We start from the raw sequence: 72,089 nt of genomic DNA, 5'->3' as shown, positions 1-72,089 counted from the left end.
TAGCTCTGGGATGTCTTAGCTGCAGAGAGCCAGGGTACCCAAGGTCATGCCTTCTAACACAGCCTAGACTCCGAGAGTGATCGAGGCAGCAGTACAAAGGTCTGGACGTTTCTAATTACACAATGGTAAATGTTTGGTCCAGAACACCCTGGTACACTTGCAGAGACTGTCAGGCTGCATAGAGATTCATGTTCTTTCAGCTCCCAATCTTTCTTTCCCCTTCATGTTACAGGTGTCCAAAATCATACTAAACATCCTGCATCTAAATTCCACTTCCACCTCTGATTTTAGAAATTCCACTTTTGCATTGTCCTACCTGAGAAAAGAACATCTTATACAAACTTGTCTCTCTACTCTCTAGAACTGTACTTTAGAAATGATTATTGTCTAGGGGCTTCCTCGTTAGCTCAAAAGGGGTTGCATTTTAGTCTTCCCTCTGGAAAACTATAAGCCATACCTAAAAGGAGAATTCAAATGACTCTCCTCTGAACATGGTCCATCTACACCATATGACTTGTTATACCTGACTGTGCACATAACTTGACCACATGATTTCCTTTAATTTCACATCACAGGTACACTATTAAACATAGTAGAAATGATCTCACTACATATTCATGGGTCATTACAGTAAAGGATAGAATCACTGAAAATAATTACCAAAGTAAAACATATTCTAATGTAGTTCTCAAACCATACGCTGATAAAAACAACATTTTAATGAGTATTTTCCAGATGTCAAATGCTTTACAGACATTATGACACTTATTTATTAATCCTGCAGAGATCAAGACACTTGCTCAGCATTGCTCAGTTACTCAGTGACCCAGCTGGTCTTGTATTCCTGTCTGGCTGAATTCAGAATTGAATTCCTTGAATGCATCTCTCTGAAATGAGTTTTTGAATTTTTAATAGATTTTCTTGTCCTTCTGCTCCTCCTTCTCCTCTGCCTTGAGTTCTTAGAAATCAATGAAATAGCTACAAGAAGGAAGAAAGGGAAACTAAAAGAACCTGGGGCAAGGGAAAAATGGAGAAAAGTTGGTCAAAGAGTATAGACTTTCAGTTATGAGTAAGTTCTTGGGATCTGATCATAGTATAGTAACTACAATTAATAAAATTGTACCATTCACTTGAAATTTGCTAAGAGCATGGACATTCAGTATCCCTCACCGCCTAACACCAAACAGATCTAAAGGTGGTGAAGAACATGTTAATTACTTTGATTGTAGTAATCAGTACAGAATGTCTATATATATCAAATCATCAGATTGTACATCTCGAATAATATGAACTTTTTGCTTGTCAATTATACCTCATCAAAGCCTGAAAAAATAAGTTGGATATAAAGAAAATAAGCACACTGCAAAAATCCTATGATGAGTAACTAACAGAAGAATTCATAGTTTTAAATACAGACATTGCTTAAGTCTCAGGTTAAAGGTAGCTATGTATTGCTTCTTCTAAATTATTCTTTTGTCCAGTTCAAGATTTGACTTTTTTTCTCAAATGGCCTAAAATACCCTCTTGAACTATGAAAGGACCCCTTTAAAATGTCAACCCAGCATATACTTCACACAAAGATTTCCTCAAAGGCAGGTTGTGTGGCTTGAATTTGAGAGTGTCACAGTGGCCAGATGGAAAGCTCAATTTACATTTAATTTTGTTTTCACTGATTTATCAACTATTCCATTGACAAAGAGAGGTGTGACTTCATGGAGCGAGAAAATGCTATTTTCTGCTTATAGTTGCATTAAAAAAATAAAACCACAGCACGTTCAAAGTTTGTGTTTGAGAAAGCTTTTTAATCATGGTTGCCTATCTTCTAAGCACCTCTTGCCCCCCAGTTCTAGAAGTTCAAAGAAGTTGAATTCTATTTGTAATTCATTATATGACAATACACATGTAGAATAAAGAAAGAATCTAGGTTTGCCCCAGTCTATACAAAGAGATACTTTCTAAATTCTCTATTATTTTCCTTTCTTTTTCATAGTTCCCAAAATTGAGAAGGTAGGAACAAATCAAAACTAATCTAAGAAAACAATCTCTACTTTGTTTTAAAAAATAAAGCAACAATTCTTTGGAGAAAATGACAATTTATTCAAGTTTCAGTCTTTACATAGCATTGAAGAATCTGGAATTGGGGAAAGAAACTAAATTTTATTCAAAACGTGCTATGTAGCAAGAGAAATAGAGTTTACAAATAAGAATATCAGTACTATTAACTATTTTGCCTGCATTCTCACAGGAATCAAATTGTAGATGAAAGATTTGAACTTTTATCTCCCGTTTCAAAATCCACACATTTTCCATTATGCTGTACTTGAAAAAGGTTTTGTCTCAGCTAGTTAAAATGTGTGAGAGTCATCAGAAGCATTAGAGTATACAACAGAAAAGGTCAACGAATATCCAGAGTGTAATTAAAATAGATTCAAATGTCATTTTCTAGATGGATTTTCCACATGACAACTCAGTTGCATACACAATAGGTATTATTTTAATATTTTTAGTTGCAGATGGACACAATGCCTTTATTTATTTATATTTATGAGGTTCTGAGTATCAAACCTAGTACGTCACATGTGATAAGCGAATGCTCTACCACTGAGCCACTACCCCAGACCCCACAATAAATATTTGCGCTGTGATCTTTATTGCATTCATATGAGAAGGTAACAGGTTGATTGTAAGTGTTCAGGTTTCCAAAATCAAATTCCAAGTGTATAGTAACCCTGGGAAGCAAAACATAGCTTCTAAATCTTCTGAATGCTCACACAGAAAAAAAAAAAAAAAAAAGAGGGACTAGGTAGCATTGTCGTGTACCCAGGGCCAACATTGACATTAAATCTAGGTGCAAAGCTAAACCAACTGGAACTTGCATGTTAGAAACATCTGGATGAAGGTGTAGAGAAGCAACAAATTAGCAGATGGAAAGCAGAATCCCTGAATTTCCAGTGAGTATGACTGGAATCAGAAGGTAGGCCAATCTGCAAACAGCCCCAGGACATGGGGAAGAAATTTCCCTGCCAATGGCAGGTGGATGAGTGTCCCAAGTAAAGTCTGAAGGACAGCAGCAGCTTCCATCCTGTATACACTTGAGCATGTACCATCAGGACTTTCCCAGGACAGAGACCCACAGGGAAGAAAAACCAATGGAAATAGATTCAAAATTGAAGTAGAATAAAGAAAACTGAAGTTTAGAAAAAGAGTTAAAGTTGGGAAGGAGCTTTTTCACTGCTGTCACCAAGAGCCTGACAAGAATAATTTCAAGAGAAAAAGTTTACTTGGGGCCTGACAGTTTCAGAATTTCTCAGTCCATAGATGGCTGATTCCATTGCCCTGGGCCTGAGATAAGTCAGAACATTATGGTGGAAGAGTGTGGTGGAGGAGAGCTGCTCAGAACGTGGCACTAGGAAGCAGAGAGAGAGAATTCTCCCCTCGTGAAGGACAAAATACATATCCCAAGCCCCTCCAGCTACTCTCGACCTGTTTCTCAGTTACCTCCCAGTTAATCCCTATCAGGGGATTAATGCATTGGTTAGGTTCAAAGTCTCAAAACCTAATCATCTCACCTATAAGCTTTCTTACATCCTCTCACTCATGAGCTTTATGGGAACACCTCCTATCTAAATCATGACAGACAGAACCAGGAAATATCAGAAGAAACTCCTACTTATTGTTTGAACACTATATTAAAACAACAAAACGGGAACATTGGTGAAGTTAGTCCCAGTCTCCCACTAAAAGCTAAAAGAAAACTAACTAAATCCACGTGAAAAGTGAAGATAAAAACATTTAAGGAAAATCCCATACAATGATACCTTAAGGGAAAAGAACAAAAAGTAGAATATTTTCCTCATGGATAATAAAAAATGCCAACTACTCAAAAACTGGTCAAAACTTTAATGTATAAATTAAAAACCAGTTTGAAATATTTAAGAAAATGATATATAACTCAGAAGAACAACATGTATTAGAAACAGTACTCAGTAGTTAGAAATGCTGAAAAAATAAAAACAAATAATTTATTTTAGAAATGAAGTTTAAACTAAAAGGAATGCAAGAGCAAAAAGTACATCAGGAAATTTACTAAGCCAAACTTTTGGAAATAAAAAATTATAGAACTCTTTTTGAAATTTAAAATCACAATGAATAATTGTTTTGAAATCTAGGCAAAGAGAGTGGTAACTCTTAAGGGCCAAACAATTACATCTTCATTGGCCCTTCTTTACAAGGTATTATTTCAGAAGAAAATAAAGTACAATAATTAGATACTGAAGAAGGGAAAAATGCAAACAACTGCTTTCATGTTCAGAAACATTGCCCTTGAATTATTGGTTCTTTCATGTCTTTGTTGCTATGTTTATTTGTTTTGTGTTGCTGGGGACCAAGCCCAGGGCCTTGCAGATGCTTTCTCACCCTTTAGTAAACAGGACACACATCACCTGCAATAATTCAGTTTCCCTGTAAGCCCTTTCTAAGGAGTCTACTACAGATCAATTTTCAGACAATGAAAATTAGAAAGGAAACATCAACATAAGGACCCGTGGTCTACCTAATTACTTGCAGAATTAAAACAAAACAAGGAGGTTACAAATGAGGGATTATAGATTATAGCTGCATGATCTGGTGATGATATAGTACAGCCATTAAATATTATGGGCAAAATGGGATAGCATATGGGAAGAATGTAAACATGTAATGAGTAGTTGGAATCAGGAGCAGTGTAAAAATAGTATTGTTATTCCGAAACATGTATGCATGTGGGGATATGCAAAACAATATCCATGGCACATTCTGATCTCATCCCCTGGAATATTAGGACTGTCAGTGGAGAAATATAGATGTAACAGAGAATAAACAAAGCAACAACTCTACAAGTGTGTGTGTGTGTGTGTGTGTGTGTGTTGGAAACCTCAGTATTAAATCACAGGGTGTTTTTTTTTTCCCCTGCAGATCATCTTTATGTTATTTTTATTTTTTTTAAAGAGAGAGAGAGAGAATTTTTTAATATTTATTTTTTAATTTTCGGTGGACACAACATCTTTATTTTTTTAATTTTTATGTGGTGCTGAGGATCGAACCCAGCGTCCCACACATGCCAGGGGAGCGCGCTACCACTTGAGCCACATCCCCAGCCCATCATCTTTATTTTTTTTTTAAATTTAAATTTGTTCTAATTAGTTTACATGACAATAGAATACATTCTGACACATCATACATAAATGGAGTATAATTTCTCATTCTTTGGGTTGTACATGATGTAGAATCACACTGGTCGTAATAGTCATGTATGCACATAGGGTAATCATGTCCAATTCATTCTACTATCCTTCCTATCTCTTTACCCCCTCCCCTTCTTTCACTCCCCTCTATCTAATCCAAAGTACCTCTATTCTTACCTAGCCTCCCCCCATTGTGAATTAGCATCCACATGTCAGAGAAAACATTTGGCCTTTGTTTCTTTGGGATTGGCTTATTTTGCTTACCATAATATTCTCCAGTTCCATCTATTTACTGACAAATGACATAATTTCATTCTAATTTAAGGCTGGGTAATATTCCATTGTGTATATATGTCACATTTTTTTTATCCATTCGTCTGTTGAAGGGCACCTGGGTTGGTTCCATAGATTAATTATTGTGAATTGAATTGCTATAGATATTGATGTGTCTGTGTCACTGTACAATCAATCAACAAATATATGAAAAAAATGTTCAATATCTCTAGCAATGAAAGAAATGCAAGTCAAAACTACTCTAGGATTTCATCTCACTCCAGTCAGAATGGCAACTATCAAGAATAAAAGCAAAAATCAGTGTTGGCGAGGATGCAGGGGAAATGGTACACTCAGACATTGCTGGTGGGACTACAAATTGGTGCAACCGCTCTGGAAAGCAGAATGGAGATCCCTTAGAAATCTTGTAATGTAACCACCATTTGACCCAACTATCCACTCCTCAGAATATACCCAAAGGATTTAAAATCACAAGGTATTTTAACTATGACCAACTTCTGTACTCTAAAAGACGTAGAAACAATAATCCATGGGGTAGCAATTAGCAGTTGCAATCACAAAACACCATATTCCATTAAAAGAAACAATACTCTTTGAAAAATGGTCAATATTAAATATTTTTTATTTGTTCTCTTTAGTTACACATGACAGTAGAGTCCATTTTGACATATTTGTACCAACATGGAGTATATCTTGACATTAAATATTTTTTAAATAAATAGTCCGAACATCTCTCTGATCCTTCAGATGTCTAAGAAGTTCCCAGCCTCTTACAAATAGGGAAATCCAAGCTTCAACAGGAATAAGAATCGCAATGGATTGAGACACACCAAACAGATCTAAAAACTGGGTGATTAAAGGGGAAAGTGAGGTGCTTATTCTTCCTTTTCTCTATGAACTGCAATCCTGGGTAACCCAGAGCCCTGTCCAGAGTGGGCACTCCCGGGCTATTTCTTCCTTTCTCTTCCCCTCCCACATATTTCCTAGTTTGCTTTGACATTGTATCATCTCTGCCATGTTTTCTGATAATTGTGTTTCACTGGGTAATATTTTCAGATATTTAAATAAACTGTGTGCTTTGAGGCCCATTCTAAACCCCACGAGGTGTCCTTCCCAACCACAGCTGAATCTGGCCGCTGTGACTGGTGCCCTCGCCGGAGGTGCTGATTTCTGCCCACACCTCAAGTCCCTGAGCGCTTCATTACAGAACACTGCTTCTTAATCCTGGCTAAAAATAATAATGATGATTAATATTATGTGAGAAAATAGGTAATAATTAAGTTTTTAATGATGGCATGTCATTTATCATAAAAGCATGCTCCTTTCATTGAGTAGGTACTTAGTATATTTTTTGAATGATTGATTTTGTTAAGTTGACTTTATTAGCCTCTTTGGAAAGATGGAAACAATCTGATGTAGAAGGTGACATCAACAGGAATTCCAAGTTTAGAGGAATCTTGCTGGAATGTTCCTTTCAAGTAGGATTAAAGGAGAAGGAAGCACTGATGAACAGAGATTGTGGTCCACTCTGAGGAAACGTGAATCAGCCCTGGTCTTAACTTGTGTGACAACTGAGTATCTGCCATGGACCAGGCCCAGGGTTTTCCAGTTATTAGCATATTTATCCCTTGTGGTGGCGTAGTGAGATAGATAGGTCTTCCTGTACAGATGGAGAAGCTGTAACACAGACGTGGCAACTAGTAAAGTGTGGGACACACTTTTGATGCCGGGCAGCTGGGAATCTGAACTGACTTCAGCCTACCTCAGCTCTTACCCGGATGATCTCTGAAATCCCTCCCAGAACTACCACTCTAGGATTTAGGACCTCTCTCCTCCAGATGAATTTTTACCCATCTCTTTGCCTAGCAGTTTCCCTCAGCAACACAAACTTGTGTTTTCTTTATATCCTTCACTTATGTCAGTATTTGAAAAACTCACTCAATGCCAGAGCAGAGGACCCGGGACAAGGTCTTCACCCACAAAGGCCACATGCCACCATTGATGGCACTGAGAACTTAAGGATCAAATTTGCTTTCTACCTTGTGACCTTTCTCAAGCCCTTTTCTATTTCTAGAAATAGATGTTGAACTTGACTATAATTCTTCATGCTGTTTACTTAAAGGAAATGAAACACAAACGAAGCCACAGGAAGACAGAACAACAATTATATTTTAAATTAGTCACAGCCTTATCAGCTCCTGCAACTTCTTGTAATGGAAAATAACCTAGAGGTCACTGTCATGTAATATTAGTATAACAGGCTTTGAGCGAGTGACATGTTTACATTACATGACAGACCTGTTTGAATTTCTTCATCATTTGCTTCACGGCCTTTTTTTTTTTTTTAACTTACCTGGAATTATTCTATCAGGTTTACCAGAAGGTCGCATGTTTCTGCCTCTTCTTGATAATGAAACTCTTATTTTCTGAGGTCAGGTCCTCATTACACATGCCTGAACTTTTACAGCTGCCTAGCTGATAGCCTTCCTTCCATTTTCTCCCTGATCCTTCCAACTCATTACCGCCAGATTAAATCTTCCCAAGGGACTGCTCTAATTATGTCACCTACCCTAGGTAAAAACATAATGTATCTTCTGCCTATAGAACAAAACTCAGAATCCTTAATGGGACCATGAGGCTAATTTTATCTGGCTTCAAACTCTTTTTAGCGATTTTTTTACTGGTCATCTTCATACAATATAGACTGAGATGCCCGAATCTCTTCTGTGAAATCTAAATCAGTTGTTGCTGCCCTCCCCTGGATTGCTATATCTCTATATCTCTACAAGCCCAAACTCTACCTACCTCTGTTGCAAGCATGTTCAGAGGTTCCTGCTCAGCTGCATGTATAAACCTCTCTAAGTCTTTATGAAGAGTACTGACTCCTGGGCCTACCACACTGTATGGTAATGTCCTCCCTGTGGACTGCCTGACCTTCATAAAGGCTAACTTGGGTGTTTTGGATCTGAACTTTAATCTAGAACATATGGGAGCACCCGTGAACCACATGAAAGAGGCACAAAGAAACCATAGGCCTGAAGAAGAGCAACTGCCTGAGTTCTTAAGTGTAGCCAGGAAGTCCACACACAGCAGATGATTTCACTGAAGTTATTGCAATCCACAGACGTACTTGCCTTTGCCTGAGAAGAAAAAAAATATTTTTAAAAATAATTATTATAACACTCCCTGATTTTGGAGCTTGAAGAGGAGAATACACCTGTTTAATGGCAGCCTACAACAAATGAGCTACAGATTTAATAGTAACATTGCAATGTTTAGGTCCAAGTCTCCTATAGAAGTTATTCTCTTTAGAACATAATTGAAGAGTGACAATCCCCAACTTTCTCAAGTCCTAAAGTATATTTTTATATAATTTCCTCCCAAACTGCATAGAAAATGTGTAACAACTTTATTGGAGAAACATAGCCAGAGCTCTAGGTATGGTTGTTGACCAAGTAAGTCATGTGGAACAATGCGGAAGGGAATTAATATGTCCTAGGAACCATGAGAGAATTTTTTAGAAGCAGAAAGTAAAATGGCACTACTGTGAAGCCCCAAGTATTCTGCACCTTGACCCCGACATGGCTGTAACAGTGTGTTACAGAAGCATGGTGCTGGCTGGCAGGAGCAATGGGGGGCATTTTATTAAGTGAGAAGAAGATTTATAGATAAATCACCAAAGAAGAGCTACAGTGAATCATGACTTTGCTAACAAAAGGTGTGAAGAACAATATTTTTTCCCTCTGCTTTGTCAACATCGAATGCCCATTTATCTCCGTTACACGACTCATACATAGTCACAACCACTCCATAAATTCATCACCATGGATTGTAAAGCTTAAGACAAGGTCAGAAAGCTTATGAAAAGAGTCAGTAATCTATCCAACAGAGGGCTGAGAAATGTTAATGGGGGTAACCTGGTGCCCAGGGGACCCAGTTTCCATTACAAAAGTGACTGGCCATCAGTCATCATCACAGCAGCCCATCCTGAAAAATTCCGGGAGCTTAAGAGTACTAGAAAAAACACCACACTCATCAAAGCTGCCAGAACAGAAAGCAGCTGCCTCTGAAGTGTTGCACTAGAACCTTGATGGGTAGAGGTCCCCATGAGAACCCTAAGACAGAACCAGGGCGGCACCACGGCAGCAACTGGCTACTGGGAGAACCAGGCCCATACTCAGCCACAGGTGGCCCTGTACTTGGCACCGTGACCTTGAACTGCAGCTACCTGCCCCATGTGCCTGACCTGTGTTGTGAGCAGGGTCCTCCAACAGTCTTCCTTTTCAGATCATTCTACAAGTTCCACAAAAACTACTTGAGAATAAGGACTAAGATTTAGGGCTCACTCTTAGCTTTGGTTCCCAAATAAAAGAGCATCAAAATCCATCCGCCTACTTACAGACATGTATTCATTTCTGTAATATTTGTTAGGATTTAGATGCTTGAGAGTTGTGCTTAATTACTTCTGCAGTCCAGTCTTCCACTCCTGCTCCTGGTTTTCCTCAGTAACTTCTGAGGACGTCACAAGAGCTTTTCCTACTCTCTCCAGTCCTCCTGGGCTCCTAACTGTGATGATGGCTTAGAGAAAGCAGGGCTTGCTCTAATTTGCAATGTTGGAAAAGCCCTGCTGAAGCCTGAGAAGGAAATAGGAGAAGGGGAGAAGAAGTAACAAAAGAGAATACAACTTAGCATCAGGATGGAGTGTCACCTGCACTGTCCCCAAAGGTCATCATTCATCAGGTATTTAGAAAGCCTTTGCTGACACCTTTTCTCTGGGCTCCTGGCCTGTCTCCTTTCACTATACCCAGTCCTTCCAAATAAGACTGACTTCTACATCTCTGTTCTCCCCATCACTTAATTTCAAGGGCACCAGACAAGAGCTTCCAGGCTTCAGTCAATTAAAACATTATACTTTAGGGCTGGGTTCGTGGCTCCGTGATAGAGCACTTGCCTAGCATGTGTGAGACACTGGGTTTGATTCTCAGCACCACATACACCTAAATAAAATAAAGATCCACCATCTCTCTCTCTCTCTCTCTCTCTCTCTCTATATATATATATATATATATATATATATATACATATATATATATACATATATATATATGTATACATATATATATACATATATATATGTATACATATATATATATATGTGTGTATATATATATATATGTATGTATATATATACATATGTATATATATATTAACACCAACATATGTTCCATGCCCAAGAACAGTACTTTTAGACTAACTTGCAAAATACTTTTTATATTGCTTTGTCCAGAACCTTATTTTTCTTTTTCTTATTTTTCACTAAGATTCATTCATGCATTTACCTCAAAATCAAAAGTTACAAAGAAAAGTGAATTCAGATTTTTCAAGTATCAGAAGACAAAGGAACAGCAGGAACTCTGAAACATCTCATCCCACTGTTTCCCAGAAGTTTGAGAGATGGGCAGGGGTCTGATCCAGGTCACTGTGCTGCTCTGGTCAACCAATCTGTCTGGGAGGGTGATTTGGAGAAAACAGAAATTTTTTTTTCCTCTTTCTCACGGCAAACCTTCCCAGGGTTTGGTGGCTTACTCTTCCCTCCCATTATGTAAATATGTCCTGGCCTTGAAAATAAGCACTGTGGAGGAGTTTATTTCTTACTCATTCGCATAATTTTTGCACATCCACTGTATGCTTAGTGGGATAAGTTAGTAAAGTCACAGAGAAAGACAGGGCCAGATCATTAGTGGCCCTTGTATAACATCTATAGGTTTTCCTCTTTATTCAGAAAGACATATAAATCCACTGAACAACCATCACCAGAGAGGTAGGAGATAAGAAACTTCTGAATTGTACCGGAGTAGATTTTGTGTTAAAAGAATTTTATTTCAACAAAGTTATTACTAAAATAATTTATAAGCAATGCTAAAAATTGCATGGGTATGAAATGAATTTCTAATTTTCTCTACTAAATAAAATGAAATGCACAAGGAAAAATGGTAGAAAAATCTTCCAACCGTCTCTAAACATACAAAGAAATTCAAACCTGTCAACATCATGTGTCTTGTATGTGTTCATTTTAAGGGGGAAAAAAATGACATAGAGTGGTTAATGTAAATAGAGTAAAAAATATAATCAAAACATTTGTTTAACAAGTATAAAAAGAAATATATGTAAGACAGTACAATCTTAAAATGGACTAGCAACATTTTTTAAACCACATCAAACTGCTGGAAATCTGGCGTGGGCCCATTTTAGAAAAATATTGGTAATATATGACAGACTATAACTGGTCCCGACGACCCTTGAAAATGTATCATAATCTAAACTTGTTTAGCAGGTGAGGCACCATCTGTGCCATGCCTCTGAATCATTAACTGACAGGCTGTAATAAATTACACAATTAAACAGCTTTGCGCAATGTATTTTTGCTAAAAATGGACTCCAGTGATGATGTGTAAAGATGCCTCAGGATTGATTTTGGGCATTTGTCCTCAATAATGATGTGCACGGACATAAAACTGCCCACAGCCCTCATCTGATGGAGAGTCCAGTGTGAGGGAAAGAACAGGGGCCCGCTCGACCCTATTCACCTAAGAAGACAAACAGGCTCACCACTGCAGAATTACAGCTTTCTTACCTTCTCATCGCAACTCAACCTAGCATCCAGCACTGTATTCCGACATCAGCAGGACAGAAACAACAGCACCAGACACTTCAAGCTGCCCCCCTTTAACCTGACCTCATCGAGACTAGATTAAATCTGGCCAATGTAGAGGTCATGGCAGCTGCAATGCCATTCTTGCCTGCCCTGTCATCTCATCTTCTTCCCAGTGTTGGAGCAGGGGGACCTTGCCTCAGCATCCTGACATGGAGAAAGGGTTGTCTGAGTGCCAGCCTCGGCCTGTGCTGGTCCCCCGTTTTGTCCTGGGCATCAGCCTTGGTCTCCTCTAACGATTTCTCAACCCGTCTTGATCGACTCTCTTGGCACAAAGGGTCTGTTGTTGCTGCTCTCAGGAGTGCACTGGTCCTTCCCCCAACAACACGCATTGACCTGGTCAACTTGGTCGGCTCTCCCTGGACTGCTGTTCCTCTAAGAATCTGCTATGCACTAAAACCCACATGCTGTGGAGTCCACAACCTCTGCCGAGAGCCTCCATTCCACAACAATGACATGTTAGAAAGCCTGCAGCACCCACGTTCTCATCTCTATTCTTTGTTTCTCTTATTCTGGGTGCCTCTGTGTTTCTCTTGTGGACCTCGTCACATATGCTACTCTTGTGCATCACAACTTCTCATCTTTTTCTTTGTCTTATCCTGCATCTGAGCAGAGTGAGAGAGCAAAAGATCCAGAGAGCACGGGACATTCCCACATTGCAGAAACGCGGAGGGGCTCTGTGGAGAGGCGCTGTCCGAGCCCTCTGCTTGGGCCTGGCACTCTGGCTTTCCCTCTGCTCCTCTGCTACAGCAACCACTAATGGTGTGAAAAGTGGATTTACAGAGAGTGATCTCTTCCCAGAGAGCCTCTTGGAAATTGCTTTCCTGATTATTTCAGATTTTTTCAGCCGTATCTGATAAAGTACAACAGAGCAGAGCTCTCAGCACCAAGAATGGGGGAAAAAACAACAGATAAAAGGACTTACAATTCCCCATCGTTTAACCTAAAAGTAAAATGCAGTCCATGACAGAGGATACCTCTCATTGCTGCTGCTGTTATTACTGCCCTCCTGTTTGAATTACCTTACTGTTCTCACCCACCTCCTTCCCAGGACAGCAGGTGTCAGGATGTTCCCAGAGACGGACTAGGGATGCCATCATTCCCCCGAATCACAAGATGAGGAAGCACCAGGGTCCCCAGTCTACCCTTTGCTCTACAAGAACTCAGATGGAAAGAGGCATGACACTCAGCCCCACACAGACAAGGAAAAAATAACCCCATTAGAGAAGTAAGTTAAAATAGTAACACTTGACTTACCTATAGGTGACATTTTGAACCTAGATAAAATAGCAAAAAAATCTATGTGTGGAAAAAGAAAAAAAAAACAATTGTAGAGGCTGTGAATTTGCTCACAAGATAAATTGAAGTTCACCCCAGACAAGGGGATTTGAAGTTACTCACAGTGTAATATCTCTTGCCTCCTGATATAATTTGCTCAAGGTTACCGAGGACAGCGACACAGAGGACTTCCTATTTAGCTTAGTAACCTCAGCCTCCAACACAGTAACTGGAATGTAGTGGGTATTTATTAAAAGTCTGTTGTTTTGGCTTTCATTGAAATGAACTGCAACTTAGCTGATGAAAACTGACAAATTACAAATAAACATTTAGGAAGATAGAAGAAACACAAAAATGATTAACAGTAGATATTTAGTCAAAAGACTATTAATCTTGAGGAAAACAGTTGATAACCACATATCACAAAACTACAATAATTTATGTCTAAAACAATAATTCTGAGTCACGAAGAAAAAGCACAATTAGATCAAAACTCTAAAAAGGCCTGAGACATTTTTGAAAACTTGTTGCAGTTTTCCTTTCTTTTTTTTTTTAATGTATACAATGGTGGAAAATACAAGAGATTTAACTTCTTAAAAGGCCTGGTTTATAAAATTATGAAATTTTTTATTTATGTGAAATAGTTCTTTATCTGAAATAATGTTGTGTTTAATTATCTGAAGTATAATTTTTTAAGACAACCACATTCATAAGAATATTGATTACAATACTTTCCAAGGTATAATGGACTGATTGTGTATCCCCAAACTGTAAGTTGAAATCCTACCTCCCAATGTGGGAGGACTAAAAGGGGGGACTGTGCGGAGGTAATCAGGTCATAAGGCTGTGACCCTTGTGAATGATGTTAGTGCCTTTCTGAAAGGTGGTCCAGACAGCTATCTTACCCCTTCTGCAGGGTGGGAAGATACCATGAAAAGGGACTTGGAAAAGGCACACACCAGAACTCAACCATACTGGCATCTTGATCTTGAAATTCTAGCATCCAGAACTGTGGGAAATAAGTTTCTGTTGTTTAGAAGCCGCTCACTCTATGCTGCTTTGTTAAGAGTCTGAGCTAGGACACATAGTATTTATAAATCAACTACCTCTGTGAGCAGTATATCATTGTGTATCTGAAGAAGCACAGTTTCAGTAGTTACATGCACAGAAAAGAGAATGTTGCTGCAGCGTAGCCATGCTTGAAAAATAGAGCTGGACCACTCTAACGCTAAAGATAGGTAAATTTCAAGGTGAAGTTGTGCTTTTAATAGACTGGAAAGCCAGTTCCAATATGAAATACAAAGTATATATAATCACACAAAAACTATCCAAAAATGTTCTTAAATTTGGTAAATCAATCAGCAAACCCAAACCAATCAGAACTCAACTGTGACTAACAGAAATATATACCCAATGTTACAAAAAAAAAAATTCTGGGAATTTTCCCAATACCCTGATTACAATTTAGTTTTATTTTCATATTAATTATTTTAACAAATGTTCCTTTGGTGTTATCATGAGCCTGTGCTACATGGTGGATGCATTTAAAACAGTCAACAAGGCAGACATGGCCATGGAGCACATGGAGATATAAAAAGCCTCACTGCTCTAAAGACATTACTTTCATAAATGCCTGAAACCCAAAGTGTAAGGGAAATCCCAACAGAGGGTTTTGAAGTTTCTCAACAAATCTCCATTGACTTGAACCAGAACCCAAGTAACAGGAAATGATGGAACAAATGGATCCATGGGTCAACACCCTAGTCATCTTCTCAGGATCCCTTAATCTGTTAATATTGTTCCGTCTCCCTTCATAGCCCTGTCCTTTATTTATGCCTGACAAAATTAACTAAGGCTTCTAGCCTTAAATCAACTGTCACTTTTTCTCTGAATATTTTGCTGCAATTCTTTAACCTGGAATTATTCACATCACAATATACCTCCCTGTAACACTCCTTACATGCTCCTAGTAAAGCACTTGACATGTTGAAACTATTATTAGTCTGCGTCCCATATAAATTCCTGGAAGTTAGAGATAGTGTCTTATTTATTTCCACACCACCAATTCTCAAAAGTACTCCAAGTCACAAAAGATTCTCAGTAATATTGAACCAATTTATGAAGCTGCATGTGGAACCAGTAGACCACAGGATCTGCTCAACTAAGGCAGTGCAGGCTTCTCTCTCAACCGTGCTCTTTAGAAGGCTGCTCAGCACCAATGTCTCATCAGAGAACAGAGCCCCGATGGTGAGGCTCCCTGTGATAGGCACTCAAAGGGTGAAAGAAGGCCCTTTCAACCTTGATATTCTCATAGAAGGGAGGAGAACCACAGAAGACCTCAATGTGTGATGGTTGTGATTCCAAAGGCACGGAGGAGCTACTGGGCACTATCTAAGGAAGTGACAGAGAAGCCCTCAGCCTTTGGAATTTAGACACTGCAGGGGACAATAGCAGGGCAGGGAATCTGCTTGAGAAAAGGAGCTTTGACCCAAGGACCCTGGTGACGTATTTCAGTGAAACAAACACCACAATTGTAGTTGATTAAAATAAAAAATTAGAAACTATATCCAAAGCTCATTTTGTCATTTATAAATGACAAAATAAAAGGTTGAGAGCCAATAATTTATTTCTCACAATACCATTTTCCCTTAAAATGGCAATATTCTTAGGTAATATTTGTGATGACTAAGTTGGTTAATGTATATGAGTGTTCTTAACTCATGTGCCTAGTTGCAATGCAATGAACTTTGGTTGGAGCTGAAGAAGTTGGTAAGAACAAGGATCTTTTTTAAAATATCACTAATTAGGGAGTTGTTGAATGGATGAGCCAGAAATCTAGATAAGAATTCATGATGCTTCCTGAGACTGAGAACCCAGCTCTTCTCATGCATGTACTGAGATGTTGGCATCTCCTCTCAAAGTCAGGTGACACTACAATAGACTAAAAGAGTTTGGAGCAATCTGGAAAGTGACTTGACCCCAATTAACTGCTTCTAACTGATCTTTTATTTTAAATGCGATATAATGATAGCAGTATTAACTTAGAGCTTTGCAGTTTTCTGCAAGGAACTGTGTTCTCCAGGATGCAGCAGTGAGACTTCCCAGCTCTGTCCCTTTTCTCCTCTTTTGCTGCTGGAAATCTTCCTGAAATACATCCAGTCCCCATTCTGCCTCAGCAGACACCATCCAGAAAATATAATTGAATCTTCCTATGATGAGTGAGCATCTTGCACTGCCTTGGGAGGATCATTTGGAGTTTCCAGGATCATGGAACAGTGCTGTAGTTGTAAATATAAAGAATAAAGAAGATTGGTCTGTGTCTATTTGACCCCAGGAAATACTTGGAAACATTTGTTTGAAAAAAATCCTTTCTTATGAGATTATTCTCTGGTGTTTTGTTTTGTGAGTTTCCATTTTACTAAAATTAGCACCTAAGAAACACAACCCTAGCTAATTGAGGTTTTATTGGATTCTCATTAATGAGGTCATAATGTACCTTATTTTGGAATAGTAACCTTTATACAGAAATGTGGGCCATGGTCTTCAAATGTGCCTAGGATACTTTATCACAGGGAGAGAGCTCATGTTAACACTTTGTATTAACTGTTCTAGGCCTGGAAACCCATAATTACTGCAGAGTTTTGATGAGCATCTTTCACAAATGCCTGTGCCTTTCATAACAGGCAGGAATTTTCTGTTGTTCTCCTGAAAATCTTTGATTCAGAATATGAAACTGCCAAGTTATGCTTCATTTATCTCAGCCTACTGACTACTAAGTGTGACTTGATAATTGGAAAGCCCTTGATCTTTAATGATTACTCTAATGCCTTCATGTGCTTCACACAGCCCCTCTGAGCCACATGGCAGTCTAGAAAGCATTAAATATAAGCAGCAGGGCTATTTTAATAGAAATGCTTTGCTACAGTGGTTTTGTAATGTGAACACATTTTTACTTTTAAAACAAGGCAGCTCAATAGCATTTCATTGGCCTAAAATGAATCCAGCATGCACAATGCCTTAGTGGGGAATGACCAGTCCTAGGTGCCACAATTAGTAAATAAAAGTCTAGAGCATCTGCCACATGGTAGGTAGCCATCAACTGACTATCTTATCCATTCATCCATCCATTCATTTATTCATCCACCACTACACTGAAAGAGTCTAGATTGGCAAATTTAGATATCTGCTTAATTTTAAGCTCTGGTCCCTTCATCAACCCTTCATGAAACATTTAGTTTGCTGATGGTTAATTAAGTGACATTCTCTGGGTCTGAAAGTTTTCATACAGGAGTGACTAGCTTGCCTGTACATAACTCACTGGAACACAAAGTTGTAATATTCACCATCGATCCACCTACACATGATGTAGTAGGTGCTAGCTCTGCATCATACTGGCATTAGGAAAGTATCTCTATATTATACTTGGAATTGCATTGAATATGATTTTTCTTTCCACCTCCTCCTCAATGATGCCTCCAAGGCAAAATGCATTTAACTCACATTCCTGGAATAATGGCTATTTTATTGGAAAGTTGATTTCTCCCAAGGTAGATCTGGCCTAAATTTTCCCCCAGTAGGCTCCAAGGGAACTTACACAAGAGGCAGATTATGTCAGCAATTACACACTCCTCTGTACCCTGTGTTAGGTACTACAATGACGTCCCAGTTAGAGAGGTGGAAATCTGTCCCACTTTTCAATCACTTCTTTATGACTTGGTGCATTAGCATACCCAAGTGAGCCTGAAAGAAATGTTATATCATACATTGGCCCCAAATCCCCTTCTTTTCCTCCTGAGAAGGATGTCATGGTGGGTGACTTCCCACATTCCCAGAGCAATCAAAAGTAATTAGTAGCTCTTTTGTGCTGTTGAAATTCTTGATTTTCCTACAATTCCCCACCTCATAAAATAGGTACCATGAGGGTATTCTTTACAGTTTTTAGGCCACTAAATGTTCTAAGAGTACAGCATAGCAATACTTGTGTCTGGTGTCCATCCATAGTACCTGATCCATCTAGGGAGCAGGCTCACATTTCAGAGACCAAGTTAAGGTTATTGGAGCAGGAAAGGACGTTCTTTCTTTTTTGCCACTTACTCTCCCAGAACCTGAGCTGGCAAAGAGATTTTTCTGAGGAATCTCTAAAACTCACAGGGAAATGAAAGAGGAATTCATGCTAGTGATGAAGTTAAAAATGCAAACTGGACCTTCAGGAGAGCCTAGAACACCAGTTCTCAAAGTGATATCCTCAGCCGACAGCATTTGAAACTGGGGCATTCCCTAGACCTGTGGTCTCATTCCATTCAGGCTGCTGGGGGGGAAAAAATACCATGTGCTGGATGACTTATACACAACAGGAGTTTATTTCTTTAGTTCCGGAGGCTGGGAAGTCCAAGACCAAAGAGCCAGCTGATTTGGTGAGTGGTTTGCAGATGGCTTCTACTACTTGTGTCCTCCTATGGGGGGAGAGGAGAAGGGAAACCCCTTAGGTCTCTTTTATAAGGGCACTAACCTCCTTCTCCATGGTTATGCTTTCATCACCTCCCAAAGGCCAAACTTCTCATGCCATGGCCCCAAATGTTAAAAATTCAACCTATGCATTTGGAGGGAAGACAAAACCTTTGTACTGTGCATCTATGGTATTTGAAATGCTGTCGGTTGCACCACTATGTAGGAAAGCTGCTCTTTTGGATCTTGGAATAACTCTCAGGACCACTGACCCCTTCAGGTTCCCTGAAAGGGGGGGGATTGCCAGAACCTTCCTCTTACAGGTGAGTTGCTTAACACTGTTGCCTTGAAGGGGAGGTTTCAGGCATCAGAAATTCTGGTCAACTCTTGCAAATATTGGAGTCACTAACTAAAATTTTAGAATGTGTTCTTTTCCCTAAAGTAGATCAGAATACCACCCACTTAAAATGAAATTTAACATGTCAATTTACACTCTTATTAACCATAACTGTATACTATTTCTCCCAATATAGAACGAAAGATGATTAGCCACATGAAAGAACTAGTGTTTCTATCTGCAATGCCTTTACTTAGAATTCCATTCTGTAGAGCCATCTGGAAATGACTTTAGGTTCACTTAATCCAGCCAAGGATTCTCTTCAGTGAGAATGTGCTGGTTTAGTCAAAGCCCAGGACATTACTAAGAATTTGTTTGATATTTTACAACTTCCTCTTCTTTCTTGAATTCATTTACCTGTTGAAAAGCCCTCTTCTTATTTGACATAAAATATCCCTAAATATTGTCACATCCAAATACTATGATGTTTTTTGGGGAAAGATCAATAACTATTAAATCTACAAATTTCTTTAAAATTTAAATTTAAATCTTAGGGATTAGATCTTGAGTAGAAAGTTTTATAACATTTGCCTGCCATTTTGGCAAACAATAATTCTTACTCCAAGACTTGAGTCTGTATCCAACCTCTGGGGGGGAAAAAAGTCGCCTTTCACATATTTCTAAGCAAGGACATATTTAAGACTTCATCAGTTTCTGCCAATATATAGGCAGACATATTCCTAACATAAGGGGAAAAAATGACTTCACTGAACTTATATCATGTATGTTCTCTTTTCCTACCACTAGTACACCAGGCAGTAGGTACCAGGGAGCACTAACAACAACACACCAATCTCCTTACTTGAATTGACAGATCCAAAGTGCACCTCTCCAGAGCAGAGGAAGAAACAGCCTATTCAATGATCTACCCCAAATTAGAGAGTAAGGTGGTCCAGTGATTGTGGTGAAGGGTACCACCTTTACCTCCCATAATTGGTGTTCCTGCCTGGGCCATTCCTTTAAAGGACCCCGCCCTGCTCTTTCTGTAGTGTCACAATAGGCAAGGAATCTGTGGAGTCCATCCTCACTTGCTTCCATGTGCCATGTTACTTGGGCTTCACAGTTTCTGCTCAAATGGCCCCAGTTAGGCCCTCAAAACAGGTGCAGGCCTACTGCTCAAGACTTTCCTCTGTGTTGTCTATGAATGTTATATTTTTATCTAACCAAAAATGTTGACAAGTGGCGGACATTTGAGTGGGAGTTGGGCATGCAGGCTGAGGTGGCTGTGCAGAAAAGTCTGAGTCCCCTCCGTGAGTCAGAAGAGAGCTACGATGGGAATAGATGGTTGCTAAGTGCAGAAGCCAGTGTTCCCTCACTATGGTGTACTAGCGCACAATCCCACATATTCTGGGGATCTTACATTGAACCTGGCTTCCAAAATACTATGTTAAGATAGAGAGATGGAATATACTTCGACATTTTTCTACCCTAATTTATAGCTCTTGACAATTTAAACATGCTGTGTGAGTTTCCGTGCATGCTTTTACCATATCCCCCACTTCCCTCTTCATATAGTAGAAACAGATCTAAGAATTTCTACTTTCTACCTCCAGTTGTGTAGGCAAGTATCATTTATTTTCCTTACTTATTTTTCTGGATCAACAAGTATGTGATAAACAAAACTTGGTAACATTAAAGAAAATACAAAAGCTTTAAAATCTATTGGAATTTCCATATACAATACACATATATGCCATCTGTTACACTTTTCTATTAATATTAATCATTTTCTATAATTTCATGATGGGAACGTTTACTAGCAGACTGAGTGTCTCTGAGGTAAAAAGAAAATGTATTTTCCTATGTTATTTTTCTAATCTAAGCTGATTTCAGATACATAGGAAGCCCAGCTCCCCTGGTATATGAGTGCAATATCATGTCAGTTCATATTGCAGAAAGGAACATCCCAAGAATGGACAGAGGAGGAGGACTTCTCTTGCCCTCGACTGGGTTAAATGATTGTTCTGTGTTCTCATAGCTGCTTCTACCTTTCTATCTTTTGGCATTCATCATATCAGAATGGTTTGTTCTATTCTTTTCTTTGTACACTACTCTGTGTTTCCTATAATCTATGCCTTGTTCAAAGCAATCCTGACAAAATAGAAGGTGCTCAGTAAATATGAGTTGAAATATACTAAGTAAGATGAATTAATTGTAGGTTTGTTATTAATGTTGGTGGTTTTACTGTTTTGATAAAAACTATCTCTAATCCCTCACCCTATCTCAAAATGGGAAGTTGGAAGCATTGGAATTGAATTCACTGGGGTGTTTGAGGTAGCTACTCTAATTTGAAGTGTGGTGTGAATAAAAATTGTGTTATGTTGCTGAATGCAAATTGTTCACGAGTTCTGATAACTATTTCATTCCTCTGCCTCCTTCATTTACCTGAACACATTTTTAAAGTACTTTTATTTTTCACATGGTGGACTTAGATATATATGCAACAGATATGCCAAAATTAGATTTAGAAACAGTTTACATTTATAATGTCTACACTGGAGTAGAGTAGGTACAACCAGAAAAGGAATAGAAATTAGAACCAACGTAAAAGATACTGTACCACACTCATTCAATTTCTATTTCTTGACCAAAAATAACAGGGAACAAAAGTGTGCTAACCTTCCCTAAAAGAGAAGAGCTTCTTACATTCACCCCTTTGTTTAAATTCCAGAACCAAGGCAAATTCCCCTTGTATTTTGCCCAAACATTGTACATAGAGAAAATCAATCTGGGTACAATATGATATTCTTTCTAGGGTGTCAATGTTCTTTAGAAAACATAAAATAACAGAGGTGAGTGTTTTTCATGATGACTTCTAGATCTTGGGTTACAAGCTGTCAGGGTGTTTAGCAAGCATCGCACATAACACACACGTGTGCAGATCAAGAAACCAGAGTACAGAGTCTCAAAATTTGTGATATGAGCTGCTACAAGGACAGAAGGCACACTGAATGGTAATTGCAAGGCCTTCGTTTTACCTGCTTATGGGATTCTGATGCATCCAGAAGGCACAGGGATTTCAATAAGCTCTGGGAGGTGATGGTACATTAATATATTTTTCAACTGAAAAAGAAATATAATTCGAGATAGGGGATTTCACAGTATTGCCATTTAAAAGTGATTGCTTTATTCATGCCTATCTAAAAATAGCCTTCAGACAGTTCACACTATTAGCCTCTCTTCAGGGTTAAATCTTGCAGACATGCATTTCAAGTATGTCAAATTCGCTTCCCTATATGCGGCATCCCTGTTATGTGATGGAGATCCTAAGAAGGTAGCAATCCATCTGTTAACCCAGAGAGCAATTGGTACATACAAAGAATGATCATTTTCTGTGTCTACTTGACTACTTCTTTCACTTAGGAAAAATGGTATTGAAAGGCAAGAGCAGGAAGACAGAGTCCCCTGGGCTGAGTGGTGGCCATACATGTTAGGATTCTCCTGGTTCTTTCTGACCACACCCTTCCAATTTCTTCTCCAGTGACCCACTGGAGCATTCAAGTCTCAATCCTACAAGAGGATGCCATGTAAATACCCTGTCAATTGAGAGTCATAGCCACAGTCCCAGGTCAACCAGGCCATGTGTGGACTCTCTACACACTATTACGGACTGAATTGTGTAGTCGCCTAAATACATAGATTGAAGCACTAACTCCGAATATTAACGAAGGTCCAATGTGAATCAAAAGATGTGAAAGAGCTATCAGCAGTGCTTACTCACAGACAAACAGGCTTGTGAGAACAAAGAGAAAAGACGATCAAGAGCAAGCCAAGGAGAGAAGCCTCAGGAGAAGCCCAATCTGCCACAATCTTGAAGTTGCTTGCCTTGCTAAGTCTGATCTATCGATGAAGATCTGCAAGCTCGCAGGTGGAACCCGAGAGCAGGCAGATGTTCTCAGTGCCCCAGCCTTCTTCCTCAGCTGCTGATGGCCGGTGTTCAGATGCCCACATATTGAACATGGTGATGTGACTGTGTTCTCATCATGTCTGTCCATGTGGGCCAGGTAGTCTTTACGTAATAATGGCTATTATTGGTTAGGTTTTTTTCTCTGCATAAGAATATTTTCAGAGTTTTACATCTGTTGTTTAAGCAAATCCTTCTAATCACTGCACAAGGTAAGTGTCTGACAAATGTGAAAGTGAAGGTATAAAAAGGCAACTTGCCCAAGGACAAAGAGCTAGAAAGTCACCGGATCCTCAGCAAGCTGTTTCCAAACTCTGAACCTGCGGTGGAAAGGTCACTGCAGAGTCTAAATCTAGGTTCTAAATACCACTCTTTACTTTTGAGGAAGTCGTCTGTGTCAGACAGAAATGGAAATAAATTTTGGAATCAAAAAGCTTAATTGTGAGTAGTAATTCAAAGTATTTGTCAAATATTTAGAGAAACACTTAACTTCAGCTACCTCATCTTTATCAGAGAAATGACTATCTGCCTGAGAAGGTGACCCTGAGGATTGTTCCCTTTGACATAATGTGGGAAATACCTTATGAATAACATGAAGTCTAAACAAATCTGAATGATTGTTCAAAAGTGTTGTGCTGAAGTTAAAGGAACATGCAATTTGGAATGCAAAGACCAGATCCTGAATGTTTACTCCTTTCTAAACTTTACAATTCCTCATCTGCTAAGTGGAAATCATAGAGGATGGGTTTTCTGAAGATGTTACATTTATTGCAGTTGTGTCTCTACCCCCTTAATCTAGCCTACTGCTATCCCTAGAATAAACGATCTATCATGCCTGTTAGATAAAAATAAGTATTTAACCCCACACACATTGTAAATCTAAATGATACATATTTTAATGTACTTTAGAAAACATCAGGAATATTATAAATATTATTTGAAGCTTGAAGTACGGTCAAATAACTAAAATAAGATAATCACTGTGGAATACCCTGACCTATAGAAGAGAGAAGAAATAAAATTGATTCACAAGACATACACCTATATTATTACTAATTTATTGGATGAAAGCAAGATTTCTGCTCCTATTTTTTTTTTATTCCTAGAAATAGTACTTTATAGGTCATGCTTTAGGATGCCAAGCAAATGTGTATAATTGCCTTGAGAAAATGTTGAAACTTTTTTGAGCCAACTTATCTTGCATGAAATGGACTGTAGTTTGATTAACATGCATGGTATTTATAAGGTCTGAACTAATGTGCTTGCCATCTATTGCTGTGTTCCAAACTGCACATTACAATTAGTATCTAAAAACAACTGCTTCAATTCATGTTTGTTTAGGAATTTAGGGAGATCTGGCCAGGAAGTTGGTCTCAGATCTACACGGTGCCATCTGGGGAAGCTAGGGCTGGAGGATCAGGTAGGTCCTAGACTCCCACATCTAGCCTCTCTGGGTTCATTGGCCTGCCTCACCTGAAGCCTTCTTCTCCAGAGCCTCTCCCTGTAGCTCAGACAGCTCACAGTATGGTGGCTTCTGCATGTTCTCTGTGTAGATGGCAGTGGGCATCCAAGATGAGGGAAGCAGAAGCTCCCAGGCCAGTCAGGTTTCCTCCAGGACCAGCCCAGCAGCACCTTTCTCATAATCTCTTGATGAAAAGAGTCAAAAGGTCCCACCCAGATTGCAGCAGATAGAGAAGTAGACTGCCCACATGACAGGGACGTGGCAAGGCCATGTGGTGAAATCGTGTCTGGGATGGGAGTTATTAGTCAATGCCATCTTTGGAAAATACAGTCTGCCACAAATATCATGAGGAGCTTAATTGGAAGAGACACTCAAATTATATTATTGTACATGGAAAATTGTTTAGAAGTATGTTCCTGAATTGTTCACTTTGTAAATTGGTTGGATTAGCTTGAGATTATAAACAACCAACAAAAAAACACAATGTTTTTGATACTTGTGTGTGAACTTACCTATCAAATATTCATAATATGCCAACTAATGACCACCATTAGACCTGCTCCTCAGGATAAAAACAAATAAGACTACATCCTCTGCCTGAAGAGGCTCACTGACCGGTGGGAACCCTGACCTATTCAAATTAAAACACAGTTCTATTTATGTAAATAGATTTATATAAAACTTTCCTGATAATTACTTAAAGAAAAATAATAAAAACGCTCAAGAGTGAAAGTAGGTCCCTCTTCTCTACAAAATCTAAAAACACTGTTCTTTCTCTGTGGTTCACTCCTGGCAATTAAAATAAGTTCAGTTGAATTTAACTGCTTTCCAATTATTTTTTCTTTATCTGATAAATACATTGTATTTAAGTCAAATACCGAGGCCCTGAATTACCTTAGCATAAATATGGGCACATAAATTATGATCAAGAAAATTTAAATTCCCAGAATCTGGACAGTTGTTTAATCCTCAGACATGCAGGCAACTGTTTCACCTATTGGTGCAAAAGCTGATGTTTATAAAATATATTTTTAATTCAACAAACTGTAGTAAAGATTATAACAATGATAGGTCAGAAAACTAAAATTCTACAAGTCACAATAAAAAAAAACAAGAAGAAGCGACATACCCTCAAGAGGAAGGTGAACCCCATTTTTACATCTCAGAGCAAACACTCAGAGAAAAAGGAAAATACATATGTTTTCAAGTAATCACACATATATACAATTTGTATTCCAAAGGCTATTGAACACTAAATTTTCCCAGAAGAAATATCATATTTTCAAGCAAATGCCATTTGTACCTGTGGATGGTAAATAATCTGTCATTGTAAGATTGAACACTTGAAGAGAAATAGTGGACAAATGGACAATAATTGTGAGTTAGAGCCATTGATCATTTTAATAGATAAAAGTACTGTACCAAACAAGAAAATGGGCTTCAATTTTTTTGTCTAGACTGTGAGCTCAGTCAAAGTTATTGCAGAGGGGTTATGCCCATAGCAGGGTCTGAGTGAGTGAGTTCTACCAATGGGTTTTGTTATATTTTCCATAAAACATTTTATGTAAATGTACACAAGTATGGTATTATAAAACATGGTATTTGCTCTTCTACAGAATGAAATATTTGCGTAGCTCATTGTAAGTATGTTTCATAGTTTTGTCACATTTCTAGGTGGAGATTTCCCTGTTCTTCTGCAATGTGGAGCAGTGAATGGCTGAGATTCCCCCAGCCAAATCACACCTGAGACTTAGAATTGACTTTTTGCTTCTGTTGTACTAGAAAAGTGGAAACATTCCTGGACACTATTTTCCTATTTAAAAGCACCAGTTTTGTACTTAGAACTTATTCAAGTTCAAGATCATACCCTGCCCATTCATCTTGGAATTAATTTCTCCTGTAATGATAGCAAAGTCACAATTTCACATCAGAATTAAAGAAGCCCCCTTAAATATCAGTGTATAGATATGGAGAGAACACTGACTCTTCTGAAAACAAAGGTGCTCTTTTTTCTTACTAGAAATCCAATCAATAGGAGCATTAGGGGTGGGAACCAACATCTCCCTCCTTCCCTCTGCACCCTCCCCTGCTGCCATCCAAGGATCTCTCAGTGAGTTTCCTTGAACAATGCTGACTTTACAACTACCATATTTTCTGTTTTTCAAAGTATGAACTTTATAAAAGCAAGAACTTTCCCCCCTTTGCCGTAATTCCTCCATAGCAGCAATAGGGGTTCTCTGCGGATCAGCTCAGGGTGAGTCTTTGGAGACAGGCTCTTTTTGTGCTTTTATGGTTCTCTCACAAGTTGAAGCTGAATATGAAATATATCCTTCCCATGGTTCCTGTAATAATATGCTCTTTAACCTCTGAAATCAAATAAGTGAATACCCTGCCTGAGTCACTGCTGTTTTCTGAAACTCAGTCTCGATGTAAGACGTTATAAATTTAATTCCCAATCTCAAAATGAGATGAAGTAAAAATTGATTTAGAATTAGTGTAACATTCAAAATGCTTTTGACCTGGGAATGTTGTAGCTCAGTTGTAGAATACCTGCTTAGAATGTGCAAGGCCCCAGGCTCAATCCCCAGTTCCACAAATAAATAAATAAAATAAATAATATGGCTTCCTTTTCCTACATAATGCATTCAATGAAGTGTGATTATACTTTGAGAATCAATGGAGTTTAGGAAACTTTTTGTTCAAGAATAGACTGTCACTGTGACTATGAATGTAAGAGTATATTTGCAAATTGTGCATTGTCTACCCTCATTTGACCCCTGACATATACTTTTGTGAACAACTGGGCAGTCATGGGCTGAGTCTGTATATCTGGATCTATCTAACTCTCATGTCCATCCCAGTTAGCACTTCAGACTGCTGTCAGGAGGCCTCTGTCTGAAAGGACAGATGAGTTTGGGGACACGACCTAGACCTACACTTGTTTACTAAGCACACTTTCTACTTGTAGTGCATGTTTCCTTTGGATAGCTACAGGGAGCTAATGTCGGCAATGTTGGGATGCACCCCTGGGCAGCTGTGCCTGGCACTATGATCCGTGGCTAGTGCACCTCCGATTAAAGGAGGAGCACCCTTAAGCAGTGGTGCTTGGAATTCCTCTTCCTTTCCACTCCATAAGCTTCTCTAGACTACTGATCAAATGCTTGTTCCTGTTACTCCTCTCTGTAGCACAAGGCACAGAAGGTAATGTCCCCACACTCCCACCACTTCCTTTGTGCTTCCTTCCCAACTGCCTCCCTGTTTTTAGTAATTTTGGCACCAAGAGACCAGCTCTTGAGAAGTAGCCACAACTTCCCAAGGAAATTCCTCATGATACCCACAAAAACTTCTTTCCAAACCACAGAAAACTGCCTGGGTGCATATAAGCTTGCCATAGCAGATGAAGAAGACTTTATCTTTGGTAAAACAAGCCTACTCTGGGTCCCTTTATTTTGCTTGATGGACAGGAGTGAGGTCCTCAACTTCCAGAGCACTGCGGTGGGCCCTCACCACAGCTCTCTTTACCAGCCCTCCCTGTGGTTCACTGTTCCACATGGGTTTCTCAGTGCTATAGGGGTAGGGAGCAGGGACTTAAGAAATTCCAAGACTGGGTACATACTTGCCTCGGAGACAATAATCAGTAATGCGACTGTTAGACCCTGTTCTTCTCACATGGGCAAAATGAATGAATAAAATGTATTCAAAACCAACAAAATATTATTAGGCTTTAAGAATGAGAGAATCCTGGGGCTGGGGATGTGGCTCAAGCGGTAACGTGCTCGCCTGGCATGCGCGGGGCGCTGGGTTTGATCCTCAGCACCACATAAAAATAAAATAAAGATGTTGTGCCCACCAAAAACTGAAAAATAAATATAAAAAAATTCTCTCTCTCCCTCTCCCCCCACTTGAAAAAAAATGAGAGAAACCTGTCATTTGAAACATAATGGATGGAACTAGAGGACATGATACTAAATGGAACAGGCCAAGCACAGAAAGACAAGGGTTTCATGATCTCACATGTGAAATATAAAAAGTTTAACTCATAGAAGCAGAGCATAGAATGGTGGTAACCAGAGCTGGGGAGAGGGAGGGAGGAGTAGATACTGATCAAATAGTGCAAAGTCTCAGATCCACAGAAGGAATAAGTTCAAGAGATCCATTGCACAACAGGCCGACCACAGTCAATAATAATTTATATTTCAAAACTAAGAGAGTACTTTCTAATGTCTCCCTATAAAATATGAGTAAGCAAGGAGATGAATACATACATTCAACTTGATTTGATCATTCTGCATTGAATACAGGTAACGAAAACAACTTGTTATACTCTAAAAATGTATATGATAATAATTTTTCAAACAATAGTGATAATAAAAATACAAATAACCACTAAGCAGTAGTAGGTAACTGCTTATGGCACAGTCTGTGATGTGTCAATGTTTGTGACCCTTTGGTGACAAGACGCCAACCAAGATTGAGTTCAGTCCTCAAAATATTGTGGAAATGTGTAATTGATTCCTCACTTCTGTTGCTCTGGCCTGGTTCTTTTCTTCTGGTACCTTTGGTAACTCTTCCTTTCCACTCTTCCTCTTCTCTCAGCAGATCACTGCCCACTCATGAGACAGACTCTCCCAGAGACCTAAGAACTCTGGGGAACACACCTGACAGCAAAGCCCTAATTACACTTCAGTGGTTAGAGATGTTTCCCTATTTGGCCACAAACAACCAGGGAACAAGTGGGACAGCACTGTTGGAGTCACAGTGTCCTGGGGTCTACAAGACTCCAGTTCAGAATCTCGCCGCCACTTGTACATTGTATTGCTTTGGTAATATTTCTGAATTATTCTAGGGTTCAATTTTGAGAATTTTTAAGACCAGTACAATCATTCTAACTTCTCAGTGCTATTCTAAGTATAATGCTGAGTATGACATTCTTGGTGGTGTAGGAGCTCAGTCAATGCTAGCAGCCACCACTAATGTAATACATACGACTTGATCTGTTCTCATCTTGGCTTTGGTACTTTCCATTCTCCTGCCCATCACTACTGTTCTCTGAATAAAATGCAAAAAGGCCAAGAATGAATTATGTCTCATTTTATTTATGCTTTGAAGTAGCAAATTTAGGAAGACTTCTCTGATAAAAATGACCTCTCCCAGGAAAGACAAAGATTAAACTATTTCAGAAAGAGATCTTTTTACCTAACCCTAATAGGGAAGAAGAGAACTTCTCTGACCCCAAGGCTGCTTCCCTTTCTCTTCTTGCAGGGAAAAGACAACATTGTGTGATTTCTACAATGTTCCTGGTACTTTGCCCGGAACCAATCATATGAAACCTTATTTTACACCCACAAAAAAATGATCTGTCACTCTCAACTCCTCCCTCCTCCAGCCTTCTTTTCTATGCAAGACAGGTTATCTTATACTTGCAATCCCCTTGTGTGACCATGATCACAAATATGTTTCTTTCTTTCTTCCCCAAGAACAATTATCTATGTTTCAAATGTAAAAGAAGAAACAAGGTGAAATGAATTGTAAATTTTGATCACTGAAAAATATTTTCTTTTCCTATTCACCTGCCCATTTTTACCCATTGGGTATACATGCTTCACCATTCCCTTTTACATAAAATTCAATCCAAATAATTTGTTGCAGATGGAAATTTTAGAAATTCAAAATTCCTAGCTGGGTGCAGTGGTACTCACTTGAAATCCCAGTGACTTGGGACGCTAATGAAGGGGGATTGAAGGATCCAGTCTAGCATGGGCAACTTAGCGAGACTCTGTCTCAAAATCAAATTTTAAAAAGGGCTGGAGATGTAGCTCAATGGCAAAACACCAGACTATCAAGCATGCAGCCCTAGATTCAATCCCCAGCACTGAAAAAAAAATGAATTTCTTAACTCTGGCATTGGTTGACCTGCCCCTTTGTTGTTGTTATTAGTCATAAGAAATGTGTATCTTAAAAATTAATGAGATCCAGGACCTGAATCTTCAGTAAGTCCTCTGAAATCTCTCCTTATTTTGAGTAAAACATCAAGGAAACATTTGACCAGTTAACTGCCATGCAGCTCATCACAAGAGAGTACGTGTTCAACACTCAAATTTTAGAAAGAAATGCCAGTCTCCAAAGGTCTCGCTATAATAGTGTGTGGCCCAATCCCATCCTATTAACTGTTGGCCTTCAGAGGACACTTATTCATAAGAAAAAGGACAATTAAACAATAACAGAAGGCTCAAAATTATTAATATATCATCCTTCCTGGAACATCTGGAACCCTGGGGAATTAACAGTGCCAATACGGATCCCCATTCGGGGTCTGTTTTGGGGATCCCGAGGCAGGCCCAGTGCAAAGGAACAGGGAACATTCTGGGATAAAGAATGGGCTTCTGCAGCACTTTCATTTTGGATGGAATAATTCTGGATCTCTTGACATGTTTTATCACTTAATATAGGCCTGAAATATATTCTTCTCCATAGAAATTGAAACCCCTGACAGAATAAAGGCCAAAAATATACTGAATTTATTATTTAAGCATTTTTCACCAATGCAAGAAAATTCTTTCTTTATAATGGAATAAGATTCCTCAAACTAAGTGAGCTGGAGATGGCACTAGCCATTGGTTAATGCAAAGGTGTCTTCTTTCTTGACATTCTTATTTGGAAAGGTCTACATCGGCTGTCTGCCTGCTCCTAACTATCAGTAAATGTGCCCATAGAGAGAAGATGGGATGATTTGAAGACCAGGGAAAATCTACCCTAAATTATTTTGGAATGAAAAGTTTTATAATTTGACAACTCTTAAAGGAGTTTAAAGAGTTAGTGGCTGCTTTCCAAGTAAAATATTAGTGAAAATATATTCAGAGAAATGTCAGCCTAATGCAATTGCTAAATACAACGTTGGTCAAAATGGTTCCAGGCCAAAAATACAGGTCCCTCATGATGGAATCATGGAAGCCTGCAAGTGATTTCCATAAAAGAGGTCCCAGTTCTGCTCAGAATGCTACCATGAGGCACCCTGTCTATTCCCAGATGCAGGGCACTGGAAGCACTAATGAATGTCAGTGTCCCCACCTTCCAGCATGCTCCCAGGCTGCAAGGAACAGCTACTACTCCTCAGCCAGCTCTTGCCTCTCACGAGGGGAGATTCCTCTGAAAAGCCAGATGCAGGCTGACCACAAACGCTGAAGTCCTCTACGGTCAGTTTCCTATAGTTCTCCTGAGTTCTGAGCTGGTAAGCAGGGTAACTACCACCAGAACATCTCTCCCCAGAGAGAAATAACCAGCTGAGGGTATTGAAAGTAAATTCTCTCTGCAATTAGTTAGCATCAATGGTCTATGGAAAGTAATTTTCTGTTGCTTACAAATGAATTTCCCAGTACTGGAAGGCAGAGGAATTATATTGCACAGCAGTGAACATTCTTAATCCCTCCCAGTGTTTGATACAATGCTCTGGGACCAGGTGCCTGACACATGAAGCCATGGGATACATACCTATTTAACCCAATAACCATGTTTTGGCAAACTTCAATGCAATCTGTGAAAATCAACCTGGTATGAAATTGAGTAATAATCAACCATAAAAGGAAAGCAGATGACTATTCTGGATAATTTGAGGAAACAACTCCTTCTCCCCAAAAAAGTCTAGTGTTCTGAAAATGTAAGCAAACTATAGGTTCCCCTCAGACATGACTTACAAATCCAGAGCAATGACACAGCCTGAGTTGTGTGAGAGCCAGTAATTTACTCATAAATGGAGCCTCCAAAGGGTTCCTCCACAGCACCCAATGTTAAATCTAACCTCATGCATCCTTACAAATGTACAACCTTGCCCCAGCATTATTTTTGAGGACTATTACTTCATCTATTCTCTACGTCTTCTGATTAGTTCCCAAAGTGGCTCCAACCCAACCATCAGTTTTAATCAAAGATTTTTGCCCTGAAACAAACAAGAGCTCCATCATTTTCACATTTGACACCAAGCCAAGAGGAGATAAGGAAGCTGATTTGACTCCAGAGCAAAATATTCATATTCCATTCTTCTTTCCATGTTTCAAAGGAAAATGGGGCATAAAATAGTCATGAGTCACTGACGATAAATAACCCCGAAATACCCACTTCCTAGAAACAACAAGCAATGAACTGCATGTTATCCTCAATGTCTCTTTTCTCATTTGCATAGGAAAATGTCTTTGAATGCACCATCATCAGTGATTGGCAGAGAATAATTACATTGTTCCTATATAGGCTTTTGAAAGATTAAAAGCTAGATTAAGAAATAATTTAAAGGTAATGGTGTACATAGTTATTTCTCTGCCATTTGTGTAAATAATCAGTAACCAAAATGGAAAAAAGAAAGACGCTCTCTTTGATAATACACACAGTTATGCAGAGTGTCTGTCATCTCAACATAATCAGATGAATTTGTGTTTGCAAATTATAAATTATTCAAAAAGCTCCTTATTACAGTTATGTGGCTGTTTACTGTGGGAAGGGGGGAGAACCCACTTAATTTTCCTGATGTACTCTCCAAAAACGGAGACAAAAATAAAGTGTTTGGCCCATTTAGTGGGAGTGGTTGTTCTAAGCTAAATACAAAAGGAAGACAAATGCAATAATTGGGCTGCATTTATGAAACCAGAATCTAATTGCGCTCAGGGATTCTGTGCTTGTTTCTTCATACGTAACTGTCTTTGTATAAAAGACTCTTAGCTAGTGTGCCCAGCGACTCTGCACTTGAAGCCAGGTCATTGTCCTGACTGAAGGTCACAATACAGATCTGACAGGAACAAGTACAGTGTCCAAAAGCAAACTGCCACTTTGAGAAGCAATCAAGTAGTTTCCACAGGGCTGATTGCCTCCAACTCCACCTCAAGGCATTCGGCAAAGTGGCAGCCAGGTCTTGATTAATCAGCAGAGGCACTAATGAAGCAGCCTTGCCTGAGGTTTCCTTCACTCTCTGATTCCTAACTGCCTCTTTAGAGAACGACTTGGGTCCTCCAGTGAGCCTCATGCACACAGCCCCATGTCTGCATGGGCACACACATCTGATGACAGAGGAGGAAGTCCCGTTAAGTGGTGCATTTGTGTTGTTTGCTCTTCATCAAAATGCACCTCATATAAATATTTAACTTTGGAGAGGGAAATGCAGGCAGGCTAGGTTAAGATATAAGCAGAGAACTTGATGTGGTAGATGGTCAAGTTCCACCATGGAGGAGCTGTGAGGAGCAGAAAGACTCTATGTGGGGCCGGGGTTGGGATCTATTGGTAGAGCATTTGCCTAGCACACACAAAACCCTGGGTTTGATTCCCAACCTTGAGGGGGAAAAAATCACTCTGTGCAGTTCCCAACACAACTTGATACATAGTGGGCTACCAGGACACAATAGCAAGTGCTACTCAATGAACAGTGAATCAACGTTATGAAATGGGAGGGTAAAAGAAAAGGAGAAGACAACAACTGTGCAATGTGAGGTTCCCCAGACACACAGCCTAAGGTGAGCTTTCAAGTGCAAGTCATTCATTTGGGGAGGGAATTCATTCCAGGAAGCTCTGGGAAAGGAGTAGGGAAACTAGAAAGGAAAGGACAACATGTGCATCTTCAGCTAAATTGCCACTGTGGGAAACAAGCCCAATACCACTGGAGAACACAGTGCACCAGTGGGGACACACACCCGAAATATCCCAAGGCCAGGATTGCATGGTGTACACCCCCCACCTCCTATTGTCACTGGTTGAGAGCTGCTGGGAGTGAAGGTGACAAATGCATCTCACAACACATGTGTCTGCCACCTGCATGGGCGGGGCAGGACCACACAGAACAAGGCCTTCCACCAAGATTTGTGTGCACTGAGCAGATGGGTGGTCCAGGCACCCACAGGATCTGCTTCAATTGCAAAGCTGACTTATACATGTTTAAAAACACTTATCATCCAATCTTCTCCATCCCAGGAATTAAAATCTGTATTTGTTTTATTGTTTGGACAATTCAAATACTCTCTGAGTGGACACCAAGACTGAAATCCAAAAGCCCTCTGAGTGGTAGGAACAAATTGCTAGAGATTTTTTTAAAACTTCATCGATAATTTTTACACTAGATTCATACCCCCTAGATATGCCCCTAATGGTGCTACCATAAATAAATTTAAATATGGCTACCATAGATACATTTTCTGGTAGCAGTGCCCTGGCCATGTATGCACAAGCAAATAGTCATCAGGGTTGGATCAGGACCCCTTGGCCTCTGGTTCCACCTGACAGAACCCCAGCTCACATATAAGTATCCATTGGGAGACACTGATATGGCCATATTTGGTCAAATGTGCAAAACCTAGTACAACCCCACTGTGCAAATGGACACTTCAAATATCAGTGATAAAGATCACCTGAAATTCTCTCTCAGCATTCTATTTTTCACTAATTTTGTTCTCATCAAATAAATTATTTTTAATACTATAAAAAGTTTTATACCTTACTGATATAAACTAATCACGCTTTTTATTTTCTACTGCATAAAATTTACAATATTGATAACATGCATTCAGCATGTCAAATAACAAAGTGCACAGTGAACATCCAACTGATGTCAGCCATCAGAACCAAAAGAAATTACAATACACACTGCCTCTTGCTTCTCATTAATTATTGCCTTTGGAGTTAGAATTGGACTCCCGTGCTTTTCACTTCCTGTTCCTAATTGTTGTTTAGAGATGCTGAGGGCAATTAAACTGCTCTTGCTTTTCAATCTAGAAGGGGCTAGATTTGGTAGCAGTTAAATTGCTAAAATCCCTTAAACAAATAGCTTCCTGTTTGTGTCCCATCAGGATGCAAGTGTAAGTCTGAATCTATAAAGATCTTGGTGGTCGGTAGCCTGGCTGCCTAATTGACTATCTCTCTCCATATGCCGCCAGCAAATAATTAGAACAAACAAAACATGTAACATTTTTACCTCCAAACCACCTGCTTCCCAAACCTCTTGAGCAGTTGGATAGAAGAAATATGAGAAATCCAGAGACATCAACTTCCAGAATCAAAAGGTCAAAACTTTTCTGCCTTAAGGACTAAAAAGAGAAATATAATGATTTTATAAGAAGAGGTAAGACACCCCTTACCTCTTCTTATATAAATTATTTGCAAAAAACGTGACTGCTTTGAACTTTCCTTGAAGTTGCTTAGATAAAAGGTAGATTTCTCCAAAAAGTTGAGACCTCAAAGTTTCTCCAATTTACAGCTTAAAGAATTTATAATTGTAAAGGTAGTACATACTCTGCAACTACCCCAATTTGGGTGTTCTCCACCTTCATCTGCTTACTCACATGAAGTTCATCTTTGACAACATTTTCTCTTTTCGAATGTTATGGATTCTGAGTGAGGTGATATAGCAAGGGTGGAATCCAGAGAAGTAAATGAAGGTTCTGAGACACAGAGCCCTACATGCTTGAGGGATAACTGTCCTCAGTGGTTGCTAAGAACATGAGTTGCTCATCTGGAGGCTGTGGAGCAACTACTGAATCTAGACATTCTAGATCTAGACACTTTCCCATGGTCGCAGAAGGGTCCTGATGAAGGGAGCACATTTTCTCACCAACAAGTCTTTGGGCTAGTGGTGACCTGCTTATAACTATGTGGTGAGCTCTTGGTTTATTGAAATGCTTGTTTGACATGTGCCATGGCTGAATTCTAGGTCCTGGTTCTAGGTTCAACAGCGCCTCTCCAAAATTCATATTAACCCCAAAACTCAAACCATGACCTTACTTGAAAACAAGGTGATCGAGGTGAACTAAACTAAATTAGTTTAATTAGCCCTTATTCTGACAACTAGTGTCCTTCGTATAAGAAGAAAGGATGCATACAGGAAGAAGATCATGTGTATATGGAAGTAGAGACTGGAGTAAGGAATCTATAAGCTAAGGAATGCCAAGGTTAGCTGGGAGCACCAGGCACTGGGAGAGCCAAGAAAGACTCTGCCCTAGAACCTTCACACTTGGCCATCATCTTGATTTTCCAGTCTCCGAAACCATGAAAGAATGTATCTCTATAGTTTTTAGACATTGAAGTTTTGGTGCTTTGTTACAACAGTTTTAGGAAACTAGAACAAAACTTAGCAGTGCCAATACATAAGAGCTGTTCAGTGAAGACTGCCACATCCTCTCTGGTTTAAAGCACAACTTTGCAACAGTGTGACACCTACCACCAGAAGGGCTAGAGTAATTGAATAAGTGTATTCAACAGCAAAACTAGAAACAACTCATTAAGTTTCATCAAGAATGACACCTGAGCTTTTAATAATTCTATAAGCATATAGGAGACATGATCTTCTAACATGGGAAAGTGAGCACTTTTGCAAGCCTTTGAATGCCACCTCCCCAAGAGATCTCCTGTGTTTCCAATCTCCAAAGAGAATCCAGGATGCACAACACATCTACCAAGCGGACTCACCAGAGCTTCAGGTACTGTGGTCTTCTAACCCACTGAAAGAAGAATGTGCATGTGAACAGCACTGCACAGAAATACTTGGGTGAGATGCACTAATCATCTATTATTGGATAAGCTTTTATTCTGCTGAATGATTCCATGATAGCTAAACTGAGTTGGGGCAAGCTACCTTTAATAGTTCCACAATATGGAGTGAGCATGGTATTGTTCTTAATGTTAATGCAGCAGTTTGCCTTTTACTATATTTTCTCTTACCAAATGTTGCTGTAGATTCCCAGAAAGGCAATGCAACAAGGATAAGACCCCACTCTGCACAGAGACACTGAACTTCTGAGGTCAGAATCCCATTACTATACCATCTTGCCTCCAGGTTCCTGGCAACTTAACTCCATGGCCAGTCTGGTTTCTGGTTCTTCTCTCAAATCCCTAGTAAGGTTTTTATTTCCTTTCTCATCCTCAGGGGATTCAATAATAATGTAAAAAGAATTGAATAACTATATCATCATTTATTATTTTTTACCATTGATGTTTTGAGAAAATAAAGAAAGAATACAGAGATTTTAATGTATTTAAAATTGACAAAGTTGGGCACAGTGGAGCATGCCTGTAATCCCAGTGGCTAAGGAGGCTAGGGCAGGAGAATCGAGAGTTCAAAGACAGCCTCAGCAAAAGTGAGGCGCTAAGCAACTCAGTGAGACCCTATCTCTAAAGAAAATACAAAATAGGGCTGGGGATGTATCTCAGTGGTTGAGCACCCCTGAGTTCAATCCCTGGCATCTCACAAAAATAACAAATAAAATAAAATATACAAATATTAAATTTTAAATTTCTCTTCAACAGAAGGCAAATAACCATATTCAATATGGATCATATTATAAAATTACAATCTGGTGATTTTTTTAAATTTTCTTATTTTAGGGCCTCCTCCTGCCCCGTCATATCTTATACCCAATGACCTGTCTGGTAGCAATTTCTGTGCCTCCATTGCTCCTTCATTTAGAAGAAATTAGCAGGCCTTTCACATTTTTTGAAGGAAGCATCAGCTAGGGTCCATAGAAAAAGTAATGGCTTAGAAACCTTGATGAACGCCAGTTCTCCCAGGACACATCAACTCTAAGTGTGCCTGTGTATGCGTGGAGGGAATGGCAGATTTAAATAAACATCTTGGAACATTTGATAGAGTTTCAGGATCTGCTGGCTATCCACATCTGTTGTGTCCTTTGTTCGTACTCTTCCAACAATGAGGTTAACCCTTCCTCTAACTGCATGGGGAGGAAATGCCCATGTTACACCTGTCACACGCTGCCCAACTGTATTCATTAAAACATGGTGGATCTAGTCCCCAGCATATGCAACACATGATACTAAGCCCTGGGGTGGATGCAGAAATTATTTCCTGCTCTCAAGGAACTTTTATGGAATTAGAGAAGAAAGGCACGTAAACAATAAATAAATCAAAATAGAATGATAAAATGGGCCATAAAGTAATCTTAGAGAGCATCCCAATATTTATGTATGTCTGGGCATATTTTGAAGATTAGAGGGCACAACTGCTAGGAATCTAGTTGTGTGTGTAGCTAGGAAGTATTTGGTGAAATAAATCTTAGAGAAAAGGGTTGAAATGGCCTTGATTGATCTGAAAACAGGGTCTGGGATCAAGTCATTTTGAGCACAGTTCAAGGAAGGTCATCCAGATTGTCACTTACTCCATATCCTATGAACTTTTGTCCAATTCTAGGGTCAGAGGGACTGTTACTAAAAACCGAAAGAACTAGAGCACCTAATTCTTGATGGTATACCTAAATTCTCAGAGTTATAGATAGAGGGTGAAACAAATGTGGCTATGTTTTGCCAATAAGGAAAAATGAACAATTTTACCAAGGTAAATACATAGAGCAGCACTGACAAGGGGTGTGACCCATTGCTTTGATTGACACATGGGTCCTTTGCACCATCTTCAGAAACCTCAATACCTGCTCTTTGAAAATTTAGAGATGGAAAATCATCCATGCTACGTAGATGATGATAGGTTGTATAATTAAATGAATGAATGTTACACAGCATCATGAGTGTTCTGGAAATAGAAGGGATAAATTTTCAAAGGGCTGGAGATGTTGAATTTGCAGTCAAAATAGAACCATATAGCTCTCTTTCTGGAAGGTAAAGGCAAGCTTTTCTCCCAATGAAGCAACCATCCAGGTCTATGTACAAGGAGAATGAATTAAAGGTAGAGGTAAACTGAGAGAAAACTTAAAAAGAGGGATTAATATCTGCTGGACTAAGCAGAAAATGTTTCATTAAAAAGGAATAATTTGAGATAAAACTTGAAGGTCATAGACTTGGAAGGAAAAACAAGGAGAGATTCTAGCCCCAGGAAGTACATGAGTAAAGGTTTGGGAGCTAGTATTGAGAGAAGGTGTGGCAGGGTAGAGGCAAAAGAAAAGGTGGGAGTGGAGAAAAGTGACAGTAGAGTTAGAAAAGTTGAGTTAGTGAACAATGATCTGAGGAATCATGGAGGGTCTAAAATGTTGGCTAAAATGTTTGAGCTTTATTCTGCAGTCACTAGGAATGAGGTTGGGGGGAGTGATTTTTAATTTGGAAAATGATGATATCTGACCTGTGCTTTGGGAAGAAGGGAAAAGGAAGACGGATCAGCCCCAAAAGTTGTCCACACCCTAAATACTGGAACCCATGAGATCTTACCTTACATGGCAAAAAGTAAAAAATAAAAACACTTTGTACATGTGATTCAATTCAGGATCTTCAGATGGGGAGCTCAGGGAGACTTAGAAGGAGATGTCACTATGGAAGTGGAGGCTTAAGTGATGTCATTGTTTAAAGAGGTCAGGGGTCAAGGAAGCTGGGAAAGTTAACCAATGGGTCCCCAGAGCCACCAGAAGAGCTGAGCCTGGATGCTTCCTTGGTTGAGATTCATATTGAACTTCTAAACTCCAGAAAGGTTAGATCATCAATTTGTGATTATTTTGAGCCACTAATTTTGCAATCATTTATTACAGCCACAGAAGGAAACTAATACAGGTAACCAAGAAGTTTGTGCCAAGCTGTGGGAAGTGCTCTATGATTTCTCTTAATTAGTCTTCACAAAGTTGAGCTGTGAAATTCTTCATTATTTCCACTTCACAGACAAGAACTTGAGGCTGAAAATTGTTAAGTAAAAGTCACTACATAATACAGCCTCATGGGATCCAAATTTGTTTTTAGAAACCGTGTTCATATGACTGAAGTGCATAAAAAGAGGAGGTAATTGGTGAGGTATAGGAAGAGGTAAAAATAACCAGGAACTGGACTTACCATCTTGAGCATACTAAATTAAGCCACATGCCTTTCTTAGCATAGGACACTAAAGGTAGAAGCAGCATTTCCAATGGGGATGTGGCAACAGGGAAGTAGCATGTTTAGAGGCTGAAAAAAGAGCCTTGTGGAAAAGCCTGGGGCTATGCCTCAGTTTTAATTATCCTGTCATTTACTATGAGACCTTTGGAAATTGTATCATCAGTTTTCTCGTCAGCCATTGGGGAATGGATAATTCTTAGACCACAGACTTATTCAATGGACTATGTGAATCATTATTTGTAAAACCCTCAGTCTAGTTCTTTACACTTAGTAAATCATAATAAATGATTTTTATAATGATTTGTTTATAAAACCTGCGGTACTCTAAATAAATTTGTCACAAAATAAAGTACTATAGAGAAAGGAGCTCAAGAGATCAATTGTTGGAAGAAAAAAGAATTTTATGAAATTCATGATGAATTGAAAATTAGTATACCTCGTCTTGGTTCTTTTAACTATTGGGAATTTTGGTCCTATGTAAGATATTTCTAATGTTTTAATATAGAAATAGTCAACATCAGAATCAAATATTAAATAATAAACACGGATTTTTATTACTTACAATTAATGCTATTAAATACAATGTTAAATGAACCAGAACTAATATTCTGGACACATTAGAATATCTTCCTATCATTTTTGCTTTTTTAAAATTCAAATGATTTTTAACCATTATTTTGTCTTGTACTACTTTAAGATGGAACATTTAAAACATCTAAACGTTCGATAAAAATTATTTAGAGAAACCTGGATATCAAAAAATGTGAGGATTACTGGTATAAAATGCAGAGTGTTACAAAACAATGTAAATGAAATATTCCAGTGCTATTTAAACCACTATAAGTACATTCTATCTCCGTATTCTACCACTAAGTAACCTGCTTGTCTCTTTTAAATATCACCCATATAAACAGAAAAGAGTGAGTGTAATTTGGGGTATTCTTCATGTTCTTTTTTTGCATGCGTATGCTAACATGTTTTTCTTGTAAATATTTTTCATCTGATTCAAAACAAATATTTAAACAAGCTATTAAAAATCCATTTAAAACAAATTATAATGATTATGAGCCCATTATATGAATGCTTCAAAAATATTCCCCTGGTGAAGATGTTCAGGCAGTGCTTTGTTCTTTATGGCAACTCTGCTATTTTTATCAATTCTATAACTTGCAATATTTCTGTATCATTTTTTACTGTTATCATATTAAGTCCCCAATGTCATAAATTACTAGGCCAAGTTCAACTGCAGTTGGGACCACTTGCCACCTGTGCTAGCTAGGGAATTAACTTCTAACAAATAAAAAATCCCAGTACTGATACTGAGGGCACCATCAAAAGATGGGGCTTAAATAACAGTTTCAGTAAATCTGTGTTATATAAAGACCAAGTCAGACTAGTGTCCATGAACAGCAAAGAGCATTAATTTGGGTCTTATCTGTAAAATAACCACTTATATGTTGAATCTAAGGTTTCTGTGACTTTCCAGCTACTCTCTTTATGTGAACACATTAAACATGGCAGGCCCTTTTAAATAGCTGCAGTACATTCACTTACCATAAATTTGAACACTTTTATTTAACATTTCTTTACCCTAAGCACTGAGCTTAATGATGAGTGGATATAGGAACAAATGAAGAAGGTTGTCTCCAGTCTTAGAGTTTTCTTATCAAGCAAGGGGGACAGAGCAAAGAAAGACCTGCAAAGTAAAATACATCCCTGAATAGTTAATACATTTCAGGCATTGTTATGGGCGCTTAGGAGATACAAGTATGGTCAGTTTAACATGGGACCTTATCCTCAGTGAGGATGAATGTATGCAGATCAATAGCCACAAATGAGTGTGGTTTCCCAGATATGATGTAAAAGGAAGACCCTTCACCTCTATGCTATTCCTTCCAAAAAACAAACACAAAAGACAAATAAAGATTGGGAAATAATCAGACAAATATCTGAAAATTTCTCACAAACAATCAAGATAATAAAAACAAAACAAAACAAAAAAGCTTAATTAATTGTCACAGACTACAGAAGTCAAGGACCATGATAATGAAATGAAATGTGAAATCCTGGAAATTAAAAAAGAAAATACATTATTGGAAAAATGGAATAAAGTCAGGAGTTCAACTAATAATGAAGTCGGGAATTCAGTTAATAGTAAAGTATGAAATTCGGCCTCTTAGATTTGATAAATGAATCAAAATAATGCCACACCATAACATTAGAGAAAGCTAAAATTGGATGACGGATATGTGGGTATTCTCTGTACCATCTTCTCATTATTTTAACTGGTGCATTATAATTGTACATAATGGTGGGATTCATTGTTACATGTTTTTACATGTGCATGATATAATAATTAATTTGACCAATATCATTTTCCACTATTTCCCCTTTTACTCCCCTATACTCTGATCCCTTTCCTCTGCTCTACTGATCTCCCTTCTATTTTCGTGAGATTCAACACACACCATTTTTATTTTTTTCTCCCTACCTTCCATATACCACAGACAATATACAACCCCTGACTTTCCAAGTTTATCTTATTTTACTTAACATAATGTTCTCAAGTTTATTAATTTGGATCTTCTCTCCTTTTCTACTGGTTAGTTTGGCTAAATGCTTAACAATTGTGTTTTTTTTTTCAAAGAACCAACTCTTCATTTCATTAATCTTTTGTGTTTTGAAATTCTCTGTTTCATTGGTTTCAGTTCTGATTTTAATTATTTTCTTCCTTCTATTGGTTTTGGAACTGGTTTGTTTCTGTTTTACATGGACCTTAATATTCATCTTTAGGTTGTTTATTTGGAGTCTGATTTTCTTAGGTACACACCTGCGGCAGTCTGGCTGGGCACAATTCAGGATCCACTTGTCAAAAGAAACAAACTTTATTTTTAGAACTAAAAACACCAAACAAAACAGCTCCTCAGGAAAAAACCCTCAGAGCCCAACTGCCACCACCGGCTTCCCACAAGCCTCTCACACCCACACAAACCTCACCACCTCCCACAATCCTCCTGCTCTTGAGGCTAATTGGCTGGGTTGTGTGGGCGGAGCCAAAGAAGTCCCCCAATGAGCAGCTCCGTGGAGGAGCCAATCAGCTAGAAGTTGCTGGGGCCGCTGTGAGCCAATCATCAGCTGGCAGTCTGAAGGGCAGGGAAACAGCCCAATGAACATCACCTCAGAGGAGCCAATCAGCTAGATGTTGCTGGGGCTGCTGTGAGCCAATCATCAGCCAGCAGCTGGAAGTTTGCTGGCAGCTGGAAGTTTGCTGGGGCCCCTTTGGCTGTGGCTCTCAACACACACCAATCGCTATAAAATTTCTTCTTAAAACTGCCTTCATAATGTTCCAGATGTTCCAGTATGTTGTATCACTACTCTGATAGTTCTATAGATTGGTTCTATAGATTTTTAAATTTCTCCATTACTTTCTTCTATCACCAATTCAGCATTCAAAAGTGTGTTGTTCAGTCTCCATGTGCTTATATAATGTCTGTACTTTTTTTGGCATTGATTTTTAGTTTTATTTCATTATGATCAGATAAAATGCAAGAAATTATATTTTTTGGTTGCTTGTTGGTATTTGTTAGTGTATTTTGGTGGCCTAAAATATGGTCTGTTTTGGAAAATCTTCCATGAGCAGCTGAGAAGAAAGTGAATTCAACTCTTATTAAATGAAATATTGTATAGGTATATGTTATGTCCATTTAATTTACAATATTTTTTAAGTCTGAAGAATGTTTCTCAGTTTGAGTCTGGATCATCTATCTATTGGTGGAAAAGGTGCATTGAAATTCCTCAGTGTTATTGTACCTGGATATATCTGAGTTTTTAGGTCAAGTAATATATGTTTTATGTACTTACATGCACCAAAGTTTAGTGTATAAATATTTACTATTGTTATATCTTTTGTGTATTGTTCCATTTACCAATATGAATTGTCTTTTCTGATGAATTATTTTTTTAAATATTTTTAGCTGTAGATGGACATAATATCTTTATTTTTATTTATTCATTTTTATGTGGTGCTGAGGATTGAATCTAGGACCTCACTCATGTGAGGCAAACTCTCTACCACTGAGCTACAACCCCAGTACTCTTCTGATGAATTTTGACATAAAGTCAGCTTTGTTGAATATGAGAATAGCTACTCTTTCTTGTTTTCAGGCTCCATTTGCATGACATATTATTCCATTCTTTAATTTTCAGACTGTGACTGTCTTCTCCTATAAGGTGAGTCACTTGCAAGAAATATACATTTGGTCTTGGAAGAGTGTAGTGGAGAGAAGCAGCTAACATTGATGATCAGGAATCCAAGACAGAGAGAGCTCCACTTGCCAGATACAAATATATACCCCAAAGCTATACCCCCAATGCTCCACCAAATCCAGCCACACACCCCTGTCTTCAGTTACTACTCAATTAATCCCATCAGGTGATTAATTCACTGATTGGGCTAAGGCTTTCATAACCCAATAATTTCTTCTCCAAATGTTCTTTCATTGTCTGACATATGAGTTTTTGGGGAACACTCTGCATTCAAACCATAACATTGTCTGAAAGGTCAATGCTAGCCACTTTGTTTTCCAGTTCTAAGATTCTATATTCAGCATGTTCTACTTTATTAGAGATATTCTCAACTGAACATTTTATTTTATTTATTGTGACTTTTATTTCAAAGATTTTTTGTTTGGTTCTTTTTCAACATATCTATCTTCTTGTAGAATGTGTCAGTCATATCCCATACTGACTTCCTTAATTCTTTCATTTGTCTTTCTGAGTTCTCTTGCAATTCTCTAATACATTTTGATAATTACTTCTTAAATGTTTTTTCTAATATTCCACTTCAATGTCTTTGGAGTCAGTTGTTGCTAAATTATGAGTCTTCAGAATAAATTATGAGTCTTCAGGAGGTATAAATTATGAGTCTTCTGAGGTACCTGTTATTTTCATGTTTCTTATATTCCTATGTTGGTATTTATCGTCTGTTGTGATGAATTCATGTTCAACTCTTATATGTAGGCATTTTTAGGGCACAGTCTTCTCTTGCCAAAGTTTTTGGGGAGATCAGATTATTATGATTTTTTAAAAGTATATTTCCATATTCATTATGTATTATAATTTCCTTTGTAGTCCTAGTGATGATTAGTGTTTTCTGATATAGTGTATAGTGAATCAGAGCTTGAAGATTCCATTTTTCCAGTAGTTCTCAAGAGTGGGGTTTTCTTTATAAATCTCTCAATTGCATTGTATATAACAGGTACACTCTGTGGAGTTCACCTTGTGTGATTGTTCTTCTTTACTTAAGAACTATGTATATTCTAAAGCAGTTTGGGAGTGATCTATAATAAGACCCCTCATAGGTACTGTGTCCACAGATTTTGTGTTAATTCTCTCTCTGCTTTTGCAAGAATCAATGTCTATGAATAATAGAGTCCAAGCCTCCCCACACAAGCCATTCCACTTGCTTATTTGTTTGGAGGTTTGGTTCCTTCTTTTTTACACAAAGTACCATTGACTTTGGGGCACAGTTGGTTTGTGTGTGGAGCAAGTTGCACTACCTTTTGGAGTCTTTACCCTGTGAACTTGTAATGTCCTAGTAGATTCCCACCACTTCACATAAAAGAGAGAAACAACAGAAATAAGCAATGCACTTCATTAAAATAAATAACCAGTGCCTAGTATGACACCTGCAATATTAATTATCATAAAAACAGGAATCTTAGTGTCCACAATTGCCAAAAGCAAAATGATTAAATAGTCATGGGCTAGATCTAGCATTAAAGTAAATTTTAAAAGTGAGGAAAATATAAACCAATAAGTATATGTGTATATATATCCACAAACCAATCAGCATAATCAGAACACCAAATAAAAAAGAAGAAAAAGAAGAAGAAAGAAAGAAAGAAAGAAAGAAAGAAAGAAAGAAAGAAAAGAAAAGAAAAGAAAAGAAAAGAAAAGAAAAGAAAAGAAAAGAAAAGAAAGACTTTCAATGAAAAATGAGCGAAATGTCTACACTGGAGTGTCAAAACTCTTGACAAGTATATTTTACCACTCCCTATGCCCAACTGACCTTCTTAACATTTCTTCTTCTGCCATGTACCTGTTAGAGGGAACAAGCTCTGAGGGGTTGTTAAATACTTCTGTTTGTTGCTCAGGAACTCCAGTTCGAGTAACCAAAAACTGAAGGTGGTTGAAAGAGCTCTCAGCTTCCATTCTCATGAGTATGAGGTAGGATGGAGTGGGAAGTACACTGTTGATTAGACAGACCAGATGGATGTGGATGCACTCCCAAGGTGGAACTGCTAGAGCATTATAGGTGGAGAGTTGAGGCAGCTGGAAATTAGCTCCAATTAGGTCTTGCAGGCTTCTTTGGGTGGTTTCTTCTCTGGAGAAATTAGATCAACACATCCCTAGGACTGGGCTGATGCTGATCTCTGCCCTGAGTATGGATCTCAGGAGCCTCCAGTAAATTCTACTCATGGGGAAGAGGAGCCAATACTCAAATATTGACTCCTTAGGATCAGTCCCTGACTATATTCATATTCACCTGTTCAGTTTCCCAACCCTCTTCTTCTGGTCACATGAGCCACCAGACTCAAAGAAAAGGCAAGTTGCACTCCCCTCCATATCTCTAGCTGGATCCCCCTAGATAGACTCTCATCTGTGTGTGTTTCCCCACATTCTGCTAGGTGCATCTTAGTCCACATGGTCAGCACTGCTAGGAGGGCATGGCAATGTTTTCTGTGATCTATCAGGCTCCAGTAGCAGCAAGCAGCAGCGTGGCCTCCTCAAGATGGCTTCCACCTCAGTTCTCTGTTTGCCAGATGAGAATACAGAGCACTTATTAAACATCAGTCCACCGTACAGCCTCTGGCTCAATGAAGTTTAGGCTGCTTTTCTGTTCTATGGGGCTTCCCATGCTAATTTTTCTATTGTATGTATCTCTCTGTGTGTGCTCTCCCTCCACTCTTGGTGAACCAACAGAACCACAACCAATGTCGTTCCAATGTATTCTTTCTTGTTCTTTATTCAATGCACCTAAATTTCTGAGTCTCTAAGAGACTTGCTGTCTGGTATTGAATTTCAGTGAATTCCATCTTTTTACCCACTGAGAAGAAGTGTTCCTACTGCTTGAATATGAGCCACAGAGCAACTGGAAATGGAGCTTTCCTCTCATCTGCCATCTTGAATATCTCTCTGTGCTCTTTAAAATTTGACTATAAATTTAGAATTATTCCAAAATAAGAAAACAAATGTGGTAGGTATCTGGGTTCTGGTCAAAGTATATAAGGAGCTTATAAGTTGTTATTCTCTCCTAACAGAAAAAAATATATAAACAAACTAAAAAAATCAATAATTGGATCTGTCAGAAAAGTGAGGTTACAGGGCAAACCGCAGCCCCCAAATTTTTAAAAAACAGGCATATGAATATAGAAAATCATGATTTATTGGAGCAGAAACCTATAAGTAGAAATATCTTGGGAACCAGTACAAGGTCAGGAAAACTTGACTTATAATTGACAAGCTGCTAGAAGCCCAGTCTAACAGTTAAACACTTCAAGATGGAAGTTATTTTTATTAGTGTTTTCTAGAGAAACAGAAGAAAGAGCATATATAAATGAAGGTACTTGTTATAAGAACTGCATACCTCATTTTGGAAGCTCAGCAGTCCCAAGATCTGCATCCAGAAACTTGGAAACCAGGAGAGCCAATGATTTAGCTTTATTCTGAATCTGTGGGTCTGAAAACCAGGAAACTGCAAATGCAATAGTGTAAGTTCTAGTCTGAGAATTGGTAAGTTTGAGATCTAAGATCTAAGATCTAAGTTCAACTATGAAAACAGGAAAAGATCAATGTCCTAGCACAAGGAATCAAGCTGGATAGTTCCTCTTAATTAATTTTTTTTAATTGGGTGAGTGCCACTTCCATTAGGGAGGGTAATCCACTTTAGACGTCCTGCAAATCCAACTGTTAATTTAATTCCAAAAAACTTAAAACCATGCCCAAAATAATGCTTAACCAAATAAGTACATACTCAAAGAAAAACAAAGACAGTATTGGAGGAAGACGCCAACACCCCTTGGTGAAAAAGAGACAAAATTAGGAGGCAAAAAAAATCAGTCCGGACATAACTGGAATCAATTACTCCAGTGATCAATTGAATATAATTGACATATATCAACCATTTCATCCAATTATCAATGAGTACATATTCTTCTCAGTATTACATGAAACATACATCAAAATAGACCTCATACTTGGCCATGAAACAGACCTTCAATACGTGAGATACTGGAGATTACACAATGTCTGCTCCCACCAAAATAGAATTAAATTAGAAATTTATAATAAATATACCTGAAAAAAATCAAAACATATTTGGATATTAAACAATACAGCTCTAAGCAATACACAGACAAAGACAAATCTCAGCAGAAATTTTTAAAGATCTATATTTTAAACTAATCAAAAATGAAAACACAGCTTGTCAAAATTTGTGAGATACAGTGAGATCAGAGCTCTAGCTTTGAAAGCTACATTAAAAATAAGGGAGATTTAAAATACAATCATCTAAATATCCACTTTAGGAAACTAGAAAAAAAAAGAGCAAATTAAGCAGGAAAATGAGTGAAAATAGTCTTTTCAATGAAAGGTGCTGGGAACAACTAAATATCCTCATGCAAAAAATAAAATAAAGTAAAATTGAAACAAAGCATAGGCCTTACATCCTGCACAAGAATTAACACAAAATGGTTCCTATATCTAAATGTAAAACCATAACTCAAAACCACAAGGCTTCGAGGAGATAGTATAGGACAAAGCCTAGATATCTCGAATATTCTGATATTTATTTAGATACAGTACAAAGGGCATGATCCATAACAGAAATAATTGATAAACTTAATGTCATTAAAATTAAAAATGTCTGTTTTGCATAAGACAATGTCAAGAGAATGAAGAGAACTCACTGACTATGAGGCATATTTGATAAAGTATTATAACCAAAATATACAAAGAACATTTAAAATTCAACAATAAGAAAGGAAACAACCTAATTTAAAAAAAAAATGGGTCAAAAACTTTAAAAGATTCCTTGCCCAAGAAGACATATAGATGGTAAAAAGGTGTATGATAAGATGTTCTACACCATGCATCATTAGAGAAACGCAAACCAAAACAATAAAGAAATACAACTGCACAGTTATTAGAATAACCAACATCCTCAGTGCTGAACAACACCAACTGCTGATGAGGATGTAGGAATATAGACTCTCATTCATTGCTTGTGAAAATGCAAAACAGTATAACCACCAGCTACTTTGGAAGATGTTTTGGGAGCTTCTTGCAAAACTAAACATATTCTTATCATAAGATCCGGCACTCATCCTCCTTGGTACTATCTCAAAGGAGTTCTTAATGTCCACACAAAAATATACACAATGTACACATGCATGTTCACAGCAGCTTTATTCATAATTGCCAAAACTTGAAGTCAACCAGGACTTTTATATAGATAAATGGCATATCATATGATGAATACAGAAAATGGAACATTATCCAACCTTGAAAAACTAGCATGATATGAAAAGACAGCAAGGAAACTAAATGCGTATTTTAAGTAAAAGAAGTCAATCTGAAAAGGCAGCATAAAGCATAGTTCCAACAAAAATGAAAGATAAAACGTTAGAAGTTATGAAAAGAGACAGGGTTTCCAGGGTTGGGAGAAGAGAGGGACCAACTGATGGGGTCCAGGTGTAAGGAAGAACAGATTGAAGAGTGTAAAGCAGTAGTAGGAAACCTTGATCTCACACTGTAATGGTGGATACATCTCATTAAACATAACCACGAGTGGACAATAATGCAAACTGAGTGTCTGAGGGGATAATGGCATAGTGGTGTAAATTCATCAGTTGCAACAAATGGACCATCTAGTTCAAGATTTTGATAGTGATGAGAGGCTTTGCTTATGTGGGGATAAGAGGCAAATAGGACATCTCTGTACCTTCCGCTTAATTTTGCTGAGAACCTAAAACTTTTCTCAAAATTAAGACCATTTAAAAAGCAGAGAATGTGGTGAGTAGGAATATAAGAATTTTTTCAAACATGGTTCTACAAAGTGATATACAAATTGCCAAGGAAACATCTGACTCGGACTAAATTCTACATGGAAATTCAGGAAAAACTTCACCAAGAAGATTGATTTTGAGTTAAGTCTCTGAGGCTCAGACTTTGTCATCCACATGTGTACAGAGAGACACACAAAAGTCAGATAACTGAAACAACATTGCACATTTAAGCAGCCTGGATAATATAATGGCGTACCTTTAAGAGTTATGATGTTCAGAAAAAGCTTCCACGTTGGGCCCAGAACCACAGTGTCAATGGTCCACATTACTTTCAGGGACCCCAAAGTATCTTAATTTTCTTTGAAAATTAGAATGAATGAAAAGAGTTTCTAGCTCTGTAAAGATGTCTTAACATATAATATTAATAGAATTTTCCTTATAACAGTGCAATAGTAAAATGATTTTGACCAGTCTTCCAGTCCTACTTTTATTTATTCTATTTCTAATCCTTTACATCACTGCCTTAAAGACTATGAGGTAGTTAAAGATTTAAAATTACATGATTATGTGAGCAATTTTCTTGATTTAAACTAACTTGTGTGTAATTTATTAATCAGTAAACACTAACATACTAAATGTACATGGCATAAGGGAAGAATCTAAATCAGTTTACATAATTTGATCTTTTGATTTACTTGTTAATGTGTCAAAAGCTGATATTAGCCCAATTTTATGTAACTTCCTTCATTATATGCTTTGTGTTCATCCCACAGGTCCTTACGCCATGGTCTGAAAATATTTGTACCTCTAAAATGTATGTACACAGCAAAGAATTTTGCCATATTATTACTGGTTTCTGTACTACCTTATAAAAAACAACTTTTTATAAAAATTAAATAACTTTCCTCACTTCTATGGGACTTTGAACTTTGTACTTATCTTTAACAGTTAAAGCATCATACAACCTCAGAACTGGTGTTAAGAATAGGATAAATAGATGGGAATTCATATGGATGGAGTTATGGGTTCCTTGTGGCCTAAAGTTTTAACTTACACCAAGCTACAGAGCTTCACTGCTTTTGGTTGACATTGTCTTTAATCGAAATGAAGATGGTAATCTAAGCTGAAAATATTCAAACTCATTTCAAATTTTGTATGCCTCCCTCCTGTGAGGAAAGAATGAAGAGAGACTGAAGATACCCAATAACTGGAGGATTTTATATAAGAAAGAACTGATTGAAAAATACAAAGGCATAGTGGGAAATCTTAAATCTCATTGAACGTTTCTCTGTGATTGACTCTAAGACAATGTTTAATGTATTAATCCATCCAGGCTACTAGAACAAAATACTATAAACTCTGTGGCTTATAAACAACAGAAGTTTATTTCACTTAGTCCCAGAAGTTCAAGATCAAGCCACTGGCAGATTTGGTATCTGATAAAGAAATGTTACCTCATTCCTAGACAGTTCCCCAGCCCTGTATCCTCACATGGTAGAAGGGGCATATGAGCTGCCACAGACCTTCTTTGTAAGGGCACTAATTTCATTCAGAAGGGCTCCATTCCTGTGACCTAATGACTGCTCAACCACCCTCACTTCTTCATACTATTGCATTTTGCATTGTCAATGTATGAATTTTGGGTGGACACAGACTTTCACATCACAACATTATATACATGTATATGCATATGCACAAATTCTAAGCACATGTGTACACGTGTGCCTAAATGGCACGCAGAGTTATCATGTCTTATATAATATACACAACAAAACTAACTATTCACACAACAATCGCCCCCTGGAGTGTGACAGCCCCTCTAATGGACTATACATTATTAAGTTGGAAGTAGTAAGCAGAAAAAAAAAGAAAGAAAGAAAGAAAAAGATCTTACAGCTAGAAGAGGGTAGTGTTTGGTCCAGACCCCTGCTGATTTTCTACTGTGCTTGGTAGATGCTCTTTTCACCGCTCATTAACACTGCAGTCCAAAGGAAGGGCACTTGTTTCCAAGGCTTGCAGTAACCTCATTATCTCCTAATTGTTTGCACCCTTTCCTTTCTGGGTACAATTCAAAAGCCCATGTCCACTCTGTAGATTCTACCAGGCAAAGCACCTCTGAATCTCAGAGTCCACTGTTCAAAGCTGGACCATCAGCATTAACCTTCCATCAAAGTGGAAGGCAGGGAATTTGTATTCTGCAGGAAGTCTCACCTAAAGAAGCAGAAAAGAAACGCGACTGATAGGCCACACCTTCCCCATCAATCACCTGACTCCTAGGCAGCCGCGTGTGTTAGGAAGCACTGATCTTGCTCTATGATTACTGCAGTTCATTTTCCATTTAGCGCTAAAGTCATTTATGTAAGTCTTAATACCTCCTGTGAATACATGATGAGTTCACATTTATCGAGGGTCAAAACCAAGCTTCAGATATATTTTTAACATTTGACTGTCATTTATTCTCTTGTCGCCCACTTTTTATTTTTTATTTTATTTTATTTTTTTTATTTTTTGGTCCACTCAACCTCTCAGAGAAGAGAAAGGAGACTGAAAGAAGTGTTAGCTTTCCAATCTCCTGGCAGGGTGAGTGTAAAGAAAATGAGACGATTGATCAAAATGACTTTATTCCCACTTTCTTATCTAGGCCCTCTCAGACTTGCCTGATCCTTTGAATCATCTGTGACTGTTGCTAATGCAAAGGACGCCCTGCACCACCACTTCATGGCCCCCACTCTGCAACCAAAAAACACAAAACAAATCATAACCTCCCGGGTGTGTGTGTGTGTGTGTGTGTGTTTCCATTTTACACTGTTTTGTTTATTTTTACTTTGAAAAAAAAAATTCCAGATGTCCCAGCTGATTGCATGATCAAGCAAATTTGGGAAGCAGCTCTAATCCTAAAGAGGAAGGGCAGCTCAGACATTTCACAGGTAGCCCATTTCGGATGTATTATGACTCATATTTTAACTAACCTTGTACTCATACAGCTCTAATTGCACTACAGCTTTGTGGGGAGGCGCACTGGAGGAAAAGGACTGATATAGCTGGGATGATTGCTGAAACTCAAGTTCCTGGTCCATGGGCGGAGACATCTTCTCTTGATCTCCAAGTTTAGACAGTGACAGAAAGGAGTGATGGACTATGTATGTGATGTCCTGTAAAGAGCTCCTTCAGAGGACACGGGAGGTCATGCTAACCTGAAACTGAGTAGAAACACGTAAGAAATATAGTGTACCCTGTGCTTCTATCCTTTATGCCCATTGCTTTGCTTGTAGCAAACATTTTGGGAAACTTATAAAATTTTCTTTAAAGACGAACTATCAAAAAATCACTTGGCTTTGAAAAAGTTGGAGTTGCCCTTATGGGACATGAACTACACTGATTTAATGTAGCCGGAAGCTTTATGAGAAGAGAAGCAATCTTGGATAAACTGCAGAATCACCAAACGTTTTTACTAGAAATTTCTTGGAACTGTCACTATTATGAGCACAAGATATTCCAGGAAGCTACTGCCAGCAGAAATGAGATGATCTGTTGAGTAGAGCCCCCTGGGATGCTGAGGAACTGCCTACTGCCAAGGGGTGGGAGGGGTCTCCAGAAACTTCCAACATGGTGAACGTCTGAGTCATTGGCAGGAACCCCTGTAGAATGGAGCTCCAGTTGAAAAGTCCCCCCAATCACACCATAAGGGTTTGTCACTATCTGCTGAATATCAGCTGGCTTCTGCTATATAATCCCAAGTAATTCTGGATAGTCTAAAGAAAATTAAAGAATCAAGATAAATCTTATGCAAGAGTCAACTTTTCTTTGTTGTGATAAATAGCTGACCAAAACAACTTAAAGAAGGGAAGATTTGTTTCGGCTCACAGTTTCAGACATTCTACTCCATGGTCAGTGACTCCATTGTTTTAGGTCTGGGATAAAGCAGAACATCATGGTGGAAGGCTTTAGAGGAGGAGAACTAACTGTTCAGCTCATGACAGCTGGGAGGCAGAAAGAGAGGTGGAGACAAACTGAGAGAAAGAATCAAAGAAAAAGAAGGAAAGGAAGAGAAAAAGGAGAAAAAGAGGAGGAGGAGGAGAGTATAGTCCCCAAGAACACATTCCCAAAGACCCAATCCCTCCTACTTGGTCCCAACTCCTACACTTTTTACCACCTCCCAATAGTCCATTCAGATTTTGAATCCCTCAATAGATTAATCTGCTGATAAGATCAGAGTCCTCATGATCCAGTCACTTTCCAAGATTCCCTACCTCTAAACACTGCTTCATCTGGGGACTAAACCTTGAACCCATGAGCCTTTGGGGGACATTCCAGATCCAAACCCGCATACCTTATGTAGTACACATTTACACCCTTTTGACCATACACCAATATTTATTCATTAAATATTTACAGAACCCCTATTCTGGGTCCTGGAAATAGAGTGAAAAATTGGACAGCTGCATTTTTCTTTCACCAAGGTTGAGTAAGTATGTACTACATAATCTAAAGTGAATAAAGAAAAAGGCATGAATCACAGGTGTGAACGGGATTAGAAATGTGAAGGTCTTGTGGGATGAAGGAATGGCATGGACCTGAAGGGATAGAAGCTGGTGGTGGGCAGCAGGTGGGATCCTTGATACAAGGTCTGGTTATAAATTTATTGTAATGATATGATCATGGTTGAGGAAGTGGAATGTGAAAAAGAATTTAATGAAAGCAAGAGGTAAAGGAATTAGGAGATCAAGTTCCAGATATATTGTTCATGTAGACATTAAACATGCTTTAAGTTAGGCAATTTGAGTTGGCCTGAAGGTTCTGGAACTCTTGTTGGTAATCTTGAGCCAGGTCCATATACCTGAATTCCTAGTGATGGCTTTGGAAATAACTATATATCCACAAACTATGAGCTACAGTGTAGAAAGTGTTATTAGGTTAGTTAGTATACCAGTTAGAAATATACAAATGCTGCTTCTTGAATATTCCACAGCCTATCAAAAGAAGAGCGTGAACTTGCCATTGAAACTCTTGTCTCCTACAGATAAAACCTTCTACCTCCAGTGGCCTTGCTAAAAGTACATGTCACTTAGCATGGGAACAAACAATAGGGACACCAGCATTCAAAGAACACGAGGTCATTATTTCTCAGATTAACTGCTTGTCACCTTGTCCAGAGAAAGCTTCAGAGGTAGCTGGAAAAACAACGAGGAGTATGGGAGTAAGCTAGCGAGGAAGTGCAGCTGGGCTTCAGGGAGCCCTCATGACCTCACCAATACAGGATGCAAGGTTGCACTGGGAAAAAGCAAAGCACAACAGTGAACACATGACTATTTCTAAAGTGGAGATACTATCTCCGTTGGAGTACGAAGTTTAAAAGAAATGGTGCACGTCAACTCTCTAGCACACATCATGGTTGGTATGTAAATATTAACTGTCTTCCTCACGTGCTCTTCTTCTAGGGAATATAAATATTCTAAAATGATTTCACCACAGTAACACACATACATTATTTACTCTGAAAGCTACAGACAAGAGAATCCATATTGTTCCATTTCTTGTTTGACCATTCATAGATTAATCTTTTTTTAATATTTTTTAGTTGTAGTTGGATACAATATCTTTATTTTATTTATTCATTTTTATGTGGTGCTGAGGATTGAACCCAGTGCCTTGCACATGCTAGGCGAGCACTATACCACTGAGCCACAGCCCCAGCCCCATCATATATTAATCTTTTAGCGTCTTTATGAAAAATTTTCTCTACAAATAAAATTTTTTAACAACATATTGAATGTAAGAGGCTTTACGCAAATATAAAATAGTATATGATTTAAATCATACAAAGTTGTAAAATAGGGTAAACTACTCTATGATAGAAAAATAACAGAACAAAAGCTACTTGGGTTGTTATATAGAACAAACAGAAAGAATGTAACCTAGATGATGGGTAATACGGTCATGTTCTATATCTTGACAGGGTTTTGGGTCACAAAACTCTGTCAATGCACATTTGATACTGTACATTTCATTGTATGTGAATACGATAACCACAGCCCCATTGTTGTATATGAATTTTAAAAACTATAAGCAAATATTGACTTGTAATTAGTAATGTACATGCTCAAGTATTTTGAAGGAAACTAGTGTTGGTAACTTATTTTGAAATGTCTTCAGAAAAATTAATTGATAAATGAAGAGCGTACATCTAGGTGATAAAACAATTACAACAGAAGTTTATTGCTTAAATCTAGGTGGTGGCTATATAGGTATCTACTACAAAGTTTCAACCTTACTATATACTTGAACATTTTCCTAATAACATAATAGAAAAAAATATAAGGTGTTTTCTCACTTGTCCTTCATCAGTTTATATCCCAAGTCATGATGAAAATGCTGAAATGCTTGGTTTGCAGTCCTTACTGATGAACATCTCCGACTTGACTACGTCTAAGGGTGAAACAAATGCAGTTCATCGATAGTGGAACACATGTTCAGCCTTAGGTAGTGCGTGTGAAAAAGCCTTTAATATTGCAGGGCTTCTTGTCACCACTCAGTGGTTATCAGCCTGTCAGCTCTGTATCCCAGATGCTCAGCAAACTGTCATTCCCAGAGCTCTCTGACTCAGGATACCCAGACCTATGCAGCTGACCTCACGTAAATGTTATAGAAATGTTATAGAAACCTGCCTTCCATGTAAAGAAGAAGGAAACTAAAGTGTTCTAAGATGATGACTAAAATTTTAGTTCCTCAAGTGGCCAGATTTCTTGTCTTCTTTAAATGCATAGTTCTTGATAAATAGAGAAAAAAGCCCTCTCCCGTCTCAGTTTGTGGACCAAGAAGTCTTGGCTTTCAAATATACAAAGTTTCCTTGGGCTGGGGATGTGGCTCCAGCGGTAGCGCGCTCGCCTCGCATGCGTGCTGCCCGGGTTCGAACCTCAGCACCACATACCAACAAAGATGTTGTGTCCGCCGAGAACTAAAAAATAAATATTAAAAATTCTCTCTCTCTCTCTCTCACTCTTTCTCCTCTCTCACTCTCTCTTTAAAAAAAAAAAAAACAAAAAAAAACCAAATATACAAAGTTTCCTACATGATAATCTCAGTTCACTAAAGATACTTTTTAATAGAGTCACTCTAACCATTTTTAAATTAATTAATTTTAATTGACATAATATTTGTGCACATTTTAAAAGTATAATGTGACGTTTTCATTCACATGCGCATTGTGTAATATCAACCTGGAAAAGAAATGAGGCTTGACGCCAGTGTGGAATTCCTCACTCTCCCTCCTTGAAGCATAATGCTCACTCTGACCTGTCCTGTGCTCCTCCTTCCCTCTCCTGATCTCTTCTGGCATGTTCCAGAGCTCAGTTTGGGGGACTCTGCCTTTTCTCATTCACATTTAAAATGATAGCATATGGTTTCATCACATCCTAATGTCACCTATGTGCTGAAGACCAAAGTACATACTTTCAGTCTCCCGATTTCCAGGCACGTATACTTTATCATCTAATAAGTCCTGGTGCATGTCTGATAGACACCTGAAGCCTAACGGGTTGAAACTTAAGCTCCTAATCTTTCCTCTAAAATCTGCTTCTCCCAAGGTCTCGTCTCCATTTGCATTCATAGCAATTCTGACCTTGCAAATGCTTATGCCAAAAGCCTTTTGAGTCCTCCTGGCTCTTTCATTTTGCACATCAATCTGTCAACCAGTCCTGATGAATTCACCCTCTAAATATATCCTACCCCACCACCTCTCACAACCTGCACTGCTCCCGACTTGGCCTGAGCTACCACTGCTTCCCACGTGAACTATCGCGGCCTCCCAGTCCGACCTCCCACTTCTACCCCTGTCTCCCTCCATCTATTAAAGGCTTGACAATGGGATGATCTTGCTAAATATGAGTCAAAGTGTCTCACACTGCTCAAAGTCCTTCAGTGGGAATTAAATTAAAATCATCAAAAGAGCCCATAGGGTCCAACGCCGCCTGGTTCTGGTTCCCATTTAATCCCCCATAAACCTTCCCCCACTCTCTCAGCTCCACCTCTCAGGGCCACATGGGTGGGCTGAACATTCCTGTGAGGTGCCTTCATTGCACTCTAGCTCTCGGCTCTGCCCAGCCCTCCTCATGCACAAGGTTTGTGTCTCACTTTCTCCAGGTCTCTGCTAAAATGGCAGAGTAGTGGTTAGTTCTTCTCCTTCCCTCTCTGGAATTGCATGTCTATCCCCTCTTTTTCCTTGTTTTTCTCCATAGTATTCATCACTATCTAATATATCATGCTGTGTGTGTGTGTGTGTGTATGTGTGTGTGTGTGTGTTGTACATTTTCTGCATTCACTGCCACATTAGAATTCATAGTTTACGAGATCAGGAGTTTTGTGTTTTATTTCCTGCTGACCCCTAGAATCTAGAAAAGTGACAAACACACACACACACACACACACGCGCAATACAAGGATACAAATATACATTTAGATGTATATATGCATTTTAAAATATTGTAACATTTAAATTAATCAAGAATAATAAAGAGTAGTGTGTAACATCACGAATAGCTCTTTCTGTTTCAGCCCAGTCAAATCTATTACAGCAAATTAATTCAGTCCTACCCAACTCTGAATGATAGGAATAAAGCCAAGGAAGAGAATGATATTCACACACATACCTTAATCCATATATTTCTTTACATATGTTCTTGATATCATGGACAGCAATTTATCTATCCAAGGAACTGTCTAGCTTTTTTTCCCTTGGCTCTAATCTCAAATAATCATATGAAGTTCTAAATTCTTCAAGCAACATATTTAACTTTGTCAAACTTTCTGTAAATACCAGTGGCCTTCCATGGGTGAAGATAACTCCCAGCAGTTAGGCCTCTCTCCCTCATCACTGCTACGAGATGGTGTTGAGCAATGAAAGGGAGTCTTGTGCCAATAGTCACTCTGTATATTGGTAATGACCCCAATATGAAACCTTTCATTAGCAATAGGCACAATACTGAAGGCTGTATGCAGTATTTTCTAAAAGGGTCTTTTATTGCTTTCAGATACACCAAAAGCACTTCTGGGAAGGTTGGGTCACTAGTGAGCACCACCCTGTTCTTAGGCAAGTTTCTAGTCAGGCAGAGAAACAGGGTGCGCCCTAAAAGGCAATGATACAGCTCCAACAAATTCTTCAGCTCAAGGGCTGAATGAACAGAAGAGAACTTTAATGACTGTGCTTGCTGGGTTTATGCAGTATTCCTTCCAGGGCGGCAGGTCTATTTAACTCCTAAGAGATCAGGTCACCTACCTTCATACATTGCAACTTCTATAAGTTAACAGGTAAGTAGTCAGCCTACATGGATAATACCTATTGGGGTTGACTTTTTCCCATGCATTTAGACATAAAACTACCTAACTAGAATATCCTAAGTAAATGAGCATAAATACAATGTGATATTCAGAATAGACATTTTATGATTGAATTGATCTTAGTCAAATACAACCATTTAAATAATTTTCTCTAAATTTTGAATTCCCATAACTTTATATATACCAAAAGCACTCAGAAGTCTACTTGTGTCTATGACATAAATTTTACCAAAGTATGAAGAAATAATAAAATCATAGAAGTAGGGGAAAATCAGAATTAAAGAAAATCTAGACAATCCTGTCCAGACCATTCTAATTATAGGTGAGGATATAGACCAAAGATAATAAGAAATTTTTCCTAAAACACAAAGCAGTGCAAAGAAGAATGAGTTCTAAAACCAAGGACTTTGATTCTCAATCCCTTGTTTTTCTTCTAAAATCACATTGGAAGTTATTGTATTTATAAAGATGCTGGGAAAACCCTCAGCCACTCATCCATCCACTTCTGAAGACTTACAAAATGGCTGCCCACTCTGGAATGTTGACCAAGTCTATTAAAATTAAGACACAGTGTATACCTTAGAAGAGACAGCATGTGGTCCCTGAAGGAGCGTGCCCCATACCACTCAGTGGGTTCCATATCTCCTTTATCCAACTATTTCCTGTAGCTACAAGCCATCCCAGTCACTTGGCACTTGGGTGTCAATATATAGGAAACTGTAATATGGGCAGTGACACTGACTGTTAGGACCAGAGTCCACACCACGAGAAGACTGCCTCTGCCTTAGAGTTCCTAGACAGCCCAGACAGCATCTAAACTTGCCTTTCCACGCTGTCACATGCAGGACAGCCAAGGATCTGCAGACTAAATTTGTTCTACAGAAATGCTGACCAACACAATGTCATAAAAATGTGAAAAGGGCATGAGAAGCAACAGGCCCTCCATTAACTTTGTCTGGCTTTTCACACATCTATCTGTCTTACACAGCTGGTCCTTACAGGAGTCTGTGGCTTCTATGCATAAAAAGGTAGGGGAGAATGTGAGGAAAATTCTGGGTTAAAATCTCAACCCCTCTAAGTACTATCTCTGTGACCTTGGGCAAGTCCTCTCCCTAGATCAGTTTCCTCACAGGTAATGTGGGGAGGATGATGATGGTACCTACCTTGTCCTCTTGTTGTAAGGACATGTGACATAAAGCAACAAGAATGTTCTTGGATATGTTAACATCTATTGAGCTTCACTGCATGCCAGGAACACCATAAGTCAATTTACATAAATTATCTCATTTCTAAGGCATGTATCATTACCATCTCCATATACACATAAGGAAAATTAAACTAAAATGTGTGCTATTTGACGGGTGAGGACATGGCTCAATAGTAAACTATTTCCTAGCATGTACTAAGAATGGGAATGCTGGAGATAGATTTGATCCTCGTCTCAAAAAAAAAAAAAAAAAAGTATTATTTTGCCAAATATTGCACAGTTAGGAAATAGAGCTAGAATTTTACCCAGAGCAGTCTGACATCAGAGCCCCATTCTTAATTAATAAGAAATGCTGAACACTGAATTGATTTTACTTAAGTGCAAACTTGCATGGCATTGTTGTTCAATCCTTCTCTATTTCCCAGACATTTGAATTTGATTTTCCAATGTTTCTTTATGATAAGCAATAGCTGCATTTTTATATGAGCCATCCTGCAAAGCTATTATTTTTCTCTCACCTTTTGCTCCACTTACAACAGCTGATAACCAAAAACATCCATCTGACTCTCAAAAGTCATCATTGTTTCTGCATGACTTCCCTCTGTGAGAACTGCCCAGGTAATGGGAAGATATGTGCACATGGGTGTAAGGAACACATTAAGGCACAATATTTTCATTACAGTCTTCAGATAATTTATAAAGCTTTCCTCCATGTATCAACTAGCTCTTCTACAAGTCAAATAAATAAAGACCCAAGGAAACAATCAGATTGAGTCATACACAATTTGAGCCCCATACCAGGACAGATATCTTGCTAAGGAAATTTGTTATTAAGCAAAAGTCAGGATTTTCCCTTTCCTGGGGGCATGCAGGAAATTTTGAAATACGATAAATAGCCCAACCTGAACTTAAAACCTACTTCATAGTGTACTGATTTACAAATTATTTTTAACTCAGAAATTCTGTGGTCTGGTAATTTATTTAAAGAATTTAGAGCTGTCCTTATCATCTACATTTTTTTTTAAAAATCTTGTGTTTAGAGAAATTAAATGAAATGTTTACCAGCTTTTAAATCTGTATAACAGCTTTCTATCCAGGAGGAAAAACATCTTTTATTTTAGTCATAGACTTGGCCATTGATAAATCAAAGCTTCTCACATTGTGTGTTCTTTGTAGGGCTGAAGTTTCCATTTCATTTATGACCATACAAACTGCCTCACGGAGCATCCTTGACTTTCTGGAAACAGCTTCAGAGTTTTCCTGGTAGAATCTGTCTGTGAGGCTTTCCTCAGTGTTTTTCCTGCTTTCAGATTTCACACCAGCGTGTTGTAAACCCTGGTTGGAAACAGAAATTCCTACTGGAATGCAAAATAGCTTCCCACATGATCCTCCCACCCCACCCCATGCACTATCTACATCCTTGGGCATTCTCTGAGTACCAAAAAGATGACATAAAGGTTTCCCTTCTGTATATAAAATACATTAGAGTTGATGTTCTCAGATAGGACAAGGAACCCAAGGACAGCATAAGAGAAGGCACAGCAGGTGCACTCTGTCTTCCAAAATAGCAGCTTTCTAATCCTCCAGCCCAGGAAAATTAGAGCAGAAAAAAAATCACAGAGCAGAGCCACAGAGGCACCTCAGGAGACACACTGGTGTGGGACACTCTGCAGTGCTGCCTTTCAGGGAAGCAAAATAAGTTTTCCTGATACTCAAGAGATTAAGTGGCCTGCTTAAGATTGTTGGGGCCGTCCACAGTCCAGGAGTGCAGAGGCTGTCTCCAAGCTTTTAGCATAAACTCTTTCACCTGCCACACTGTGCCCAAGAGGCAGATTTCACACAGTTTTAGCATATGGTCTTTCCAAAGTGATAGACATTCATCATTTATAGTAGCCACCCCTGTGTCAGTAACGTCATTATACCCTTGACCTATAATAAAACGCAGGCATCTTTCCTATCTTTAATTGCCAATGAGTTCCAACTATGTATGGCACTCACTAGGACAAACCTTACATTGCAGGTCCACAATGTGACACAGATTTAAAATATGTTTGGTCGATAAAACAATTCTGGAACTGTCAACAGTTTTAAAGTAATTTCAGAGTTAGACAGACAAAACACCATGATCTGCATGGAGCGACTTTCAAAGCACGGAGTTCTTTAAGGAGCACTAGACCATTTATGTCCACGCTTTATTTGTGATCTTGGAAGCAGATTTGTTTCTTCACTTCAGCCTGCATATTGCTGCTATGTGCAGACAAAGATGAACAGACTGCATAAACAAATAGCTACCTCCCGGGTCATGTTTGAGAGATATATGATTTTTTTCAGTTTTTTTTTTTATTTGTTCATTTCAGTTCATACAACAGTAGAGATATACAATATAAACTGCTTTAATATATACTTTGACTCTCATCAAAATATTGAGGATTCTGATAATGATGATGATGGTGACAATGTGGGGGGAATTCTTTGTAACTAGTAAAAAATTATACATTAACCCTCTAAAACCAAAAGCAACAAAATATATGCTTACGTTTTTTTTAAAATAGAGTATTTTACTATTCTACAGATTGCTATGGGCCACTTTTGTAGATTTCTATCTTTGCTCTTGTCCATTGAGTATATTATTTATTTTATAGATGCAACCTAAGTTTCTTTTTTTATTTTTATAAAACCTGTAAGCTATAAACTATTTCCATTTATGCTTACTTTTTTATTTGAGCATCTAAAAACCTTCGCCATCCACTTTAGCTTGCCATATGGAAGTCATATTCATGAACAAGTTGTATGTACATTTTTGGTTCCTTTAAATATTTTTCCCTTTTATCAGAGTTTTTGATTAATTGTTAGTATTTGACTCAGGCTACTTGGTATTCTGCTTTGACCCTGCTCCTTAGGAATTCAAACAAATATGTGATTATTCTATTTTTACAAGTATGTTTTACACTATCCAGAATAAAGTGCAATTATACTGACAAAAGGATTGAACTTTCACTCCAGTTTAATAGTCAAAATCCTTCTTGTGACATTTTGACACATTGCAACAAATAAAGGTTAAAAATACCAGTTTATACCCAATTCTAACTTCCCAAACTTCCTGGGAAAATGAAGCACTGATGCCTCAAAGTCAAAAAGGCCTGTGATGTAATCATTGCTGGGGCTTCTTATCATCATTTTTTTCTTGAAATCTAAAAAACATTCACAACCTCTGTTTTCTTACATATTAGATATAGATACATATTCGATATAGATAATTAGATATTAAATTAGATAGTATGTAATTAAAATGTACAAATAAAAAAATTGCAAAAAAATCATATACCTCCAAATCTTTTCTTACATGTTAGATATTAGTTCATGAATATGACTTCCATATGACAAGTTAAAGTGGATGATAACACGGGCCCTATCTCCTCACAGAATCTGTAAACATGATTTATTATTCATCTATTCAGTAACTCCTATGTTCCTGATATGTACCAGATCCTCTTTTATATTTATTCAAATGAAGGTTAATCAGAAACAGGTTTCCTGTTCTACAGATCATAGAAGGAGAGGTGGAGGTTCTGAAAAGTTAAAAAACCTTACTAATAAATGGAAGAGATGGGATTTACCCCAGCTGTTTTACGGCATGACCTAACCCAATTTTTTGTGAGTTGGGGGATGGGGAACCCCAAGTAGTTTTAAGTTTTATTTTTCTTTATCTTTTTTAGTTGATTCTATTAACAAAATAAATAAATAAATAAATCTCTTGACTATTAACAGAACTTTTCTTCAACAAGGAAATACATTAACTCCTATTTTAATGCCAGTATTTTTTTTATACTACAGCCTGATGCTCTTGTGTGATTTTAGAGGGTTGGATTCTATCATGCATTCTGCTGATTGCTTCCTTTAATGTGGAAGTCTTCTCCTTTGATATGGTCCAGGTTTTTATTCTTGGTTTTGTTGCTGGTGATTCTCTTGTCTTAGCCGTGAAATCACTGTCAGGACCATCATGAAACTGTGGCCAAGAACCATGTGTGAAGTTTTCCCCTTTATTTTCTAGGAGTTTTACATTTAAGTAATTAAACCATTTTGAGTTGATTTTTGTGCACTGCCTAAGGGTGCAATTCATCCCTTGCGTGTGTATATCTGTTTCCCATCACTACTTGCTGAGGAGACCACCCCTTCCCCCTTGTGTATTCCTGACATGCTTCTTAAAGATTAGTTGATGTATGTGCAGGCTTGTTTCTGGAATCCTTATTCTGTTCCTTTGCTTCATGTGTCTGTCTTTGTTGACAGTGTATTTCTAATATATTTTGATATCAAGAAGCATGATGTCTCTCTCCTTGTTCATCCCTCTCAAAATTGATTTATTTATTCAGGAAGCAATCAACAGAAAAAAAATTAACCTACAGAATGTGAGAAAATACTTGCAAAATATGTATCTGATAAAGGATTAATCTCCAAAATATGTAAGGAGCCTGACAACCCAATGACACAATACCCAATAATCTGTTTAAAAATGAGCTAAAGACATAAATTGTCAACTCTCCAGAGAAGCCACAAATGGCCAATTCTTTAACACCATTCATCATCAAGGAAATAAAAAAAAAAAAACAATGAGATATCACCTTATCTTCTCAGAATGGTTATTATTTTTTAAAAAATAGGACCACAAGTGTTGGCAAGTATGTGAAGAAATTAAAAACCTTGGACACTGTTGCTCGGAGTGTAATATGGTGCAGCCACTATGGAAAATGATATGGAGGTTCCTCAAAAAATTAAAACTAGAGCTATGATATGATTGAGCAATTTCACTTACATGTATTTAGCCAAGAGATTTAAAATCTGATGCCAAGGTTTGGGATCAAGTATTCATGAATGGGTGATTAGATGAGGAAAACACACATGCATGCACATAGGCACACATGCACAAACACACACAAACACACACACACACACACACACACACTACACGGTTTTACTTATAGAAGGTATTTAAAATAGTCAATTACTTAGACACAGTATAATGATAGTTGCCAGGGCCTGGGGAGAAGGGGGAAATGAGGAGTTAACCAATTCATGGGCATAAAGTTTCAGCTAAGATGAATAAGCTCTTGTGGTCTACTGTAGAAGATTATCCCTATAGTCTTAAAAAATGTGCTGTACACCAAAACCTTTCTCTAGAGAGATCACATATTAAATTCATTCATTACGATGAAAACAATTTAAAAATAAAAATAAAATATAAGCCTTACCTCTTCACCACCCCCCCCCAAAAAAATTCTATTAGTCAAGTGGGAATCTCCGTCTTCCCAAAGATTCTGCTTCAACATCCATTCTCTAGTCACTCAACATTTACTTCCTATCTACTACTGAAGTATATTCTAGTAATGTAAAAATGTGGTCATAAACCACAAAGTTTGGAAACCAGAATGTTCTATGGTATCATTTAGCTCAACTGTTTTACTCAACAAATGACAAATCTGTTTTTAAAAACAGACATTCATTCAGAGTCATCTGGGTTCTAAGCCTATGTCTAGACACAGCCAGAGTTCATTGGTTTGTAAACCATTTGTCATCTAATGCATCTCCTTCAGGACAGTTTATAAATGACCATCACACCACACAATTGATTTAGAGGTAAAGAATCCAGTGCCCAGCCAGATGATTTTTCACGAACGAAGACATTTTTAGATGCTCAAGGATAGAATGGACATCTTTCTTGAAACATAGCTTTCTCGACACACCTACATAAAGATATTAGAATAGCAAAGAATGTATAAATGACTATCAGCCCAGCATAGGAGCACAAGACTGCAATACCAGCTACTCAGAAGGCTGAGGCAGGAGGATCACCAGATGGGCAGCCGCACAAGAGCCTGTCTCAAAATCAAATAAAATGGGCTGTGGGTGTAGCTTAGTGGGAGACACATTAATTCCTATTACCACACACACACACACACACACACACACACACACACAAAACTTTATTTTTTAAGTTTTGTGTGTTTTTATTCCCTTATTGTTTAATTTCTAATTATTTTTAAACGTATCAGTCACATGTGCTTAAATTCCCCATGCTTCACAGGAAGAGCTCTTGTCTACAAGAGCTACACATTGCAAAGTTGGCCTCATACAGTAGCCTGGACATCTGTAACTCTCTCCATGGAATATGGTTCTGGATGGATATCACCTTAAACATTCATCAGACACTTTAGTATTGCATTATTATCACATGTAAACAAATATATAATTACATAATATGCATAAAGTGTCTTCTTGGCAAAAGTACAGAGGGGATAAAATTAACTTTCTGTTGAAGAAAAAAGCTGGTTAAATAGAGGCATTATAGAAATATCAAGCTTTTGATATAAGAAGACAAACAATTTTATGGGAAAAGTTTTCCTGTTATTTGAAGGCTAAATAAAATTCTTTAAAATGAAAGAGAATCATTACAGGTTATTTTTATTAGTTGTTCTTACTTTGAGTTTGGTGTCTTAGGCATTTAAAGATGGCATTCAACAAATCAGTACTAGCTTTATAACATATTTCTGTTAGGAAGGAGCTGGAGCATGTGGAAGGAATAGACAAGGACCACACCTTAGGGCCCCTCAGCGCACCCACCCCAACGCACTCCACTGAGTTCTTCCTGTGAGGGGAAACAGGGCCATCTTGAAGCCAGATGACCACAAGGGAAGACAAGACCCTGAAGGGAAAGTACCTGATCTTGGGCATGCACCACAGGACAAGGGACCCACCGAAGGTTAACTAGGTTAACTGGGTTGCTAGTTAACCTATCATTAGCATTGCCATTTCTCCCCATTCTTTCCATTTTCCAGGGGAAAAAGAAACATATGCATGGCAGTAGGGCAAATTCAACTGTGAATACAGATAACAGTCAACCTCAGATCCACCCAGGGGAGAAGGGAGAGAACTGGCACAGCCCAATAGAAGTTAGCCTCCACTGTGTGTAGACACCTCACAACGGGACACATGCTGCTCCCACACAGGGTTTATTTTCCCTTTCAATCAGCCTCTGCCTTGCTGCAACCTCTCCTGTCTCACTAAGATTCAGTTCTTAACTTAGGAGCCAAGAACCTAGACCCAGGACTCCCTCAGGACTGTGGCCCTGACACTGGTAACATTTGCTCCTCTATTTTTAGCATTTTACTTATTACCCATTAAATTCCACTTCTGCTATATTTAATACTTACACATAGCTCTTTTCTGCTCGAGGTGATTTCATGATCTCCATTTCCTTGAAATGCAGAACTACACATATTAGATATGCCCCCTTTTCAAGAAATAGGATGTTCTGGAATAAATGATTTACTGAAACTTAAATTTCACATTAGTGGAAAAGTTAAGATCAGACCAAATTCTCTTCCTTCCATATGAATATCTTACCTGTTGGTGCAATGCTATCTTTGTTTCCCTTGATTTTAATCTTTCTTTTCACAGCAAATCTTATTTGTGTCAATGTCTTTATTTTACCTTTATCATTGATTTTGAATATTTTAGGGAGTACTGCAGATAAAGTATAACTTTCAAAAAGACAATCAGGTCTTTCACACAAATATAAAATAATTATATGTAAATTTTTTATTTGACTCTTAAGTTAGTAAAGTGTTACGACCGGTTTAAGAGCATTTTAGAAGTTAGGGTATTGATGGGATGGCAGGATTTCTGGGTTAAATATAAAAGTGTTGCACATCATGTAGGCTGAAAATTTTGGGACAAATCTGTTTCATCACAGAGAAATTATTTGTATCCCCACTTGTTCCAAATGTACAAGCTAACTTACAGCTGTACAAAGGCATGAACAGCTAGTTAAACTATCTAGACAATCCTCAGGTAGCCTTCCCCGCTTGGTGGCACTTAAATATATGCCACCCACTCTTTTATCTTGTGTTCCATGTTCACATTTTTTTCTGCTAAGCATAATTTTAAAACTATGCAACTGCCCACAAAATTCAGGACTCGATTTTCACGTATGGCAAAAACGATCTGTCATTTTTGGTCTGAAACCAATGCAATGTATTTGTAACTCAGATTTCCCATTCTTTGCAGCAATTCATCTCAGATTCTGTAAAAATAGCATGGGCAAACTGAATAAAGGTAGTTACTGGGTTTCACATCAATATCTTTGACATGAACTTTACATGCAATGATAGATCACACTTTCTCTTTAAAACATTGAGGGATAAAATAGATAAGGAGTGAAGAGTTCTCGAATAAGGGAGAGACTCGCCTCCCCAAATCCCATAGGGGCAGCAGCAGTCATAACTACATAGGCATACTTCCCAGTGGGCCTCTTTAAAAGCCATAAGATGGATTAAGAATGTATATAATCATTTGTGTTTCTCTGATAAAACCCACTTCCAAAAAATTCTTAGAGGTAATTGCTTGCACATTTGAAATTTATGTAATAAATTGCTGATTGAAATTCAATGACTTTCCCATGTCTGTTTTTTTTCCCCATGTCAGCTTCTTTGAAGATGTATTGATGTTGATAAAATGATTCAGAGCTTTGAATGCAATTCAGCACCGTGCATGCGCTTTTCAGTTCATTGAAGCAGAGTGGAACTCAAATATGTGGATTGGTATTTATATCTATGGGCAACGGAAGGTCTTCTCTTTTAAGTTTCTGTGTACAAAGTAGTTTGACTGCTCAGATGCATTCATTTTAATCAACTTTGAAGATAAATTAAATCAGAAATATTTGCTAAAATTATTAGAAACTGTTTTTTTTTGGGGGGGTGGGTAAATCACTGCTGATAAATAACTCAACTCCCTAATGGGCATAGCTGTAGTAATAAGAATTCTGGAGTTCCTTGGGGAAAAGTGGAAACTGGATTTGCAAACAACCATCCCTAACAGTGATAAGTATCTGGAAACCCGTGAAATAGACATATTTCAGTCTGTGGTTTTCCTACCATCCTAATTAGTGGCCAGGAAGGAGAGACATGGACACAGTAAAACCTCACTGACAATCCCAGCCTGCTATGGCCCTTGCCACAGGGAGGGCTGTTGTTTTTGAAACCTCTCGCCACTCCCCATGCCACCTGCCAAAGGCTCCAAAGTTCTAACCTGTGCTGGTTGCTTTCCACTTTTTCCCTCCCTCAATATTCCTGGATCTTTGTTTCTTTTGGTGACATTTCTTACCACTATCTTTATCCCTTGGTATATAATGAGAGTAGGTACAGCCAAGAAGAAAGAGGAATTCCAAGTGGCTGATGTCAAGACGCTTCTTAGAAAAAGGAGAGGGGGTAGGCTATTTTAAAATTTAAATTGTAGGGCTGGGGATGTGGTTCAAGCAGTAACGTGCTCGCCTGGCATGCTGGGGCGCTGGGTTCGATCCTCAGCACCACATAAAATAAAGATGTTGTGTCCACCGAAAACTGAAAAATAAGTACTAAAAAATTCTCTCTCTCTCTCTCTCTTCTCTCTCTTTAAAAAAATTAAATTGTATCATATTATTGTATATTATATTAAACGATTATATTATATTTACTGTATACTATAATTTTTCTCCTGGTTACCCATGGAACTATTCTAAGTTACTTATTTCTCTATAGCCACCAGGAAACACAAAAGCAACCAGAACATTGGAATCAGTTCACTCTTGCTTCATGCTTAGCAATCATGGATTATCTCTCATCCCTGCCGAGCTACACAATGATTCATGGTTCTTATCTTGACTCATACTGCTCCTTGCACCTGGAAGCCTGGAAAATGTGTCCCACTTTTTTTTTTCCTTTTTCCCAGCAAGCAAACTCAAACTCATTCTTCAAGCCTCTGGTAAGTCCCTTCCTGCAGAAGCCTGCTGGGGGCAGCCTGAGCTGAGTGCCTGCCTGAATGCTCCCCAGCAACCCCATGCACCCTCATCTGATTATGCACCACGCTGTATCAGAGCTATCTGTCTAGGCCTGTGAAAGGAAATAGCAGGGTTTTTTTTATGTATATCCAGTGCTTCCTGCAGGGCCAGGTGCACAGTAGGGGCTCAATAAGGTTATGTTGAATAGAAGTGAACTTGACTGGAAAAAAAAAAAAGAAATAGGAAACTTAAAAGCAGAGGATGCTCAGTTCAGACAGGACTGGAGACAGCTGGAGCAGTCCCACCACCAACCACACTACCCTCCCCCCACCCCCCCACTCTCCCCACCCCCCCACCCCCCATGCTGAGGCTCCAGTGGGGACCACTGCAGACTCCTAGCAGACCAACCACACAGAAGCACAGAAGGGAGAGGGACAGAAAAACAAAAGAAAGAAGTTTGGAAGAGAGCCAAGCAAAAGAACAAGAGAAGATGGTAAAGGAAGGGTAGGCAGAGAGAGAAGCCAGAGAAAAAGGAAATGAAAGCTGAGGGAGAGAAGAGTGAGAAGTTGTACAATGAAGAGGAGACATCAAAAAGGAAAAGGGGACTTTAAAAGAAAGAGGATTATAGATGTTTCAGAAGGCACAACACACACATACACACACACAGCCAAAAATCAAAAAATTCACCTGATACAATAAAGTTCAATATAACACCCATTTTGTCTCCAGAGTGGAGTAACAATAATAATAACCACCAACATTTATTGAAATCACACGACGAGGCTGCACAGTCCTAGCTGTCCACATGCATTATCTCAATTTCTTCTCACCGTGGATCTGGAGGCAGTCTTTGTCATTGTCCCCATTTTGTACATGGAAAATGAAATGCAGATAAGTTAATCAGCTTGTTCAAAGTCAGAGCAAGTTAGGCTGTGGAGGAAGGACGTGAACTAGGAAAAACTGGTTGCAGTGGCTCAGCTAGCCCATGAGGAACCGTGACAGATTTATTGAAAGGTAGGTAAAGAACTCTAGATGAAAATAAATAAAATAAATCCCTGAAAATGCATTAATTTTTGGAGAAAATAGGTTTAAGTAATAATTATTATTGATAATACAACTAATGGGCAGGCACAGGGATGTATGCCAGGATGTAGGCTCCCAATTTACCTCTCTTATT

Source organism: Spermophilus citellus (assembly GCF_964194105.1).
Source record: "Spermophilus citellus genome assembly, chromosome: 12".
Classification (NCBI taxonomy): domain Eukaryota; kingdom Metazoa; phylum Chordata; class Mammalia; order Rodentia; family Sciuridae; genus Spermophilus; species Spermophilus citellus.
This window is presented reverse-complemented; position numbering follows the sequence as displayed.